The following is a 62,448-nucleotide window of genomic DNA, read 5'->3' on the forward strand; positions in this document are numbered from 1 at the left end:
CTCCCACCTTATATAGGGGGGGTGAAAGTGAATAGTAACAACAACGGTAAAATCGAGAAAGATACCAAACGTCACACAATGAAAAATCGACACATATATAAAAGTTACCTTCGGCTCGTCCCAACCTCCGACGGAGGGAGACGTTTTTTGGTTGCAAGTGATAGAGGCTTCGAGGGTTCGGCCCGTCGGATTCGGCCCTCGCCCGCGAGGGGCTACTGTTGGGGATCACCACCGCACATACCGAAGGTTGTCCTAGACTGCAGGACGAAAGCCGAAGGTACCGAAGGTCGCCAGAGCCCGGAGGTCACCCTTCCGGCCGAAGGTCAAGTGATGCGGTCGAAGGTCTTCGGATGAAACCAAAGGTCCTCGAAGCCCGAAGGTCACTCCGAAGACCCGAAGCCTCAGGGACTCTCCATAGAATCAAGAGGGCTCCCGAAGGTCCGGCACTAATCCGAAGGTTGTAGAGGACCTTCGGGATAGCTTCCCGAGCACGAATCGAATAGAGTAGACAACTTACATTCCAATCTGTAAAATGACCTACGGCCCGGGATATTCGTAGAATATTCTGAGCAGGTAGGGGTATTGAGGTCATTATGTAATAAAGGTTGGGGGTATAAATACCCCCTAACCAACCTGTACTCGACACGTGCATATATGAGGGCGAAACTCTGCCACCCCGCTTAATTCTACCTTCGTGTATGCATTTTACTTGGGTCGTAAAGAAGCGTAGAACCCAACAGGCAGGGCGGTTGGCGGCAAGGTTGCCGTCGGCCGTGGGCGGCGGTGGGAGGCGACGGCCTTCTTGTTTTGGGTTGCTGGGGTTCGCCGAAGATCCCCGGCTATAGAGGGAGGTCGGGGGCTGCCGGCCGGCCCCGCGGAGGTGACGAGCGCGGCGCGGCGGCGGGGGCGCCATCGGCCGGGCGGTGGGGATGGCGGTTGGGCAGGACGGGGGCGAGCTGCAGCGACGAGGTTCTGGCGGTGATGGGGGAGGTCGAGACGGTGGCGGCGGATCTGGCGGCGTGAGCCGCCGGAGATGGGTAGGGCGGCGCTGGCGGCGGGGGCGAGCTCCGGCGATGAGTTAGGGTGGTGGAGGTCAAGACGGCGATGGTGAATCCGGAGCCGCCGGAGACGGGCAGGGCGGCGCTGGCGGTGGGGGCGAGCTCCGGTGAGGTAGTCGTTGGAAGAAGAAGCTAGGAAGAAAAAGAACAGTATACTAGAGGGGAGTTTGTTTGCTGCTAGCGAACGCGTGCCCTGCAGTGTCCCCCAAGACGAGGAGAGCCCTGCAAATGCCATCTTTTATTGAAATTCCTAACCATGTAGAGTACACAAAACCTTGGATATTTGCTCACATCATCCAGAACATTCCAAACCAAGCAGCACCTGGTGCACTGCACGGCGCTGGTTCCTGCGTTTCAGGTGTGTTTAGATCACTTTGCATTTTGCATTTTTAGAAGAAAATCTTCAATATTTCAAGTATTAAATGTAGACTAATCACAAAACTAGTTACAGATCTCGTCTGTAAACTACGAGACGAATCTAATGAGCCTAATTAATCCATCATTAGAGCATGTTTATTATAGCATTACTGTAGCAATTTAGTGTCTAATCACGTTATAATTAGGCTCATTGGATTCGTCTCGCGATTTACAGTCCATTTGTGTAATGCAATTTATTTTTTTGACTACATTTAGTACACCATGCAAGCGATTTACAAAAATTTTGTATTTTTCGTTTTGGGATCTAAACAAGGCCAAACCACGTAGCAAAAGGCAAAGCAGAAAGTTGCAGGCGCGCCAGCTACTGCCGCTCCTCTCCCGCCCTGTTCGGATGCGCTTGTCTGGCTGGGCTGGAGCTGATTCCGTCCGCGCCTCCCAACGTCGCTCATCTTCTGTTAACGAAAAAGAGAGAATTATTTTTTTTGTCTCCTCCATCCTCTCCTAATGTATGAGTTTTGGAATTAGTTTTGTAAACTACCTTTAATTAATACTCGTAATTAACTATCAAAGAATTTTTTAGAAACCAAAGGAGAAACCAAACGGGACCGGGGATAAACAAAGGAGATCCGGTAGGCCGCGACCCGCGAGGGCAGTGTGTGGGGCCCACAAGCGGACAACGCCGCCGACTCGGCCAAGTGCGTCACCTGACTCGGACCGTCCCTCCCTCCCACCGGATCCGCTGCGCCCACCGCCCGCGCCTCCTGTCACGCAGCGCGCCACGTGCGGCGGTGGCCACCGGGGGCGCGACACGTACCGGGCCGCAACAGCGGGCCCCCGTCCCGCGGGCGCCGTAGGGGATCTACGATACGCTGACGCGGACGCGGCTTTTCCCGTGGGGCCCTGTTTGGTTAGTCTAGTATCTGTTTAGATCTTTACTCATAAACTCGATAAACATAAAAAAAAAGTCACATTAAATATTTTGACACATGTATGAATTATTAAATGAAGTCTATTTATAAAAAATTTTTGTATGAAGAGGCTGTAAATCGCGAGACAAATCTAATGAGCCTACTTAATTCATGATTTGCAACAGTGATGCTACAGTAACCATCCGTTAATCATAGATTAATTAGCATCATTAGATTCGTCTCGCGATTTACAACCCATATGTGCAAAAAAAATTGTAAATAGACTTCATTTAGTACTTCAAATTAGCAAGATTCCATCGCAATTTTTTTTGCGTTGGAATTAAACACGGCCCTAGTAGCATGAGTAGCACAAACTTTGACCAAGAATTAGAACTACTAAATAAAATCAGTTTGCAAAAATAACTCCACAATCCCTGCGCTACTTCGCGAGACGAGTCCAATGAGACTTTTGGCCGCACAATTAGAGGTTGGTACTGTAGCATTAATGTGGACAATCATCGATTAATTATCGTCATTAGATTCGTCGCGAAAAGTTACACCAATCCGTAAAAAAAATTTACAAATAAACTTCATTTAGTATTTCGTACAGCCAAAATTCTTTTTTTCTACTCATGCAAGTGTCATCCAAACGGGGCCTGGGGGGCGGCCACGCGACGGCGATCCACGCCCCGTCTCGCCCCCTAGTCCCACTGGGCCCATTGACGCCGCTGCCCCACAGGCACGGGTCCCGCCCGTCAGTGAAACAGGACGTGGAGGATTCGGTGGCTGGGTTAGCCTTAGGCTAAAAAAATCTTATACGTATGGAGTAATAAATGAAGTTTATTTGTAAAATATTTTCACAGATGAACGTAACTCTTCGCGACGAATCTAATGACGGTAATTAATCGATGATTGACTACAGTAATGCTACAGTAACTAACCTCTAAGCGTGCGGTCAAAAAATTCATTAGATTCGTCTCGCGGTGAAGTGCGGGATTATAGAGTTAATTTTATAAACTGACTTTATTTAGTACCTGTAATTATTGATCAAAATTTGTACTACTTCCTGCACACCCAAACCAAACATGTCCCCAGAGGTCGGTGCGGATCCGAATCAGCTGCCATTACTGTGAGGAGACTGAGAGAGCGGCGAGTTGACCGAAATGCCCTCGCGAGACGGGCTCCTCTTTCCCGTGGCGCGAGGTGGTTTCGGGAACGGCGTTCCCCCGTGCCCCCGCTGTCAGTTTCGCGCAGACCTCGTCTCCCGTTTGGGGGGCCCCTGGCGACGCGAGGCCGCGAAATGCACACGGCGGGGGTCGGGGGCCAATGCATGTTCCCGGAAATGCCCTCGTATCTTTGATTCCCGAGAAGGATGTTTCCAGAGATGCCTTCCGCGTGTCGCGCCCAGATTGAGCATGACGATCGCTTTTCTGCAGGACTGCAGCTGCTTGGATTGGCTTCACAACTCTGCTGCAGGCTTCGAGCAGCTGCAGTCTGAGCCAATTTTACATCGTGGAGGAACAATTCACTGTGCATCGGTAGTCTGGAGTTGAAATGATGTGAGAGAAAAATATTGTTGAGCTGGCTGGAGTGGTGTGAGAGAAAAATATTGTTGGACTGGAGCTGGAGATGGCTGCCGAACCATTGAAAACAGCTGGAACCATTTTGGTAAAATTTTAAAATGGTTTGACTATTCAAGATTTTAGATTTTTAGAATGATTTATAATTTAAAACGGAAAGAGTATTAGACTACTAGTAGCATATCACCATCGACACGCATCTCTGTCTGCCTCTGTGTCGCCACATAGGCCTGCAGCGCCGGCCGGCCTCCCTCCCTCCTATGCAACCAGCCCGGACCGCACTACCGCCGTACGGCGACACGGCGGCGCCGCGGAGTGGCAAACTCGTAGATACCCCGCGAAAGCAGGCCCGGAAGACGCCGCAACCTGCTTTCCACGCCGGACTCCGTTCGCAGCCGGCCACCTTTCCTCCCTCCTTCCTCTGCTTTCGCTCGCTTCCGATCACCAGAAAAAGGCCTTTCTTTCCCGTCGCCCCCTCGGTGGTCGCTGCGGCGCCCGTCTCTAAAAGCAAGGCCTCGTGGGCGCCGACGCGGACGCAGCAGCAATTTCGGGAGAGGGCGAGATCGGCCGATCGCTAGCTAGCTAGCTACCTGCTGCGGGCCGGGGACGGGATGAAGAAGTGCGCGTCGGAGCTGGAGCTGGAGGCCTTCATCCGCAGCCGGGATGACGCCGCCGCCGCGGCGGCGGCGGCCGAGCACAAGCCCGGCCACGACATCGCTGCGCAGGCCGCGTTCGCCGCGGGCGTGTTCTCCCCCGGCGACCTCTCCGGGTTCAGCTTCGCCGACTCGGTGAGTACACAGCAGAGGAACTTGACTTTGCCTCGATTATATAAGCGAACTGGTGACCAATAAGATTAATGAATTCTGTGGTTGGTGATTACAAGTTCCTTTTGCAGTTCTTATTTTGTATGATGAATTGTTAGAATTTTGTCTTTTTCTCACATGCGAATGAGATCTTGTTGAGTTAGGGTGAGTTTGTCTCACTGAGTCACTGGTACATCTCTTCTTCCACTGATTTTGCTCTAGCGTTGTTTTGTTAGAAACATGCTTAGCGTTTTTAAGAATTTTGATTAATCTGATCACAATTGCTTCTTGAACCACAAACATGTTATAGCAAAGCCGGAGGCTTTAACATAGATGATAAATACATACTTATCATGCCAAAGTTCTAAGAACTGATTACGAGTTTCGTTCTAAAACTTGCATGGAAAATCGGTGTGAGATCTTTAAAGACTTCAGGCAACAGAAGTTCTAGGTTTCTCTAAACCTAGAACAGCCACATAGCAGAGTATTATTGTATTTTTCAGTGTTGGAGACCTTGACATGTGTGGATGAAGATGACTCCATTAAGTTTGCCTTTTGTTTTGTCCGAGCAGAACACCCTCAACGGAAGCATTCCTAATCACCTATGGTCCCATAACCACAACGTGAGGCATCCTGCAGTCTCCACGACAATCGAGTCGCAGTCATCGATCTGTGGTATATATTGCCGTGCATGGTTCCTCTTCAACATCTTCAGTCTTCACTAATGAATGCAATTAGTAGTTCAAACCTTAAAGCAAGAGATCTATCAAGACTGTGCACAGTGCTTTTGTGCTACATTTTTGCTACCTGGTAAAATCAGCTGCAGTTACTATAACTAGTTAATATAAATAGAATTTGGGCACTTGGATTGGATCTGTGACAATTGACTAGTTAAATAGATAATTTTTTGGGCAATTGGAGATTTGAGTAATAAGGTAGTGACATAGGTGTTGCAACAGACAAATTGAGCGCAAATAATTGTAAGGCGCGTAATATTCAATTCTTTCGTGTTTTATCTAGCTCACACCAAATCCAATCATTTGCAGCAGCAGCAGCAAGTCCAACATCAGCAACCAACCTATATCTGAAAGAGAGCCAAACTCTGGGGGGCACAAGTGGTTCAGATTCCGATAGCGAATCACTGTTGGATATCGAAGGCGGTCCATGCGAGCAAAGCACAAACCCACAGGACGTGAAGAGAATGCGACGGTATAGCAAGAGCAAGAACAACGCTCTGTCCAACCTTTTTTGTTCAATTATTTGCATCCCGTTGTAATTGTATCAACAAGAAGACCTGGAAGTTGATTTTTTTTTCTGCAATGAACGTTGAGCAAAGATGCTTATATAGGAGTCCAGTCTAACCTAAATTGATTGCCTCAAATCACAGGATGGTGTCGAACCGTGAATCCGCTCGGCGGTCAAGGAAGAGAAAGCAAGCCCACTTAGCTGATCTTGAGACACAGGCAAACACTACTACACTGCATTACTAGTTTACTACATGTGTTGTTGTTTTTCATAATGCTGATGCAGATGTGATTATGTGAAAAGTGCGGTACGTTGTTCCTTGAGTTTCAATCCGACTTACAAGTTGTGTATGTCCTTGGAAACAGGTTGACCAGCTGCGAGGCGAGAATGCTTCACTCTTCAAGCAGCTGACAGACGCCAACCAGCAATTCACAACTGCAGTCACGGACAACAGGATCCTCAAGTCAGATGTCGAGGCCCTCAGAGTCAAGGTGATCGTTGTTCATTGCAGAAATTAAATTATCATCATATTGTTCATCACAAAACCGCACTGAATATTCAGTCCCAGTTCTCTGAAACCATTCCGTTTGGTGCAGGTGAAGCTGGCGGAGGACATGGTGGCCCGCGGCGCGCTGTCGTGCGGGCTGGGCAGCCTGGGGCTGTCGCCGGTCCTGAACCCGCGGCAGGCGTGCCGGGGCCCCGACGTGCTGTCCGGGCTGGACTTCACCGGCGGCGACGACGCGTGCTTCGCGGGGCTGTCCCCGACGGAGCAGGTCCAGAACTCGCCGCTGCAGAGCCTCGCCAGCCTCGAGAACCGGATGAACAGCGAGGTGACGAGCTGCGGCGGCCCCGGCGTCGACGTCTGGCCGTGGGACGCCGGCCTGTCCAAGTGAAGAGGAAAGCGCACGCCGATGGCAAGCTACTGCCCTGTACGCGTATCGATATGCATTGGTACTATATATATATGAACTGCAAGTGTATGTCAGCTGCCATTGCTATGTCAGCTGGAGTCGTGAACTGAACGGACTTGAGTTTTTCAGAGTCCTCGTCTCGGTCGGTATATTGCCTAGTAGTTCTGTAATACACTAATACTAGAACTGAGTGGCTAACTAGCCACTCATATATAATTATATATGCTAAGAGACTGAACTCCGCAGCATAATTACTACTGTTTATGTCATTATATGTTTCTGATCTGATTGGAGTAGGTGTTCTGATGGATTGCATCACCATGTTGCCTTCTGTTTCATCTGATGAACAGAGAGGCACATCCATGGAAGTTCAGGTAAGTGACCAGAGTTCTCTGGCATGTGGCATCACAGTAAAACTAGCTCTAATTAGCAGGCTTCGAATTCTTCTAGTAATGGTGATTTACAAATGGTGATATCTGTACGCATACATGTACAGTTACAGTATTGCAGATGATTTGCACGGCTTGCAGGTTCACAACCGCAGGTTTTAGTTTTGGATCGATTCGTCGTCCCTTCCGGCCATCTCTCTCTCCCGTTCCCCCCTCGCTTCCATCTCCATCTCCAGCAGCAGCTCGTCGTACGCCGCGACGGCCAGGCCGCCGGCCTCGGCGATGGCCGCCAGCGCGGTGGTGAGCCCGAGGCAGACCTTCTTCTTGGCCTCTTCCTCGTTGAACCACTCCTCGCCGCCGCGCTGTCGTTTCGCGGCCGAAGCGATGGCGGCCGCCTCCGCCGCGACGGCGTCCACGGCCCTGGTCGCCGCGTCCACGTCCACGGACTCCACCGCGCGCGCCCAGCCCACGATCAGGCGCGGCATGTCCTCGCCATCCTTGACGCAGCTCCGCGCCCAGCTCCAGAGCGCGGCCGCGGACGAGCGCTGCGACTCGGCCCAGGCCTCCAGCGCCGCGCGCCAGCCACGGAGCTCCGCGCCGAGCGCGGCCGCGCCGGCGGCCGCACGCGTCGAGCTCGGAGGCGGCGGCGGGCCCCTGATACCTCCGTCGCCTACCAGAGCCGGCCGGGCGGCGGCGGCGGCGGCAGAGGACGTGAGCAGCGCGGTCGCCTCGTCGGCCGTGCGCTTCATCACTCTGTGCGCGTCGGCGATCACCCTCCACATCCTTGCCAACCTGATCAACGAACAAAAGGGAAACGGAAATTCTACAACGATTTCATCTTTCCTCTACCACGCACGATTAGTCCCGATTGATCTTTTCTTGCGAGGTCGAGCGCGTACCCTCGGACGAGCTGCATGAGCTGCGGCAGGAGCTCGTCGTCGCGCACCGCGGTGATCCGCTTCGACACGGCGTCGACGGAGGTGAAGGAGATGTCCAGCTTTGTCCGTAGGTCCCTGATGGCCGCCCTCGTCTTCTCGATGGCGAACGGCTCGGCGCCATTGGCGTCCTGGCTCCTCAGCAGCGCGCACTTCTTCTCGTACGCCAGACGGACTCGCTCCCCTGCCTTCCGTTCATGTCAGGAGACTTCAGTTCATCGATTTCAGAGCTGGAGTTGAATCGATGGAGAAGAACGCACGTACCCTGACTTCCTCGTACAGCCTCTTCTCCCACTCGTAGAGCCTGTCAAGGCTCTCCTTGTGGCTCTGGAACAGCTCGAACGGCTCCGGCGGGATCTCGGGGGCGCCCTGCTCCTCGCCGTCGTCCCTCGGGGCTGGTGGTTGAACTGTCTAGAACAGAGCAATGGTCAATGCAACCGTTCCCCATGGCACAAACTCTGTAGTACAATTCACTGACAGCAACTGTTCTTCAGATAAAATTTCTCAAGAGAAATTTGCGATGCAGAGAAATAGCACGTACCTCTCCTATGGTAGGGGACGACCTCCAGCAACACGGACACCTCACTGGCCGTGTCAACGATCTTCATGAAATGGCCCTGGATGTCCCGCATGGCCTCCGCCATGCTCGTCGGCGGCCGGTCGACGTACACGGTGAAGCCGGGGGTGCCACGCTGCTCCACATCAGCACTGGCCACCACTCGCAGCTCATTGTTCACATGATCCACCTTTCTCTCCTCCTCCTTTGGCGGCGCCACCTCCGGTGCCGCTGCATCCGCCTGTTCGCCCTTCTCTTCTTCTTCTTCTTCCTCCTCCTCCTCCTCTGTTTCGCCTTCTGGGTGATCATCGCCATAGTCGTCATCGCTCTCCTCCTCCAGCTCCGGTACCTGCTCGTCTTCCTGACCAACCTTTATGCCTTCTATGCCGTAATCCGTATACAGGTGATGAACGGTTGGCAAAGAGAAAGGGTCCCAAGAGCGGTCCCATCTTGACGGCTGCGGCGATAACGATGCGTCATTCATCGGATCAACCGATGAAGGACGGACGAACTGGTGATCCAGCCCGAAGAATCGGTCGATCGTGGCGGTCTCGACGGCTTCGGGGTCCCACTGCTCCACCACCGGGTGCACCGGAGCCCCCACCGGCCTCAGGCAGTTGATGACGAGAACCTTCTCAGGCGAGCTCGGGTGGTGCAGGCATGACGACTGCTCCTGCAGGAAGTAGAGGTGCTCGTCCTCGGCGAAGTAGTAGAAGAGGGCCATGGAGACGCGGCGGAGCGACTGGACGTAGGCGACGTGGGAGGAGGCCAGGAGGCCCCGCTGCGCGATCGCCTTCTTGACGAAGCTCTTGCGGTCGTGGCAGGTCTTCACGGCCGCCTCCTCGTCCAGCTTCGATGAGGAGCAGCCCATTGTTGGTGCCTGCTCCTGAATTGGAGCAAGAACAGGGGAAGATACTGGGAGTAATAGTGGTTTCCTTTTCGTATCAGATGCATGTAGATCAGGTATTGTTGGGCCATTGGGAGAGGGTTAAGATGCTTGGTTGTTTCGAGCTATGAAGAAAAGAACACTTCTTGGGCGAGGTAACTGAAAGTGCTTGCTTATCAAGACCTCTTTTCCTGACTTGTGGATCACGAACAATTGAGGATGAAGTTTAATCGGATTCTGAACTTCACCGATGAGGTAGGGAAACAAGAAGGGCTCTCAAGCTGCAAGGAATCTCGACATTATTACTGCCTTCACATTGTTTCTCCATATGCTTCGTGCAGTAGTGTACGAAGATAATCAAGAAAGGGTGTGTTTAAGATGACTTTGCATTTTGTATTTTTGTATTTTTGGAAAGAAATCTTCAATATTTAAAATATTAAATATAGACTAATCGTAAAACTAATTACAGATCTCGTCTGTAAACTATGAGACGAATCTAATGAGCCTAATTAATCCATCATTAGAACATGTTTACTGTAATATTACTGTAGCAATTTAGTGTCTAATCACGTCCTAATTAGGCTCATTAGATTTGTCTCGCGATTTACAGTCCATTTGTGTTATGCGAATTATTTTTCGACTACATTTAATATACCATGCAAGCGATTTATAAAATTTTTGCATTTTGCGTTTTGGGATCTAAACAGGGCCAAAAGCCATTCAGATCGGATATTTTTTTGTGACTTTCAATTTGTTTGCTTGCTGTTTCATCAAAAAGAAAATTGTTTGCTTGCTACAGACTACAGACCCAAGGAGGCCAAGTTATCATGGAGAAAGGGAAAATATTAGTTTTATCGGTTTGATATAATCAATGTGTAAGCATCTAGGCCCTCTAGGTATGTTTCGGTGATTAATGACAACCATTATTGTGACTAATGAGTTTGTGCAGCTTAATGAAACATTATCACTCATTTGTCATATGTCAAAGAGGCCCCTCAATTTCATTATTCAAAAAGGCGATTTCGGTATTCAACTCAAGCATGTAACAAGACTAAGGATCTTTCTAGCCCTAAGTGTCGCAAGGTTGAGAAGTACACTTAGATTAGTATAGGTTTATAGTTTTGTAGAGGTCACACTATTAAGAGGAGTTAAGGCTAAGTAACTTGAGCATGGACATGGTCAATCAAAAATGGATGCACACTATGGTCACTCAGGTTCCTAAAAGTTCAAATAAGTGGTTTTCAACTTATATCTCAAGAATATTTGGATTTCATTCAAGACTCAAATCAGAAAAGACAAAATCAGAAAAAGTCTATACACCGGTTTAACCGACGACTCCGTTTTTCTATACGTCGGTTAAACGCAGTTATCAGAGTCTGGACAAGTACATACACCGGTTAAACCGATGATATTTGAAATTAACGTCGGTGCAATTGTCCAGAATGTTGGTTTTCCAGGGTGTTTCAAGGTTATATTCACTGGTTAAACCGACGATATTTGAAATTAACATCGGTGCAATTGTCCAGAGAGTTGGTTTTTCCAGGGATTTCAGAAGTTATACTCACTGGTTAAACCGACAATGGATTTGAGTTAACGTCGGTGCAGTTGTCCAGATAGTTGATTTTTCAGTTGATCAGTGGACAACTACACTCACCGGTTAAACCGATGATACGTCGGTTAATTTGCCCGAGTTGTAACGGCTAGTTTTCCAAATGGGCAGTTTACATTCATCGGTTAAACCGAAGCTGACAATTGGAGGATCATCAGATTAACCGGCGTTGCGTACTTTTCTGGCTGCTTTTCTCCAACGGCTCTATTCGTGTGAGCTGCCTATATATACCCCTCCAATGGATCATTTTGAAGTCTCTTGACACCAGGCAACATTCATAACTCATACTATTGTTGAGAGCCACCTTGAGCTTCACATTCCACTCATTTGATCATTCAATCATCCAAGAAGCAAGGCTAAGCACTTGAGTAGAGAGAAGTTTGTGTGCATCCGTTCTTGGTGATTGGTTCTTGCTCAAGTGAAGGCCCTAGCTTGTTACTCTTGGTGATTGGCAGGACCTAGGCGATCTTGGTGATTGAGGTGTTTCTTCCGGAGCTTGCCAAGTAGATTGTGGGAGCCCGAAGAAGTTTGTACGTGGCTTGAGCTCCACCACGCCGGGATGGTGAACGGAGACTCTTAGTGAGCGCCCTCGTCTCGGTGACATGGGAGGTGATAAGACTCTTAGTGAGTGTCACAACGTGGATTAGGGGTGTGTGCCAACACATCGACACCACAGGAAAAAATCCGGTCGTCTCTTGCCCACTCTTTACTTTCAAGCACTTACATTCATGCAATTATTCATGTGCTTGACCTTAGAGATCATAACTTATCTCTACCTTGCTTAGTTTCAAATATTGTTGTATTCGATATAGCTTGTGTAGTTTGCTTAGTTAGTCGGTTGGTGAATTGAGCCTTACTAGCATTTTATAGGTTAAAATTGTTTTAATTTGTTTTAGAAATTTGAAAAGGCCCAATTCACCCCCCTCTTGGTCCATCGATCCTTACAATTGGATCAGAGCCTCGTTGCTCATTTGGATCATTAGGCTTCACCGCCTAGAGCTATGGCCAAAATGTGTGGTTCGCCGCCTCACTTCGAGGGCAAGAACTTTGCTTATTGGAAAGTTCGCATGGCCGCATATCTTGTTGCGATTACCCCCGAAGTGTGGTTAGCTACTAAGATCGGGTTCACCGGAAATCCCACTCCCGAACAATTAAAGTGGAATGCAAAGGCTAGAAATACAATTTTCGAAGTCATTAGTGAGGAAGTCTTTGCTAAAGTAAATGGCATGGACTTAGCAAGTGATATTTAGAAAGAGCTAATTGAAATTCATGAAGGCTCCACAAAAGTTCGTGAACAAAAATATCACTTGTTTAGAGCTAAGTATGATTCTTTTAAAATGCTACCTCATGAAAATTGCAATGATATGTATTCTCGCTTGAATGTCATTGTCAAGGACATTAATGCACTTGAAATATCTAAAATTGACAGTGGCTCCATCAACCGCAAGATTTTCATGCTCCTTCCGAAGCCCAAGTACAATATCATCAATGTTATGCTTCAAAATGAGAATCTTGATACGATGGAAGTGGGAGAGCTTGTTGGCGAAATTCGCGCTCATGAAATGGGTATTCTTGGTATGTCCGAAGAGCCAACTACAAGCAAATCAATTGCTCTCAAAACCAAGGCCAACAAGCCCCGCAAGCTCAAGATGGTTAAGTAAGAATCAAGCTTAAGCAATGAAGAAGAAGATCATCATGAAAGATCATCCGATGATAAAGAAGATGGAGAACTTGCTCTCATAATGAGAAAGTTCACACGCTTGAGCGACAAGATAAACAAGAAGGGTTACAACTTTGACCATAAAAGAAGAATGTTCCGGCCAATGGAAGATGTCAAAAACAAAACATGCTACAATTGTGGAGAAAAAGGTCACATCTCTCCTGATTACCCCAAGCCGGACAAGAGAAAGAAGAACAACAAGAGCAAGCATCGCCATGATTCAAGCGATGATGATGAAGATGAAAAGAAGAACAAGAACAAGAAGTTTGGGAAGAAGAAGAGTCATGACAAGAAAACCAAGCTCTTTCCAAAGAAGAAAGGCCACACCAAGAGAAGCTTTTTGGTGGAAAAACAAGAATGGGTGACCGATGTCTCATCAAGTGAAGATTCAAGTGATGAAAAAGACATCGTCACAATTGCTCTCACCAATGAAGAACCATCGCTACCTCCACCTCCCATGTGCCTCATGGCCAAAGGTAACTCTAAGGTATGTGAGAGTGAAGATGATAGTGATGATGAGCTTGACCCTTATGAGTTTACTAACCTAATTAATGAGTATACATCTGTTATCAAGAGGGAAAAGGGCAAAGTCAAGCTTCTTGAGAGCACTCATGCCAAGTTAGAGCTTGCCCACTCTGATTTGCTTGGCAAGTACAATGACTTGCTCAAAAAGCACAATGAGTCACTTGTACTTGCTAAGCAAGTTGAAGAGAGCCACAAAAAGCTTAAACAAGAGGATAGGGATTTGGCTCACAAATATCAAGAATTTGAATTTGCCTATGAAGCAATTGACCCGAGTCTTGAGAACTCTATCAATGAAAATGTTGAAAAGGTCAATGCTTCTACTTCATGTGATGACCTACTCATTAATGAAGATGCTACTAATGTTTTGCCCAAGCTTACACCTTCTAAGAAAAAGGAATTGATGGATCAAGTAGCAAGCCTCAAGACTAGTATGGAGAAGCTCTCACGAGGAGAATACATCCACAAGAAAATTCTCTTCAACAATGCTCGTGACTATGGCAAGAGAGGTCTTGGTTCATTTCCGGAGCAAAATCAAGGCACTACTCCATCTCCGGAGATCAAGACTAGCTTCATAAAAGAAGTTGGATCATATTGCCAACATTGCCAAGTCACCGGGCACCACACTAGGGAGTGTCCCTTGCCATCACGTCCTTTCCCTATTTTACCTAAGAATTACTCATCTATGCATCAAAATAACTATTTTCTTTTGAGTAAGGTAAAGGGCAAGGTGAAGGCCAAATTCATTGGCAAAATCACAAAGGAAGCAAAGAAGAAGCTCCCAAAGCAACTTTGGGTCCCCAAAGCTCTTGTCACATATGTGCAAGGCCCAAAGCTCGCTTGGGTTCCAAAAACTCAAAATTGATTCTCATGTGTGTAGGTGAACTACAAAGCCGGTGGAAAATATTGGGTACTTGATAGCGGTTGCTTTCAACACATGACCGGCAATGATAGCATGTTCACATCTCTTGAAGACCTCGGCGATCATGAACATGTCACCTATGGTGATAACTCAAGGGGGGAAATCTTATGTTTGGGTAGAATAGCAATTTCTAAAGATTTATCCATTTCTAATGTCTTGTTTGTAGAAGCACTTAGTTTTAATCTCATTTCAATTGCTCAATTATGTGATCTTGGACTAACGTGTACCTTTGACAAGAATGGTATTGTAGTAACCCTTGAAGAAGACAAGTCATTGGTATTCACGGGGTTTAGGCATGGTAACATTTATTTGGTGGATTTCTCTTCAAAGCAAACAAGCTCCATGACATGCCTCTTCACCAAGTTGTCTCTTGGGTGGCTTTGGCATAGAAGAATTGCTCATATTAGCATAAGCAACCTCAAGAAAGCCCACAAGAGAGGGATGATCACCGGCTTGAAGGATGTCACATTTGACAAGAACAAACTATGTAAAGCATCTCAAGCCAGAAAGCAAGTTGCAACACATCATCCTATCAAGACGATGTTGTCTACCTCCAAGCCACTCGAGCTACTTCACATGGATCTTTTTGGTCCAACCACATACAAGAGCATTGGTGGTAACCTCTATTGTCTAGTAATCATTGATGATTTTTCACGTTATACTTGGGTCATGTTTCTTGGTGATAAGGGTGAAACTCCGGAAGTCTTCAAGACATTTGCAAGAAGAGCTCAAAGGGAGTACAACTCCCCAATTGTGAAGATCCGGAGTGACAACGGCACCGAGTTCAAGAACATGAAGATTGAAGAATGGTGCGATGAAGAGGGCATCAAACATGAGTTCTCCGCCACCTACACGCCTCAACAAAATGGAGTGGTGGAAAGAAAGAACAAAACTATAATCACTCTAGCAAGAGCAATGTTGGATGATTATGGCACGTCCGAGAAGTTTTGGGCGGAAGCAATCAATACGGCTTGCCATGCATCCAACCGAGTGTATCCCCACCGACTCCTCAAGAAAACTCCATATGAGCTCACCACCGGGAAGAAACCAAATATATCCTACTTTCGAGTCTTTGGTTGCAAATGCTTCATCTATAAGAAGAAAAGGCTCGGTAAGTTTGAGAGTAGATGTGATGAAGGATTCTTTCTTGGTTATGCATCAAACTCCAAAGCATATAGAGTATTCAATCAAACCTCCGGGTTAGTTGAAGAAACATGTGATGTGGAGTTTGATGAATCTAATGGCTCCCAAGAGGAGGTTGTTGGCTATGACAATGTAGGTGATGAGGAGATTGATGAAGCTTTGAAGAAGATGTCCATTGGGGATATCAAGCCGGAAGAAGGTGCATGAAGGCAATGATCAAGGGGGAGGACCTTCCTCGTCTACACCAAGCACCTCCATGGCACCCCAAGTGGATGAAGATAAAGAATAAGATGATCCACAATCTCAAGAAAGTGTTCCAACGCCAACACCCCAAGTCCAAGAACAAAAAGAGCAAAATGTTCCACCACAAGCACAAGTCATTCATGATCCACCCCAACAAACATCCACGCATGTACCACTAGTGAAGCATGGTCGTATCACCAAGGATCATCCAATTGATCAAATCATTGGTAGTCCTTCTAAGGGAGTAAGAACTCGTTCTAAGCATGCTTCATTTTACGAACATTACTCGTTTGTTTCTTGTATTGAACCCACTAGCATAGAGGAAGCACTTGAGGACTCGGATTGGGTGATGGCCATGCAAGAAGAATTGAACAACTTCACCCGCAATGAAGTTTGGGTCCTCAAAGCTATCCGCATTCTTCTTGCTTACTCTTCACATCATAATATCAAATTATATCAAATGGATGTGAAAAGTGCATTCTTAAATGGCGTTATTAACGAACTTGTTTATGTTGAGCAACCTCCTGGGTTTGAAGATCCGAGGAATCCTAACCATGTTTATAGGTTGCACAAGGCACTCTATGGGCTCAAACAAGCTCCAAGGGCTTGGTATGAGAGGCTTCGTGACTTCCTAATCATGCAAAGCTTCAAGATCGGGAGGGTGGACACCACATTGTTCACAAAAGACGTCAATGGGGATCTTTTCATTTGTCAAATTTATGTTGACGATATTATCTTTCGCTCAACTAATGATTTACTAAGCCATGAGTTTGCTACCATAATGTCTAGGGAATTCGAGATGTCCATGATCGGCGAATTGACCTTCTTCCTTGATTTTCAAGTCAAACAATTGAAGGAAGGGACATTCATTCATCAAGAAAAGTACACTAAAGATATCTTGAAGAAGTTCAAGATAGATGAATGCAAGCCGATCAAGACACCCATGGCAACCAATGGGCATCTCGACATGGATGTGGACGGTAAACCGGTTGATCAATCCCTCTATCGTTCTATGATAGGGTCTTTGCTTTACCTTACCGCATCTAGGCTCGATATAATGTTTAGTGTGTGCTTGTGTGCCCGCTTTCAAGCAAACCCAAAGGAATCACACCTCTCGGCTGTGAATAGGATCCTTCGGTATCTCAAGCACACTCCAAGCATAGGCTTGTGGTACCCCAAAGACGCTAGCTTAGATCTCTTGGGATACTCGGATTCGGATTTTGCCGGAAGCCGTGTGGATCGCAAGAGTACCTCCGGGGGTTGCCACTTGCTTGGGCGTTCTCTAGTTTCTTGGTCGAGTAAGAAACAAAATTCCGTGGCTTTGTCCACCGCGGAAGCAGAATATATAGCGGCCGGTGCATGTTGTGCCCAAATCCTATATATGAAGCAAACCATTTTGGACTTTGGTGTGAAACTAGATAGGATACCACTCCTTTGTGACAATGAAAGTGCCGTAAAAATTGCCAAAAATCCGATTCAACACTCTCGCACGAAGCACTTTGATATTCGCCATCACTTCTTGCGTGATCACGAAGCTAAAAGAGACATATCTCTTCAAGGTGTGAGATCCGAGGAGCAATTGGCAGATATATTCACAAAACCATTAGACGAGAGTACATTTGTTAGGCTAAGGAATGAGCTTAATGTTTTAGATGCGGCAAACGTCATGTAAGTTGCCATGTCATATAGAAAAATACATACATATAGGACACTTGTCTATCCATGGTAAGATAGTGATGAACATGGATTTAGCTAGAGGTGGTGGTCCACTTATTTTCCTCTAGGCTTATAGAAAGGCTCATCATGAAGAAGCTTCCCGTGGGTTCAAACTTGACAAGTAGAACTTAAATTCTTGTTATGCATTTCTTGTCATATATATGTGCACTTCATGTTTACTATTCTTTCGCATGTGGTTTTAGCTTGCACCATCATTGCATGCGTAAGGGTCACAAAGGAGATCACTTGATGAAAATGAGACTTGTTTCATATGCAAGATCTTAATTCATGAAAAGTGAAAAGAGCAAAGTGTTAGGTGCGTTATTGCCTAATGAGTCATGTCTTGATGAGTTTGAAGCTCTCTATCTTCAATATTCCTATGACATGGCTCATACATTTTATTTGGCGCTTTGTCTCGCTTTGCAGCTTTTTCTTGTGTTTGAAAAGAAAATCTATTAAGCTAGTGTGCTATCCTAGGTATTTTGAGGAGTAAAGTCGCCTATGCAAGTCCATTAACTTGAGTTTAGTTGAATTTTATAAGTTTATTGGACTTAGCATAGAAGAGTGAGCTGAGTGAAGGTTTTTCGGGTTCACCGGTTAAACCGACGCTTAATGGATCTATACCCATCGGTTTAACCGGCGTTACTAAGTTGTGTCTAAACTCAGTCAAATTCAGGCGTTCAACCGACGTATGCAAATGTCAGAACATCGGATCAACCGGTGAACGTAATGCAGTTCTGACCTAACAATCAACTGGTGATAGCAGTGTTCAACCGGCGTGTTCAAAACACATATCGTCGGATCAACCGGCGTTCAGATGAATTTCTGCTGGAGTCTCGGGTGAACTAAACCGATGCAATTCACCGGCATTCTAAACCTAAGCATCGGTTTAACCGGTGTTCAGAAAAATCGCGCAGCCCACTTGTAATATATGTTTCTTGCCCGCGCCGCCGGCCTCTGTTTTCTCTTTGTCTCTTCACGCCGCCGCGCCCCCGCTCGCCCACGCTCACGCCGCCGCTCGCTCCACGCGCCGCCTGCACGCCGCCGGCCCAAGCCGCCGCCACCGTGCGCCATCCACGCCACCACGCGCCATCTACGCCGCCCACGCACCGCTCACACACAGCTTGCGCCCGCACCGCTTCACGCTGCCACCACCGCCGCCACGCGCCGCCGTGCGCCTCAGCGCCGCCCCCACGCGCTCAGAGCTGCCACTGCGGACACCTCACGCCGCCCACGCAGCAGTGCTTGCACGCCATTCACTTCGCGCCGCAGCCAACACTCTCACTCAGTGCGCGCAAAGTGTTCGACGTTTTGCCTGACCGAGATGGGCCGCGAGAAGAGGAAAGGGAAGGAGGTCGTGGTCGAGAAGCCGGTCCGAAAGCGGACCCATGCAGAGAGGGAGGCCGAGAGGGCCGAGATGGTGGCCAAGGCCGCCGAGGAGCAGGCGTCAAGCCGTGCTCGTCCGTTTGCAATTCGGGAGCAGCCAGCCAGAGGCAGAGGAAGAGGCAGAGGCAGGGGTATGGGCAGGGTCCGAGGTGCCAGGGCCACCAGGGCCACTACACAGCAGACAGAGGGCGATTCGTCTGAGGGGGAGCCGGCAGCTGTAGAGTCAGATGCAGATTCAGATGCAGCGCAGTCAGAGCAGTCTCTGGGAGAGAGTACTCAGGGGTCACCGACTCTACGACGGTCTGGCCGCACTCGGCAGACGTCCCCAGGAGCACGTTTTTCGCCAGCGACCGAGCGTCGCACTGGACCGAGGACGCGAGGAGGTCACCCGCCACAGGAGCCTCGCAGGTCCACAGCCGCAGCAGCAGCAGCTCGCAGAGCCGAGGCCCTAGCGGCTGAGCGCGCAGTGTTCCGTATGGACACTGTTGTACGTTTGGAGCCAGGTGTGCTGCTCCAGAACTTGACCAAGGCCAATGCAGCGAAGGTCAAGAGGCTCAGGTGGAGTGTAGCAGAGGAGGACTGGTTCCCCGTGACACGTGATAGCAGGGTTGACCGTAGGTTCTGGACGCTCCTTCAGGCCAGTTTCTACGAGACCTATCAGAGGCGGAGACATCGGATCTTTCCGCATAGAGTGCTCGACTGGGTTTCACTGAGGACTGCCGCAGGGGGAGCAGATGTCAGAGAGCACTTTGCACACTTTAGAGGTCTGCCCAGGCTACTTGAGATAGAGCAAAACAGATATATTGAGGACTGGGTCAGAGTGTTCTATGCCACAGCCTGGATTGCTCCCGAGCGCAGAGCCGTGCACTTCATGTTTGGAGGCCAAGTCTTTGGTTTGTCGAGGGCGACCATTGCAGGGATCCTTGGAGTTGACTTGGTCGATGTCTCCCTGCACGAGAGGGTATACGGAGATGCAGATCCACCTCGCAGGGCAATGATTGGCGGGAATGCACCTTCTCACGAGGCGATCTCTCAGTGCTTCCGTCAGCCGTTTCCAGCCTCGTACGCCAGAGTCGCTAGCTTGCTGACCCCAGAGGCGTACGCAGTTCACATGGCACTCCGGAGGACCTTGTTACCGAGGAGTGGCTACCTAGAGGGGTTCACATGTCTGCAGTAGCTGCTACTTCTACACATACTCACTCACGAGCCTTTTGACTTTGTCGATTTCATTTTGGCTGAGATCGAGGATGTGATCACTGACGGGATGGGTGTTGTACGTCAGTTTCCTTATGCTCACTGGATCAGTTACATCTGCTCTATGATTGTGCCAGCTGAGTCACCCGTCAGTGCAGTTTACCGTCAGGATGAGGCCCCCAGGTTCCCAGTCTACCGTCCCACAGCACCACAGGACAGGAGGAGGGGCAGACAGGCAGACAGAGCCGCTATGGCACGACTGTCACCTGAGTTGCAGGCCCGAGTGGCACAGGAGGACGAGGCACTACTAGCAGCCGAGACACAGCTTCCCGAGGCACAGCTTCTCGGAGGAGATGACGAGATTCACTGGTCTGAGCTTGAGTCAGACTCCTCCGAGGATGACGAGTACTTTCCTACAGCACCAGCCAGTCACGACCACGAGGCAGGAGGGTCCAGAGAGCCAGCTCCTTCGTCACCAGCAGCTGTTACTGTCACAGAGTCCCAGGTGACTCAGCCGTCCGAGCTCATCTCTCTCCTTCAGCAGCTTGTCACTCAGCAGAGAGGGGATCGGATAGCACAGGAGGAGGCCAGGAGTGCCCATGAGGCTCAGCTTGCAGCTATTCAGAGGGAGGCTGCCCAAGAGCGTGCTGCAGCCGAGGAGCGTTTTGTCGGGCTTACTGACCGAGTTTCATAGAGGACAGACGCTCAGTTCCAGCAGATGCAGCAGGGCATGATGGCGATGTTCGGGATGATCACACAGCTTTACACTCACACCGGACTCGCCCCGCAGTAGCCAGGACTTCAGGGTGTTGGAGCACCCCAGCTTGCAGTCACTCCAGCTCCAGCCCCTACTGCAGCCCCAGCACCTTCGACGACACCGGAGACTACGTTCTCGATGTCCGCACTCCTTGGGTCTGCCGGTCGTCCGCTCTTCTCGCCACTGCCAGCGACTACGCTCTTTCAGGACTCACCGTCAGCGGTTCAGTCAGTCGCCCTCCCCGTCGTACCACAGGCACCACTTTCAGGGGGGGAGGAGGAGAGGAGTCTATAGTTCCGCAGTCGACGCAGCCGGCAGCTTCAGCAGTCACGACTTTAGATGTTGACACTTCTTCTGCTGACCCGGTTACCACTTCTACGGACCCTCTCCCAGGCAGTGTCAGCACGAGAGCCTCCACGACAGCTACACCTCCAGTCAGCTCAGACCCACAGCTCCCGTCCGTCACCGAGGGTTCTCTGTCCGACGACGACGACGACGACCTGGACCGCTTCCTCGCCGTGCCGCGACAGCAGGACCCGTAGCTCGCCTTTTTGGTGCTTTGATGCCAAAGGGGGAGAGAGTTAGGGGGAGTTGGAGTCAGGGGGAGGGTAGAGCTAGAGAGAGCTCGTAGTTACAGGACTTTGATGTTTTATATCTCATTTGATGTTAGTTCATGGATATGTACATTTGACTCTTGCGTATGCTGTGTTTTGAGATATATCTATGGATTCCGTTTGAGCCGGTGAGCTCTTTGGTTCTCTTTCGAGTTTGCTTGAGTTTCTCCTATTTATCTTTCTTGCTTTCTCGTTTTTTTACATTCGTGTTGTCATCAATCACCAAAAGGGGGAGATTTTAAGCATCTAGGCCCTCTAGGTATGTTTCGGTGATTAATGACAACCATTATTGTGACTAATGAGTTTGTGCAGCTTAATGAAACATTATCACTCATTTGTCATATGTCAAAGAGGCCCCTCAATTTCATTATTCAAAAAGGCGATTTCGGTATTCAACTCAAGCATGTAACAAGACTAAGGATCTTTCTAGCCCTAAGTGTCGCAAGGTTGAGAAGGACACTTAGATTAGTTTAGGTTTTATAGTTTTGTAGAGGTCTTACTATTAAGAGGGGTTAAGGCTAAGTAACTTGAGTATGGACATGGTCAATCAAAAATGGATGCACACTATAGTCACTCAGGTTCCTAGAAGATCAACTAAGTGGTTTTCAAATTATATCTCAAGAATATTTGGATTTCATTCAAGACTCAAATAAGAAAAGGCAAAATCAGAAAAAATCTATACACCGGTTTAACCGACGACTCCATTTTTTTATACGTCGGTTAAACGCAGTTATCAGAGTCTGGACAAGTACATACACCGGTTAAACCGACGATATTTGAAATTAACGTCGGTGCAATTGTCCAGAATGTTGGTTTTCCATGGTGTTTCAAGGTTATATTCACCGGTTAAACCGACGATATTTGAAATTAACGTCGGTGCAATTATCTAAAGAGTTGGTTTTTCCAGGGATTTCAGAAGTTATACTCACCGGTTAAACCGACGATGGATTTGAGTTAACGTCGGTGTAGTTGTCCAGAGAGTTGATTTTTCAGTTGATCAGTGGACAATTACACTCACCGGTTAAACCGATGATACGTCGGTTAATCTGCCCGAGTTGTAACGGCTAGTTTTCCAAATGGGCAGTTTACATTCATCGGTTAAACTGACGCTGACAATTGGAGGATCGTCAGATTAACCGGCGTTGCGTACTTTTCTGGCTGCTTTTCTCCAATGGCTCTATTCGTGTGAGCTGCCTATATATACCCCTCCAATGGGTCATTTTGAAGTCTCTTGACACCAGGCAACATTCATAACTCATACTATTGTTGAGAGCCACCTTGAGCTTCACATTCCACTCATTTGATCATTCAATCATCCAAGAAGCAAGGCTAAGGACTTGAGTAGAGAGAAGCTTGTGTGCATCTGTTCTTGGTGATCGGTTCTTGCTCAAGTGAAGGCCCTAGCTTGTTACTCTTGGTGATTGGCAGCACCTAGGCGATCTTGGTGATTGAGGTGTTTCTTCCGGAGCTTGCCAAGTTGATTGTGGGAGCCCGAAGAAGTTTGTACATGGCTTGAGCTCCACCACGCCGGGATGGTGAATGGAGACTCTTAGTGAGCGCCCTCGTCTCGGTGACATGGGAGGTGACAAGACTCTTAGTGAGTGTCACAACGTAGATTAGGGGTGTGTGCCAACACATCGACACTACGGGAAAAAATCCGGTCGTCTCTTGCCCACTCTTTACTTTCAAGCACTTACATTCATAGAATTATTCATGTGCTTGACCTTAGAGATCATAACTTAGCTCTACCTTGCTTAGTTTCAAATCTTGTTGTATTCTTTATAGCTTGTGTAGTTTGCTTAGTTAGCCGGTTGGTGAATTGAGCCTTACTAGCATTGCATAGGTTAAAGTTGCTTTAATTTGTTTTAGAAATTTAAAAAAGGCCCAATTCACCCCCCTCTTGGTCCATCGATCCGTACACAATGTCTTGTAAAAAAAAATCCGAATCAAGTACTTCAACGTGAATCAAAATGCTTGTGTTTAGCAACTGTAATGCTTATTTTTAAAACCAGTGGAGGTCACGTATTTAATTTTTCTTCAAGTAGCCATGCTATTTATTTTACTATAAAAATAATACACATATTTCTCTTCCTTCCATAAAAGAATTATATCAATTATTATCCTTTCAAAACAAATAATGATGCGAATTATGGACATGTGTAAAAGAAAGTAAATTGTGTGCCAAAGAAAAGTAATACACGGATACAAGAGGTGGGTATAAAAAATTGCTGGTGTAAAAGGTATTAGCTTTTCAGTAGAAATATTTTGTTTCTATTAAAAAATGGGTCTCCACCCCTTTTGTCAACCTTTTGGCCTGATAGTGGGATCTCTGTGAGGAGTATTGGGCATAATCTTGGTGTGAGGAGTATTGGGCATAATCTTGGTGAGAAAAGATTTCAATTATTTTAATTTTCATAGTATAGATATAGATATAGATTATAGTATAGAATAGACCTAGCCTACTGAAAAAGGTACGGTCAAATTTAGCCACCAAATTATGTGCTTCTCCATTGTTTATGAAAGAAAGATTGGTCATGCCATGGGGCGACGACCCTTGCTCATGTCGAATGGCCATGTTGCTCTGAGGCTCTCAGGTAATGGAATTTGTTGGGTCCACCAATATATCTTGTCAATGTGGTAATAACAACTAAAAAACAATTCAACGATATGCGCGAATTGTTCTTGTATGGAATATTGACCTGTGGTAACTCAAAGATGCAGCTTGTTGTATTTGACATGGTGCATTTGAAAATTGCTTATAGATGCCAAAGATAATTAATGTAGAAAATTACCTGCCACACAGTCAGGTCGCCTTAGCAAAAATTGGTATTGGAATTCAGAATCTTGCAGTTGGAGGAAACCAAATGGAACTTTGGTGATAACAAGTTGAGACCATTCTACTTTTCTGATATTCCAATCAGGAATGCTTTAGCCATATTCTTGCAAATGTGCACATTTTGTCTTTGTCACTGGCTCACTGCTAAAAGTCAAATCGAACTTTGATGTAATGTATCATGCAAGCTTCCTCGTGTCAATGTGAAACATAATCTCTCATGAAGGTATCATCTCTGGGGAACTTGGGACCAAGGAAACTGTCAGGTTGTTTGGTTCTTTTTTTTTTGCGACTTCAGGTTGTTTGGTTCTAGGGACTAAACTTTAGACTATACCACATCAAAAAGAATTTTAATATTTATTAATATTAAATGAAGTCTGATTACAAACTAACTGCAGAACACTAGGGCTAAACTGCGAGACGAATCTAATGAGATATAGTAATTCATAATTAGCAGATGATTACTGTAGCATACTGTAGCAAATCATGGATTAATTAGACTCATTAGATTCATCTCGCAAATTAGCACTCATCTGTCAAAAAAAATTATAAACAAATTTTATTTGATACTTCTGAATGGTAAGATTCCTTTTGATGTGACAGGGGGTAAAAAAAAGCTGATGGAAACAAATAGGGTCCGTATATCTCACAATGTGGCGAGAATATTGTATTCTCATTGGGGCATTAAGCACTCATGTTGTCAGGCAGAAGAAACCAGAAAAGGTCCTCATTTGGTTATTTAAGTAGCTATCACATCAAATGTTCAGATTTCAATTCGAATATTCGGATGTCAACTTAATATAAAATTAAACTAATTGCATAAATTGCAATTAGAGTTTTAGACCAATCTATTAAGTATATTTAATGTACAATTAGCAGATGATTACTGTAGCAATTAGTGGTCAAATTATGGACTAATAAGATTTAATAGATTTATCTCGTGATTAAGTCACGACTTATAAAATTAGTTTTTGTAATAAATCTGTTTAGTACTCCTAATTGGTGTTTAAACATGTGATGTGACAGGACTTATGACATAATCTGAAAACAAACAAACGAGGTCTAAAAAGTTCAAGTTAAATAACATAACTAAGAGCAACTCCAGCAGACTCTCTATCAAACCCCATACCCCAAATTTGTAGCGTGAAATCAAGAAAAACAGCTCTAGCAGACTCTCTACTTGAGTCCCTAAACTAGAGAGGCCTCCAAATCTTCTCCTCCACTAGGGATGGCAATTGCACCCGCGGATGCGGGTATCCGCGGATTTTAGACCCGATGGGTGCGGGTGCGGGTCCGATATTCCACCTGTGGATGGACCCGCACCCGCAATATGCGGGTGCGGGTGCGGGTGCGGGTTTGAGATTCCACCCGCGGGTGGACCCGCACCCATCCGTAAATAAAGAAATCCTAGCCCAACGTGCTTAGGTAAGGCTCAGACCAACTATCCTAACTATAAAATGAGTACAAAAACTTATTAATTTGTTGTTAGTTTGTCTTTATTACTTTGAACTTATGAATTTGTTGTTAATTTGCCCTTATTATTTATAGAAATTTGATGTTTGACTATTTAAATTGACGAATTTGTGCATTTTTATTATATATGTTGTCACACCCGCGGGCACCCGAAACCCACCTGAAACCCGCGGGTGCGGATGTGGGTGCAGAAATGCACCCGCGGGTCTACCTGTGGGTGGGTTTTTTCCAACCCCGCGGGTTTGCCCGCGGGCGGGTTTTCACCAAACCCGCACCCGCATCCGCGGGTGCCATCCCTATCCTCCACCCCCTAGGCCTGGGGTCTCTAGGGAGCCCTCCATCCGTGGACCCCACTCACCAGCCCCTCTAGACTTTTTTTAGATAATGGAATTAACATTCCGGCCTCTGCGGTAACGAACACAGCCTAAAGCCTCTGCGCGACCACACACAGCCAAACTTATTACAAAAACTAAGAATAAAAAAACTTTAGTACATGAAGATATATGAACTAAAGATCTACTATATCCAATAAAGAATTGAGTTTACTACTCAAGATAGTGCTAAAGATATCGATGTCGCTTCATGGCGGTATTCGAATCAGCCACCACACCTTGAACAACGTGCACCAAAATGAACTTGAAATAAACTCATTGGATGTAGACAGCCCCCACTGCAGCTGGCAAATCGGCCTACGCTTGAAATCGTGTGCCCTCACTGTTGCCCCTCCATCTTGATGTATCGGTGGCGTTCGGAATAGCCACCATCCATCTTTTGTGCGGGAGGAAGACTCCGAACTGTCTTTGATCCACCGACTCTGTGCGTTACCAGGTCGCTGAGGTGCATCGCGACGCCAAGTATTGTCGCTAATGGAAAAGCATCTGCCCTCGACGAAAGAGAGGTCGTTGTTCACTGTTAGAATGCGTGAGGAACGGCTGCCATCATCGGGGCGGCGAAGATGGGTAGTCGTCACTAGATCTGCGACCCCATCCTCTCCTCCTCAACCTCCTCCTTGGGCACCCCTACCTGCCCCTTATGCGCGAGCGGCGTGAGGTGCTGCAGCAAGGGCATGATATGCAATGCAATAACACCTCCGCAACGCCTTCAGGAAGGGACATGACGCCCATATGCGTCATCGTTGCAAGCTTTCGCCCGATGATCTTGCACGCTTTGGCAGCGCCATCTCCGGCAGCCAAGGGAGGCGACCACATGCAGCCCCCCCCCCATCTGGTATCCCACGCCCAGCCACCGGACGTCGTCCGTGGCTCGCACGCACGCCGGGGAGCTCGGCCATGCCGTCCTGCACCAAGAGGTGGTCACCACTAGGGTAAAGGGAGGAGTAGCGTGCCGGCGTGGACCAGGAGTCGGTGCCAACGGGGCCCCACGCCAACCATCTCCATGGGCGCCGTCCTCTGTAGAATGGAGGACGCACACCGCCGCTCCAGCCATGGGAAAGCCGGATCCGGAGAGGGCGGGTGGGCGTTGGCGGCGGACGTCTTGAGCTCGAGGCAGAGGCCAGGTGAGGCAGCGATGTGGAATTGCTCGCCGGCCAGATCGATGCTCAAGACGTCGGGATCGCGATGGGAGGGACGGCGAGTTCATCGGGGCGCCGCACCGGGCGACGTCCGCGGGCAAGTACTTGGATGAGGGCTCAAATATGAGGACTTCTGCTGGAGTTGGATGTATTATTTAGAGGGTATGAGATGGGGACTAGCCCCAAAAAGCTATATGAGGACTGTGATTTGGGGGTTATTGCTGGAGATGCTCTAAATGAGGCCAGCCTGTCCATCCACTAGCCACACAGAGATCAACTTACATTATGCTTATATATATGCCGAATGCATCATCTTCTTGGGCCACAGAAGACAGTTTTTGTCCCTAAGCTCGCTCACTGGCAAGCTTGGTTGGCATTTTCCACTGGTCACCAGGCAGCTGCTGAGCTCTGAGAATTGAGGGCCTTCCGTGGATGGCCCTGCGTGAAATGAGGCGGGGAGCGGAATGCAGCCAAGGATGACTTGCCGGAACAAGAGTTTGTTTCATTGAGTGTCTCGGTGTCTGGTGGTGATCTCTGCAAGTTTGTCCGTGGCTACGTTTCGCTCTCCTCCTCTCACGCCAAGCCTTTTTCACGTGGCATCAGTCCCAAGTTTGAAGCTTCTGGTTAGATATCACTGTTCTTTGACTTTTTTTTGGGAGAACTTGCCTGAGCGAGCATTATCGCTGTTCTTTGATAGTTCAATGTCTGCGCCTATCGTTACTGGTGTTTTAGTTGTTGAGGATCAGCATAGAGTGTCAGGGAATTAAACCATTGCTGTCAAAACATTTGCAATGTAAATCTTGGGACTTTAGACTAGATTGGGCAGCTTCGAATGTACCCCCATTTTTATTTACATATCGTATTAGGTTTCTTCTAAGTTAAATTTGGTTACCTTTGATCAAACAACTATATTACCCAACATATGTACTATCAACATATATTTCATGGTGGATTCAATAAAACAAATTTGGTACTATAAATATTATTATTTATTATATAAATTTGATCAAAGTTGATCAAGCTTGACTTGCAACAAATCTAATACGATATGTAAATAAAAACAGAGGGATGCGAGGAGTGATCTGAATATAATTGTAGAAAAAATAGCCTCTAATCTACTGAAGGACTGAAAGAAGGGAGCAGTTGGGCTTATCGGAGTAATGGTGGAATCATCATTGCTGGAGGACATCTCAATTTGGAAAAAAATTATAAATATTCAAGCAAAGTAGTTAAATGAAAACTATTGTAAGCCGAAATCGAAATACTTGGGCTGAGATGAAACTGGGCTTGATTTGCTGCCAGTAGTATAGGCTAGATATATACTTGGGCTGAAATGTCGTTTTCACAGTTCCCATGTGATTTTGCTATGCTACAAAAAAATCGTGAAAGGTACCCCCGAGGTCCTGTCACACTGAAGTATCATCAATTTTATTTCTCTTGTCTACATGACAATTTGGCCAAGGAGATCGCAAATCCTACAGGCACATGTCACGGACATCATGTCTAAACTTTAGGCCCTGTTTTTCTTTTACATGTAAATGCAAATTTTTTTTGCGTGGGAATCTTGCCAATTTGAAGTACTAAATAAAGTCTATTTACAAAATTTTTTGCACAGATGGTTTGTAAATCGCGAGATGAATCTAATGATGCTAATTAATCCATAATCAATCAATAATTAGTGGATGGTACTGTAGCATCACTGTTGCAAATCATGGATTAAGTAGGCTCATTAGATTCGTCTCGCGATTTACAGCCCATCCATGTAAAAAAAATTTGTAAATAGACTTCATTTAGTACTTCAAATTAGTAAGATTCCTTCGCAAAATTTTGCGTTTACGGTTTGTTTGCGTTTACGGGGTGGGAACTAAACAAGGCCTTAAGCAGTTGGCATTATTGAATGGAAGATTGTGACCTATGCATGGTGCCATGCTATGGAACCTTTTTTTTCTCTAAAGGGGCAATGAAGCATTTTTTCAATAAGAGGCTTTCCTTTTTCAAAGTAAATATGAGTTCTTCCCTCTCATTGAATTAAACTATGATAATCAAGTTACAGATTTAATTATTTATCCGCACAATTTACTTTTCTCGGTAATTTGCAAAGGGAAATCACATCATGTTTTCACAACATGTATTCCGTTAAAACACAAATAATTTGTTCATGGAAGAGAAGCCAGAAGACTACTATGTTACATCTTTAGCCTTGCATTGCGTGCTCAACCGTTCCAACAACGCAAAGTCAGGAAGAAACTGCTTTTGAAGAACACATAATGCTGGATTTTATGATGATGAGTTATGCTAGAACGAGTAGAACTAGCAGTAACAACTGAAAGCACTCCATTTGTCACAAAACAACCTAGACGCTTTGAACTCACTACCTTGTTACCACAGCATCAATGCTAAGAAATCCACATCATTTTTATTTTTTAAAAAAATAAAAATTAAATAATATTTTGAAGACTTAAAGGCTATGCCCCCACATGTTAGCGTCCACATCGGCGACTCCAGCTGCAACACGAAGTGACCGTACCGCGCCCTGTTTGGATGACACTAGCACAACTAGAAAAAAAAAATCTTGCCTGCATGAAGCACTAAATGAAATTTATTTGTAATTTTTTTTACGGATGGGTGTAATTTTTCACGACGAATTTAATGACGATAATTAATCGATGATTGACTACAGTGATGCTACAGTAACCAACCTCTAATCGTGCGGTCAAATGCCTCATTAAATTCGTCTAGCGAAATAGCGTAGGGATTGTGAAATTAATTTTACAAACTATTTTTATTTAGTATTTCTAATTATTAATTAAAATTTGTGCTACTCATGCTACTTGAGTAACCAAACAGGACCCACAATGCATCGTTACACAACGATGCGATCACAAATCAAACACAGCACGATGCTCTCTTAAAATAAAAAAAACAGAGAAATAAAAATCGGCGACGACATCTATTTAAAGCCTGAATCCACCTCACCTGCGTGGCCCTCCTCTCCATCGCTTCCTCTCCGCTACCCCCCTCCCCCGACCAGATCGCGACGAGGCGCCGCGCGATCCGACCCAGGCCGACGCCGACGACCCCACTCGCCGCCGGCGGCCATGGCGTCCGGCGACCGCGTCACCACCTTCGAGGACTCCGAGAAGGAGAGCGAGTACGGCTATGTCCGCAAGGTCCGCGCCCCCCTCCCTCCCTCCCTCTCCTCCCGCTCTCATTGCTTCCTCCTAGATCCCGCTGCTCGATTCCCCGCGATTTCTGGTGGGCGCGAGCTTTAGGGTGTAGCGGCCGAGTCTGCCGCGCCTCGTCTGCTCGGATCGAGCTGAATTGCCGCCAGATTTGGTTTACCTGCGAGGTCTCGTTTGGGATTTAGGTGGTGTTGACGGTTACCTTAGTGGATCTCTCTGGCCCGACTGGCTCTGTCAAGGTGGCGCTGGGATCTAGCCCGCATTGGTGGGGAGTTAGCTTGGTCCAGTAGTTTAGGAGATTCGTGGAGTGGTATTTTGATCGCTATTGTGCTATCGTTTGATCCGTGGTGTCTTGTTGTTGCGATTTGAAGACTTTGATGGGTTTTGACTTCGTGCACGCTTATGAATTGTTGTTATTTGGTTCACGTCACCATATTAATTAGTCGAATTAGTGTAAGTTGATAATAAGTTTACCCTTTTTGGGGAAGCTAGATGCGTGTTTTGAGCTTCTGATGCAATAGTGCACCTGCTTCTGCTTGTACCTCTGACGCCCTAACCTCCTACCTAGCTTGGCTATTTTTGCTATCTTTTTGCAAGGCATGCATCTTCTGCTAATGTTTTGCACTACAATTTTATGATTAACAGCAGTTACCATGTTCATTACATATTGACCGACTGTGTTGCTGGTTTATTGTAGGTCTCTGGACCTGTCGTCGTGGCTGATGGAATGGGCGGTGCTGCCATGTATGAGCTTGTTCGTGTCGGCCACGATAACCTCATCGGGGAAATTATCCGTCTTGAGGGTGATTCAGCTACAATCCAAGGTACAACAGAGCGGATCATCTATCTAATATATTGATCACCCATGAAAAGTTTCTTTCACATTGAACAATATATAGTACACTAACCTTGCAATTGCTTTCACTTGTGTGTTAAAGTTTATGAGGAAACTGCTGGACTTATGGTTAATGATCCTGTTTTGAGAACAAGAAAGGTGCATTTTAGTTACCTTCTGATATCATTGTATCTTTAAATGCCATTGCATTGCTATCTTTTAACACAGTAGCTATTCCTATGCAGCCTCTTTCTGTTGAGTTGGGACCTGGAATTCTAGGAAACATTTTTGATGGTATCCAGGTAAGCTGAACATGACAAAGCTTTCAGGTCATTTACTTTTGTTGCTTAATATCCATTGTCCTCACCCTTCCTCCATTATGTTTGCAGCGCCCTCTAAAAACCATTGCTATTAAATCAGGAGACGTGTACATTCCTCGTGGTGTTTCAGTTCCTGCCCTTGACAAAGATACATTGTGGGAATTTCAGCCAAATAAGCTAGGTAATGCCTTAGTGTAGCATAGGAAATTTCCAAATGGCCTTGCATGCTGTTTTGTTACTTCTAAGCTGCATGTGATCTGTGATGCTATCTGAATACATTTCTTTTTGTTGCGTCCAGGTGTTGGAGATGTCATCACAGGCGGTGATCTATATGCTGTGAGTTCTTATGACATTTAATTCCATTTGCTGCCATTATTCTGAACAATGCTAGCTGCTTGTGATATCTAGAAGCATGTTATCAGCCCATGTTTACAGTCTAATGATTGCCGATTATATTGCAGACTGTCTTTGAGAACACATTAATGCAGCACCATGTTGCTCTTCCACCTGGTGCTATGGGGAAAGTAAGTTACATAGCGCCAGCTGGTCAGTACAGCCTGCAGGTTAGTTGATGCTCTTGCCTTATAGAAGGGCCCTGTTTGGGACCGAGTGCAGCAGAAGTGTGTTGACCAGAATCGACCCCACCCCCACCCCCACCCCTGGTGGGATTCTCCGCTCTTCTCAGCCGCCATGGTCCCAAGCAGGCCTTAAGCCCTATTGATTTAATGTGTTCTGCTAAACTTTATTTGAAACATTGTTATTTCTTTTTATGCAGGATACAGTGCTAGAATTGGAATTCCAGGGCATTCAAAAGCAATTTACCATGCTTCAGGTAAAAAAACTAATTCTTTTATGAATATGGAACTCTAAGGATTGAAGGATTAGTTTAATATTCTTCATTCATTTCTTTGTAGACATGGCCTGTGCGATCACCAAGGCCTGTTGCATCGAAGGTTGCTGCAGATACACCTCTTCTGACAGGGCAGGTTTGTATAGAAATTCTCATGAGCTTTGTTGTCCATAACAAAATAAAGCTTGGAATCACAAAACATTTTCAGATGCTTTTCCCCGTTATGTCTTACTCTTCTCCTCTTTCAAATGGTTCCAGCGTGTACTTGATGCGCTGTTCCCCTCGGTTCTGGGAGGAACCTGTGCTATTCCAGGAGCTTTTGGTTGTGGGAAAACTGTCATTAGTCAGGCACTTTCAAAGGTGATACCCACCCCACTACTATTTTATTGTCCTGATGGCCTCATCTGTAAACTTTTCCGATTGATATATGCAGTACTCCAATTCTCAAGCTGTCGTTTACGTGGGCTGTGGTGAAAGAGGAAATGAGATGGCTGAGGTTCTCATGGACTTCCCCCAGTTGACAATGACATTGGAGGATGGTCGTGAGGAGTCAGTCATGAAGAGAACAACCCTGGTGGCTAACACATCTAACATGCCTGTCGCTGCTCGTGAAGCCTCCATTTATACAGGTAAAACCCTGATGCTTTGATATTTATGATCAAGTAGGTGCAGGTATCAAGTATGTCAAACTCTTATGTGGTATTTCAGTAGAAAAAATGTACCATATCAGAATTATGATCTTATAGCAACTAGTCCATTTATTCCCAATTACATGGCTAGGAGACAGTATTGATGGTAGAGACACCTCTCTGTCAGTCTGTCAGCTGTATCTCTGCTTGTTGCTGTTCAGTTTAGAGTTTCTGAAACAGTATACTGTATCCTTTTCCGTCAGGAATTACAATTGCTGAGTATTTCCGTGACATGGGTTACAATGTCAGTATGATGGCTGACTCCACTTCCCGATGGGCTGAGGCATTGCGTGAGATCTCAGGGCGTTTGGTACGTTACTCATCTTGCATCCCAAAATGGCTGTCTTTCAAAATAAGTAATGAGAATGAGAAACGAAAATTAGTTTCTCCAGTTTGTCAAGTGTTGTCCCATATTTTCTCCATCTTTTCATTTGTACCTAGCAAATTTGACCTAGGATTTTGATGCTAGCTAATCTGTTGTCACAGTTCACTATGATCACCGCGTACATTGCTAGCAAATTTGTGGTACTACTGTAGTCATGTACTGTGTCCATAAACTTGGATTTGGGAACATGGCTACATGAGTTCAAATGTAAATGCTATGCTATTAATTTGTGATTCAAGCTTAAACAGTGGGACTGAATTAAGAGATAAGAATCACTCTACAACAACAACAAAATAGCCTTTTTTCCCAAGCAAGGTGGGGTAGGCTAGAGATGAAACCCAAAAGAAACAAAGGTCACGGTTCAGGTACATTGATAGCTAGTTTCCAAGCGCTCCTATCCAAAGCTATCTCTTTAGAGATATTCCAATCCTTAAGGTCTCTCTTAACCGACTCATCCCAAGTCAGTTTAGGTCTACCTCTACCCCTCTTTACATTATCGACCCGCTCTAGAACCCCACTAGGCACTTGCGCCTCAGGAGGCCTCCGTTGGACATGTCCAAACCATCTCAACCGATGTTGGGTGAGTTTCTCCTCAATTGGTGCCACCCCGACCCTATCCCGAATAGCTTCGTTCCGGACTCTATCCCTCCTTGTGTGCCCGCAAAACCACCGCAACATCCGCATCTCTGCTACGCTCAGTTGCTGGACATGTCGCCTTTTTGTAGGCCAGCATTCAGCACTGTATAAGAATCACTCTGATGACCAAACTTAAGTTGTAAACAAGCAATATGACTAGAGCAGTTGAGTCCTAAGATATCATACGGAAATACTTTGAACTCTCACATTGTGTTGATTGCTCATCATTTTCACATCCTGTCTGACTTTATAACTAATGTTGCACTTTTTTTTTGGGTCCAGGCTGAAATGCCTGCTGACAGTGGTTACCCAGCTTATTTGGCTTCACGATTGGCATCCTTTTATGAACGTGCTGGTAAGGTGAAATGTCTAGGAAGTCCAGACAGGACTGGCAGTGTCACAATTGTTGGAGCTGTCTCTCCTCCTGGTGGTGATTTTTCAGACCCTGTTACCTCTGCAACCCTCAGTATTGTTCAGGTAAGGAAGCTGCAGATTACTCGACAAATTGTTGTGATCCTTTGGTCCATCCTTATTTACAGTGTATTGTTTCGTTATTGTTAAATCATGCGCTGATCTTTTTTGCAGGTTTTCTGGGGTTTAGATAAAAAGCTTGCTCAAAGGAAGCATTTCCCTTCTGTGAATTGGCTCATTTCCTATTCAAAATACTCTAAGGTTATTCCCTAACTTGCTTAAACCAATAAATTGTAATCTCTATTAGTTTCACACAAAATATGGAGCATAAGAGAAGGAACAAAAAGGTCACTGAAAATGCCACATTGTTGTAGTAAGGGCAAGAGCGTGCTATTAGTTGCATTTCTGCTGAGGAGATATTTGTTTACTGTAACGCTTGATGTGTCTGTTTCCTTCTGATTCTCTTTGATATATGTAGTTCTTACTTTCTGATGTCAGTGTTCTCCATTGTTGATGTTTTGTGACCATGGCATCTACCTTGCAGGCCCTTGAGTCCTTTTATGAGAAGTTTGATCCAGATTTCATTGATATTAGGACAAAAGCACGTGAGGTGTTGCAGAGGGAGGATGATCTAAATGAAATTGTGCAGGTATATTTTGTTTATGGATACTCTCACAGAATACTACGATATCTCAGTTTTCGACCTTTTCTCTTTATTATGTTGCCCTCTTTATTATGTTGCCTTTTTATGCATGGTATTCCATCATGCAGGTTGCTACTGTTAAGGGTAGTATAGTCATATCCCTCTAGTCTAGGGTTTGGGGGTATCCTCTTGTACTCTATATATGCCCTTTGGGCCTCTCTCAATACTAACAGATAGTTCACTCTCTTCTTCACTTCTCCAATTCCTAACATGGTAACAGAGCTCAGTTGAGATCCGGCCACCACCCTTCCCGTCGCCGCTGCGCTGCCCCTGGGAGCATCGATCTTGCTCCTGGGGGCAGCATCTCCATCCCCAAACCCATTTCCTTTTCAGTTGAGTCGTCGTCGCAGCAGCAGCGCTGGCTTCCCCGTCCGGCGTCGCCCGTCGTGTCGTCGTCTTCGTCGCAGCAGCATGGTTCAATAGCAGCAGCAGCCATCACCCGTCAGCGCCGTCCGCGCCATCCCCATCCGCGGCAGCGGGCCTCCATCCACGCGGCCGTCCGTCCGTCGCGGACGCTTTCCGCGGCCACCCGCCCGTCTGCCCGTCCCGGAGCCGTCTTCCTCGGGCTGCAGATCGAGCTCCGCCTGGCCGCCGTCTGCGCGGATCTCGCACCCATCGCGCTGCCGCCATCCGCGCCGTCGTGGCCTCCTCCTCCGCCGCCCGTCATCAATCTGCTCGCGGGAGGGGAGCAGCAAGCCCTGCCCATCGCGGATCCGGCCGCCTTCGCCTCCTCCGCCGGCTCGTCCTCTTCACCGCCTCTCCGCGGCGCCCGTCCCCGCCAGCTCGTCCTTGCGCAGCCGCGCCCGTCGCGCGGACGCCATCCGCTCCGCCCGCGCACGTCTGCGCGCCTCCATCCGCGGCCGCCTGCGCGTCCGTCGCGCGGAGCCCGTCGCACGGCCGCCATTTGCTCCATCCGCGCCGCTTGGCCGCCGTCCGCCGCCTCCTGCACTGGGCCACGGCCTCCTCATGCCTCGTCCGCTCGTCCCCCCCCCCCCCCCCCCTGCTCCTGCGGCTGGGATTGGAGCAGCAGAGGTCTGTCTGCTCGTCTTCCCCATCATCCTGCCGCCGGCCATCGCAGAGGAGGTCGCCCCATCCTTGTGTCCTCTGCTCTCTTCTCTTCCATCAGTCACATCCTTTGCTGTAGCTTCGTGCTACTCATTTGGGAGAGAACAGAGGAAGTGATTACATGTCAATTTGTGCTTGTTCTTGGCTCATTATCATTTGCTACTGCTTTGCTGTCATGTGGCCACTAATTTCAGTAGCAGCACCTTCTTGTTTCCTGCTGGTTGGCCTGCCTCTCGTGGTTGTGCAGGTGATCTTCCACCATGTCATTGCTAACTGATGCTTGATCATCTCCATATTTTGTCGCTGCTGTTGTCTGTCTGCTTGCTTAGTATCTTATCTCATGCTGCTGTCAATCCATGCTAGTAGTCTCTGTTCTGCTGCCTATCCATAGTATATTGTCATATTTCCATCAGTTTCCATCCAAGTGTGCTGCTAGCATTGGTGTCATTTGCATCAACATTAATCCAAGTCCAATTGCTCACATTTAGTTCGTCAAAGCTGTGTGTGCCTACATCCTAGTTGCCAAATCAGCCACTTTCATTTTCTCTTCGGGTTTGCTATGATGTGTGGCTGCCCCATCAGTTGTTGATGCGACCTTTGCCCTCTTGGTCCCTTTCGGAGCCGTTTTGCTCCACATCATGATCAATGGCCGTCTATTCGTCGTCATCAACACATGTCCTCCTGCTTGCCGTCTTCAAGCAGTGATCTCTCATTCCTTCCTTTTGGCTGGTTTGACACATCTCTATGTTACTGTCAAGTTCAAGTCTCCAAAGCAAGGCTCGTGTTTGAGGAGTTGATGCACTGGTTTGTGAAGACTCGAGGTATTTGCTCAAGTACTGGTTTGTGAAGGCAATACCCACTTGTGGAGGAGATCGTTCTACAAGACATGTTCAAGAGCTGCACGCTTCGACGACATCTTTGTTGTTTTAGGACTTTGGATGTATCTTGTGTCATGTAATCAGTGTTGTGCATTGTGTTTGTCCAATGCTTAGTGTCAACTCTCCAAATGCAACGTCATTGCATTCACGTTGCATTTGAGAGGGGGTGTTAGTCATGTATTAGTGTTTCTTTCAACTCATGTACTTAGTACCACTCTTCAAATGCAACGACATTGCATTCACGTTGCATTTGAGGGGGGGTGTTAAGGGTAGTATAGTCATATCCCTCTAGTCTAGGGTTTGGGGATATCCTCTTGTACTCGTTGCATTTGAGGGGGGGTGTTAAGGGTAGTATAGTCATATCCCTCTAGTCTAGGGTTTGGGGGTATCCTCTTGTACTCTATATATGCCCTTTGGGCCTCTCTCAATACTAACAGATAGTTCACTCTCTTCTTCACTTCTCCAATTCCTAACAGCTACGACTAAATTCTATATGCCTGTATACTTTTCCTGGCCTTAAGTTTACGGATAATTGCCATGCACAACTGTGTGTTTGACAGTTTGTCTGTGCTGTAGTCCTGCTAAATCCTTTCTAAGAACTCATTTGCCTCAGTGGTCTTGATTGCTGACTTCTTATTCCATATAATTCAGCTTGTTGGTAAAGATGCGCTGGCAGAATCTGACAAGATTACGCTGGAGACAGCAAAGCTTCTGAGAGAAGATTATTTGGCACAAAATGCATTTACCCCGTGAGTGTTGGCCCTAGTTCTACAAATTTTGCTGCTTGTTTCTCTGTATTGATCCTGATCATGTTGTTATGCTGATTAATATAGATATGATAAGTACTGCCCATTCTACAAATCTGTTTGGATGATGCGCAACATTATTCACTTCAACACATTGGCAAATCAGGTAAGCTCTTCACTGGCAGTATTAATATGGTTTTCATGTAGATATTCCCCCCTGCTTGCTTTGGCATGACCTAGAAAATCATATTACACTTCCGAATATTTTCTAACCATGTATTGTCACTCATTTATGTTGTTCCACCTACCACCTTCTGGTAGCCTCATTTTTTGTTTATGTGTCAAGTTTTTTTAATGATAATTGCATTTGTGTGCAAGAATGGAAATTAATAATGAGCTGAATTAATACATAACTTGTGAGATAGCATATTTATATCTTTGTATCATTTGTAGGCTGTGGAGCGGGCAGCTGGTACTGATGGCCAAAAGATAACATACAGTGTCATAAAGCATCGCTTGGGCGATCTGTTCTATCGCTTAGTGTAAGCATTTTAAATATATTTTGAATACTAATTTTGATGGCATCATCACTAATAGCCCTTTATATTCATCGCAGATCACAAAAGTTTGAGGATCCTGCGGAAGGCGAAGCGGCTTTGGTTGCCAAATTTCAGAAACTACATGATGACCTTACCACCGGTTTCCGCAATCTAGAAGATGAGGCGCGGTGAACTGTTGTAGATTTTGTGTAAACAATAAGGACTGCCAGATGTTTTATAAGATACGGAAGTTGTAGATTGAGATCATGTATGAGAATTTCCCGCACTGCTACTCCATCCCTTTGCCATATCACTGTTTTGGCTATCAGTGCTCGATGGACACCCTGTTTATTTCTATGTATCATTTATTGCTACCATCATTGTAATAAGCGATGGGCATGCTTGTAGTTGAATAAGTACAATGTCCATGTATCTAAACATCAATGTCATCTTGATTTGTTTGTTGAAAAGTTGTGTTGCTTACTTTTTGGGTATTTATTTGTGCTGATAAAGGACACTTACTTGAGCCATGGGTCATGGACATCTGACCTTGGTTTTGTGCAGATGCTTCTAGCCTAACACAGGTAAAGAAACGATGGTACATCTATAGGTGGGCCCTGTGTAGAACTGGAACAGCACAAGGTATTGCCAAAATTGTACAAACTCTGTTTGCACAGTTTGTGATGGAAACGTTAAACTCCTTAAGACGCAACTACATGGTTATTTATCAATATTGTGTTTCTCCTTTTTTTTTGAAATAAATATCTGTGCTTTTCTTTTACGAATTCCTGATTTGTTCATCAGCAGAGCTTTTAGATGTCCATGCGTCACATGGTCATGGAGTTGCCTTTATGACTATCTCCAACTATAGTAGCATAGGATGGCTAGATAATAATACAATAAGCAAGTGAACGTGATTTGGGTGCTTGAATTTGCAAAAACAACTGAGTTGCCAAAGCTGAGTGGCTGACTAGGATGGTCTGTCTTTTAACTCTTCTGCTCCCTAGTTTTCTAATCATGTTTCGGAAACTACCTTTAATATGCCTAATCATTGGACATTTTTAATGCAGTGTACATGGACGCGCTCGACCTGTTCTGGCATGTTGTTATTTGGATCGACAGGAGGTTGTTGGAGTAGATCCATGTGAAATGTTTCCACAAAAATTCCACATGTAATATATAGAAGGAAATAAAATTTAGGGGAATAAGTAAGATCCCTTTAGGAGGTGTGTGTATAGAGTTATTAGCTTCCTTATCCATTGCCTCAATTGACAATATTGTATTTTAACTACATTCCTTCAATCATTCCTGTTTGGTTGGATTCTTCTTCTGTTATGCTTATAGTTTGAGGACTACTGACCTGAAATCGCATTTGTGTGTTAATCAAAGAGAGCACTTGTTCTGCTATTTTTGTGGGAGAAGAAGAAAATGGCTGTAGGACTCGACCAAGTATGAAAAAAATTATTGATCATTATTATATTAACAAAAAGATGATTCCTTAAACTTATATATTGATGTCGACATGTAAGGAGAACTGGTAAACTATTTCCTAGGTGCCATATTTGGTTGTTCACAACATTCTGTATCGGTAAAATTGAACAAGTACAAAACAACGATCAAGATTAGCGAGCTGCGGTCACATCAAGTACCCAACTGTAAATTGCTCCATCGACAGTCAAAACTCAAAAACAAACATTAGAACACTATTTTATGGGCATGGCTTTTGTGATTAGAGATAGAAATATGTAAAGCAATTGTAACTAGCTTTTATAGAATAACATGATCATGCCTGCTATGTTACATATATTGGATCTTTAAATTTAGAGTACCATAATAAAACCACAATATTATAGAAAATCTAATTACTCACTCTCAAACCAATCAAGTTTTGGTCTAATATAGTTGCCGATATGACTGAGAGTTTTTTTTACTTGCAAAATAAGTACATTGTTAAATGTTTTTGACAACGTACTATCAGTAGGAAATCTCATGACATCGATGTATATCAAATTATTCTTTGCAAAGTATATCAAATTGATTTTATAAGCTCGTGTACTACTAAGATTTAAAACAGTAACCAAGAAAAAAAATTCTTATTCAATTTTAGAAATAAGGTATTTTCCTATAAACTTTTTGTGACACCTAAACCTCCCAGGCCCCAAGTCCCAACCCCGTCGAATTCATCTGCCTGCTACCCTCGAGTTACGAGGGATCGGGGTTGAAGGCTCTGAAGTGGAAAGCCAAAGCAAACTCCCCACTACCTGCGGGCATCCAGGTGATCAACCGTGCTCAACCGCTCAAGCACTTTGTGGATCTTTGGGTGCCTTCGTGACTAATGTGTAGTAGTATGGTTATGTTAAATTAATGTTCAATGGGGGGATGTAGTTAGAGGCGCAAGTTAGATAATTTGAGGGAAGAAATTAACTCGAGTGACATACCATCGTAATTAATTAGCTGACAAAAAAATACCACAATTGGGTACCCATTTGCATCCCTAGATGTAGTGCTTCATTTGGTGGGAAAAAAAATACCAAGAACATGTAAAGGATGTATGCATCAAAATCTATAAAATCTGATTCTAGTCTAGAATATAAGGATCCTAACAGCACTATTAAAATTTTAGTTGCAATTCAGATTTTGGAAATCCATCCAAAATTCAAGACTCCAAAATCTACCGTAGCTTCCAAGTCCCAAACGGGACCCGAAGACCGTGGAGGCCTCGCCGTAAACCCACCCCCGGGCAGGCCTTGCCGTTAACGCCTTAACAAAATAATTAACCCCACTCCGCCGTTAATTAATCCCACTGCTTAAATCCCATCTCCTTCCTCTCCCCTTCCCCCTCCACCACCTCCAGCTCCACCTCGTCTCCCACCGCCGCCGCGCGCGAGCCCTAGCCCGATCTCACCGGCGCTGCGCCCCAGATCCCGCCGCCCGCGCCGCCCCGGGACGCGCCCCGCCGGATTCGCCGCTCCTCGCGCTGGAGCCGGCCCGGACCGGACCAGGGTAAGTCTGCCGCGCCGGTTGAGCTCGACCAGGCCCTCCTGCCACCCTCCTCGCATTGGTCTGGGGGTGCTCCGGGGATGGGCACGTCCTGCGGTGGCTTCATGCTTGCTCGTGTTTGTCGTGGCCATGGTGTTTCGGTTTCCGGGCGAATTCTCGAGGCGATTTTGGCGTGGGCGTGTGATTTGCTGTGTTTCGGGGTTGTGGTGCGTGGGTTTCGATTTGGAATGCGGTGCCAGTTGCGGTTGGGGCCATGGGATTTGGTTAGGAGTTGACTTTTGGGTGCCGCCTGGTTGGACTCTTCCACCGGGTTTGGTGGGCATGATTTGATTTGGGCAGGAGGGATCGCCAACTGTTTTCGTCCTTGTGAATTGTGATCGATGAGACAGTTGAAAGAGTCAGAATCTTTTGTTTGTATCCCGCTAAACTCGTGTTAGACGGTATACTCTATGTAGTCAGACAGCCAAGCAAGTAGGAGCATCAGAGTAGTTACAGAAGTAAGACAAGTAGCAGATCTCATAGGTTAGCATTTGGATTAGCAGGTGTGGTGATTAGGCTTTTAGTATTTTTGTCTTGCTCAAATTGCTTACTGTTCATGATAGTAGCGTGATGGAGATTTCTCAGTCCGTGGACTGATGCTGTGTATACCTTGCATTGCAGCAAAGAAGGCTAATCTGGGGGCATAGCGTAATTCACCTTGGTTGGAGGTTGCTGTGTGGCATGTAGTGTTGCAGTATTGGTGGAGGCTGTCATCACAAGGCATATGTTGTTGTGATTTTGCCGATGGCAAGGAGATGAAACAGGTGTGGCAGCGGCGCAGCAAGGACATGACAGCCATGCCCCCTCTGCGCCACCGAGGCGCTGCTAAGAAGCCCATGTGGATCATCGTGCTATTGTCGTTGGTTTGCGTTGCGCTTATGGGGGCCTATGTCTACCCACCACGGCGCTACTCAGCATGCTACTTCTTTGCTTCAAGTGTCTGTACTCCATTCAAGGATTGGCTACCTAATGTTGCTCGGGAGAAAACTGATGAAGAGATTATTTCATCAGTGGTTATTAGGGACCTCCTTTCGATGCCTATGCCTGTGTCAAAAAATCCTAAGATTGCCTTTATGTTCCTGACACCAGGTTCATTGCCTTTTGAGAAATTGTGGGAGAAATTTTTACAGGTTTGGGCTTATAAGCACCCATCATCTAACTTTGGAGTTAATAAATATATGAATTTTGTCTTATGTCTGCATGTACCATCATCTTGTAATGGTTTATTTAATTTGCTCCAAATTCTGTGCACAGGGTTATGATGGGCGATATTCCATCTATATCCATGCATCTCGTGAGAAACCTGTACATTCCAGCTCCCTATTTGTTGGTCGTGAAATTCACAGTGAAAAGGTACTCCCTCCAACCCCACTTTACACATGCTTTATCTTGGCTAATGCCTTTAAATTTTGATTTGTTTCAATCCGTAAAAATATTATCATATCTTTACTGTTTGTGTGATTGCTGATAAAGAAGAAAACAACGTTAGTTTCTTTTTTGTTCGGTGCCCTTTTATTGAAAATCTTGCAATACTGATAAATCAACTATTTTGCTGCCTGAAACTTTGTTAGAGCCTATCTATCTAGGGATGCTATTGCATAGGATATGGATAACACTAAGCAGGAGTCACTCTGATGGCAACCTCTAGATTATGTTCGGCGTGATTTCAATTGTTGTCTATTTAATGGTTGAGCATTAGTATTGGGACATATTGATAAAAGAAAATAAAGTTTGCAAAGGCCAATGTGAGAGGGGAAACCTGGAAAGATCTAAAAGCAGTTGTTATCTTTTAATCTAGCCTTGACTTTTGTTTTAGGTTTGACTTATTTCACTAATGCAAGTGATCCATGTCATTTACATCTACCTTTCCCTTTTCCTGGCATGCCATTCTATTAATTTGTGCTACATTCTTTTTTTATATGGAACTAAAACACTAAAATTTCCCTGAATTGCAGGTAGTATGGGGGAGGATTTCGATGATTGATGCAGAGAAGAGGCTGTTAGCAAATGCATTGGAAGATGTTGATAATCAATTTTTTGTCTTGCTTTCTGACAGGTTCTAAATGATTGTACATGCAAAGGATTTTGTTTCAATGTTTTGCTAGTGATTTTAAGGAAAAGTTTTCTTTGTATCACAGCTGTGTTCCACTGCATACATTCGATTACATATATAATTATCTGATGGGAACAAATGTGAGCTTCATTGATTGGTAAGAGCTCTGTCACTGATACTTCAGTTCTAGATACATGAAACTAGTGTTAGAGACATTGTTCTTAACTCCCCATGTATTGAGGAATAGACATCTATTTCAAACTCATCTGGAATCCTATTTTTGTGGTAATATTTGTGAATCTGGTAATTAGGATATACTTCTATCATGCCCATACATTCCAGGGAAATTAGTGTTCCTGGTATATGTTATTATAAAGGAATGCACATATGATATACCAAGGATAGTCTCCATAAGATGTGTATTTTGTTCTTAAAAAAAATATATCAATGAGCTATCCCTGTTTTATTTAACTTCATTAACTGAAGTGAAAAATGTGTTCTTCTGATTTTGTCCATATCAGCTTCCTAGATCCTGGCCCGCATGGAACTGGAAGGTATTCCACGGAAATGCTTCCTGAAATAGAACAGTGGGACTTCAGGAAGGGTGCCCAGGTACATGTTTGCAATATAGTTCTGTATTTTACAAAACTGTTGGTGCTCCAAAGTATAGGCATTCATATATATCCACAATTCTTGCGTGTCATATAAGCCATCTTATAATCAGGACATGGTAGTTTGTTGATATGTGATTATCACATTTGTTTCATACTTTATCTGAGTATAAATTTTGTGTGCTTGCCGTAGTGGTTTGCTATAACACGAAGGCATGCTTTACTGATTCTGGCAGACAACCTTTACTACAATAAGTTCAAGCTATATTGCAAGGTATGTTCCTCATGTATGGTTTTTTCAATTGAATGTAACTGCATCCAAGTTTCACCTTCCAAATAACATGCTTGTATTTTTAGGTCTGTAATTCATACCTATCATCATGAAACTTCAGTACAATAATACTAGAAATGACCTAAAATAAGGAAAATGGGGGGGGGGGGGGGGGGGGGGGAGCTTTGTCCCACAGTTCCCACTGCTTGAGGCCATAAGCCTCGTGAGTGAAAGGGGGAGAATGCTTTGAGCATACCGCCATACCCTCACAAATCCTTTTCATTTCTTCTGTTAGTGTGCAACTGCAGCACACAGGCTTGATTTATAACTGACAGAGCTTGAGCATGTTTTACATCACATACAAAATAGTCACATGATAGGCTGCCAGCATGTTTTACATAATAGCCTGTTTTCCGGAACCAATGACCATGGGTTTATTTAACCTTATTAGAACAATTCATGGTTTCTTAGAACCTGGTTTTAGCTAAGCAATGCTTTTGCTTTTGTGATTTGCAGCCAGCAGAGGGACGCAACTGTATCGCTGATGAGCATTATTTGCCAACTCTTTTCAACGTCAGTAATTCTTTTGAACTGATATTTGCCTTTGTTGTTTTTTCCTTGGTCCCTTGCTTTTCGTTTTCTGATATTGTTGATCTTTAACCTTCAGATGGTAGATCCTGGTGGAATTGCTAATTGGTCAGTGACTCATGTTGATTGGTCAGAGGGAAAATGGCATCCAAGGTCATATAGAGCTGCAGATGTTACCTATGAACTTTTAAAGAACATAACGGTGTGCTTTTATCTTGCTCAACGGAAAACATATTTTGCCACTTGTCCTCTTTGTGTTTCATACTGATCTTGGCTTTATTTTCTGCAGTCTGTCAATGAGAATTTCCACATTACAAGTGATGATAAGGTAAGCATATCAATTCATCCCTGCCCCCCCCCCCCCCCCCCCCAAGCACAACTTAGGAGATTTATATTGCTTCTTTGCTGGGATTTGGTCATGATCATTTAGTGTTGTACCACACTTCTCTGAGAACACCTGAAATTATATGTTTCCCCCCTCATGTGTCTTGCACTCGAGGTATCAGTCTTGGCCTTAGTTTTGAGTAGTTAATTCAGGCAAATGTGACCTGTTTCGAAGTAAATGCATGTGATTACTCTTTTCTGATAATGCGTTATTCCAACAAGCTTGCATGCTGAAGAATGTCCACTCTGATAATTCTTTGAAGTTGAAAAATACTGTGTGGTACCATATGTATGAATGTTAACGTATTTCTTTATCTCCATTGCAGAAAGTTGTGACAGTGACCCCATGTATGTGGAATGGAACAAAAAGACAGTGCTACCTTTTTGCTAGAAAGTTTTATCCAGAAGCTCTGAACAACCTATTGAAGCTATTCTCCAGTCATACAGCCGCTTGAGTTCTACATGATTTTTTGCCTTTGGCCTAGGAGATTCCCCTAGGATTTTGTTTTCTGTTTCATGTAAATTGTGAAATTGATACTTAGCGGCTTAACAGAGTCACAGATCGAGGGCCGGAGACGTCTTGTAATTCTGAGTCCCTTGGTAGGGTTGAGGTGCTCTTTGTTTAGTATTGACACTGCCCTCCCTGTAATTCGTGGTGCCCTCTGTATGTTTCTATTAGCCCTTCACTTCACCTTTCTCCCCCTCCCTCATTCTTAGATTCCTAGCGCCCATTGCCTGAGTAACAGGGTTTTGTTCAGTTCAAACTGTTATTATACAATTAATTCTTTTGTAGACACGAAATGCTTATGAAATGAGTTACACTTTATAGTTTAATACCGTTTTGTTTTGAGTTTACGTTTATCATTCTGAGATGCACAATCATTGTGGCTATTAATTTCCATCTAGTGTTTAGGATTCCTTATTTCTGTTAAGCATGGTTTCAGTATAAGCTGAACTTGTTCCTGCATAACTGTTCATCAGTATAGTGAAGAAAGCACTATAGAACTGGTACCAATCATGTTATCTTCGAAAATGTGGATATTGCAAAAGAAAGCATTAATATACAACATCTTCACTCAGCAGAGGAACTCATGCTGTACAGGTTTGCTGCTCTACTCAAGTTAGAATGGTCAGAAGTAGCAACCAGTTCAGACAAAGCTTGAGTTGCCCTGTTTTCCAGGAGCACCCACCGCTACAAGGTCGCTGAAAGGATCACCAAATGGATTTGGAGCTCTGGAGGGAGGCGCAGCATACTGATATTGGTGGTGGTACATGTTTGGTGTCGGCATCGCCATTATCTGTTGTTGCTGCTGAAAATACTGATGCTGCTGTGGCTGGAAATACTGCTGCTGCACCTGGTAGTACTGCTGTTGCTGCTGGTTCATCAGTGCCAACTGCACATTAGATGGTGGTGCGAAGCTGCTGGACATGGCGAACGGGCCATTGGCATTGGCGTCGAAAGGGTTGGCTGTTCCAAGGCTGCCAGCGTAGGTCACACTGGCGATCTGCTGCCTCCTTGCCTCGTCTTCGTAGAGGCTGTCGAGTAACAGCTTGTCAAAGCCTCCAGCCTGTTGATCAGAAGAGACCATATATCTAAGTGATTTATCTCTGAGTTATTTTTAGTTTGCAGTCATGGCTGACGAGCAATGTCTCTGAATTTTCCCCCAACAGGTGGATATCTGAACAGCTGGTTATGGAGTAAGGATTGCACATACCAAGTTGGTCTTAACTGGCTGGCTTATATTGGTGCTTGGAGCGGTGACAAGTGCCAACTCCCACCCCGATGAGCTTCCATCAAACAGATTTTGAGATGTTGACGCCTTGTTTTGGTCACCTACATGCAAGGCCATAGCAACCAATGACATTTCCTTCTCATTGCATCACTTAGTATTAGCAACGCCGATCTGGAGTTCGGGACAGGTTGGTATTCAATGTTTCAACTTTCAACAATGGCACCTGTATGACATATACCTGGAGCTACAATGGCAAGTGCCAATGCATTGCATTCTTCGAGTTCCATAACCGAAGGGTTGACCTCTGCATCCAGGTTCTGCATGCAACGCAAACCCAATGAAACGTAAAGGGATTTACACTAGAGTTTTTTTTAGCATAAATGAATCAGGTAAAAGACTGGAGAATACTAGGAGATCTCCAGTTGTTTGCTGTGGCTGGGGTTCTAGTTCAGGCTCAGCTTGAGATTCTGGTTCTTGTTCAGGTTCTTCTTTCTCCTCTTCTGCTGGCTTTTCAGGTTCCTGTGGAGCTTCTTTGTCATAAGTCAGTAGCTTTGGTTCCTCACTCTCCTGCATTGGCAACATTAAGAGTCACAATACAGAACAGTACAGCAGAGTTGCTCTAGTACTTGGTTCTCAAAAAGTTCTTCACTAACCACACTCTTGACTGAGGGGCGGGGTGCTTCTCTGATGTACTCTTCCATTGTTGCAAGGAATGAGGGGGGTGGCTACAGAACAGTCGTGATGAGCACATATTAGAACTCGGTATTCATGAGAGTTTTGTGGTTCATTGGATGTAAGCCTGTACACTGATATTTCTGCCATTTCATGCCGATTGAGACTTTTGACTGTTACACCTCGTAACACCTCTGAATCAAGATGGCAAGATGCAGACAAAATAACTAACCTGCCTGAGAGTAGGAAATTGGAATGTCCTGGCCAGCTCAAGCAGTTTGCAGAATTCATAGAACTCAGCAAGGTTTTCTGCCTGTGAATTTGATAGATCAAAGCCATTTTCTTCTGACAAGCATTTTGCTAAGCTTCAATTCAGTATAACAAAAATATGGCTACAAAAACTGTGGCACCTGCAGGCCAGCTCGTTTGTAAATAGTCAGAGCCTTGATAGCATCATACTTTGGCATATCGAAGAACTGCACCAAATCAGTTGGAGTAAGAAAAGTACGATTATGATTCAGCAACAAAGAAAATCTTGGTTCATGTGGTCAAATTGCTACTTCACCATATCAACAAGGTTGATGATGCCATCATTAATTGCACAGTAGATCTTGAAGCTCTCCTTCACAACCTAAGAAATGCAGGAGCTCCATATAATATCGGGCAAGCAAAGACATCTTGCAGAATGGGACGAACCTATGCAAGAAAAGAAAACACTTGCAGCTTACCAGGGCTAGTGCGTACTGAATGAGGTAGTTTGACCAGGCAGAACCTTCCGGCTGCATTGGTGAAAACAAGGATGCAACTAGTGAACAGCATGCATTCAGCAAGCTTACAAGTGCTTGGCAACGTGGGCGTCTCAAACCTGGACTCCAACAACCCTGAAAAGCAGCTGCTGCAGTGCAGGCAACTGCTCCAAAAGATCTGGGCAAGGTAGGGTCCTGGTTTTACTATGTCCCTGAATTGTCAGGATCACAGAACACAACCATGAGACAGGCTCTATATCGTTAAACATTTCGAGTATCGAAATCGAAAGAGACTAAAATACCTTGGTAGAACACTGGGGCGATTTCATGAGGCGCTCAGTTTCGATGTCGTATTTGAGAACCCTAAAGCACTCAAGCCGTTCCTCCAGGAATAGCGCATAGGTGCGAACCCATGCGGAGCAATCCCAGGCTATCACACCAAAAACAAAACAGACAAATTGAGGCATCATGTAATGGAGGACATATGATTATATGAATTAGAGCTTCCCCTGTAGTTCACAGCAATGTAGAAGCACTAACCTAATTGGCTAGAGTCATCCTTGAAATTTGCCATATGCAAAATGTTTCCCCTGCATGTGTAGGCCAGGAACTCTTCTTTGAATGTGGGATCACCTTCTCTCAGAAGCCTATGTACCACTATTAATGTCTTCAATTTAACCTGTAGGACGCTATCGAATATGATTAATTAAGAAAATGAAAAGAGGGCAATGGCATGAGTTCTACACATGGTAATTGGAGAGGAGGAATCAATAGGTGGCAAAGAGGAGCAACACCCACTATCCAGTTCTTTGTCTTGGACATTCTTCTTGACAATGCATATATGCAGTATGTGACGTCTGCGCGAGGGCGATTTGCTGAGGTTGCGATGAATATTTCTGCGGTGTGAAATGGAATTATAAGAATACTATGGAAATTGCGAGTGTGGGAATAGATTGGCAGATTCAAGGTACAAGGTGAAGAAGGGACAGGATGACTACTCACTTCTGACATGCCGTTCCTTGGGAGGGCATTCTACATGGTTGGTTGCCTTCACAATTGCAATATCCAATTCCTTTTCAGACAAACAAAGAACATCAAACAATTGATGAGATCATCAAAGGGAACATTAACAACAGCTTTAAGTAAATCAGAGGAGAATTCAGAATCCACACAAGGCGGTGCGGGATGGCCGTCATAGCTCACACACTAATGAACCGTAATAATCAAACACTAACGGGAAAACAAAACGCTTCCTCCCGTCCGCATCGCTCCCCTGGGGCGGCTCGGGCGGAACCAGCCCGAGCGCCGCCGCCCCCCCAGGCCGCGCCCCTGCCCGTCTCGCCGCCGCCTGAGCGGTCGCCGGAAGCCCGTGCGGCTGCAAGGAAGGCGGCGGGGCTCCTCCTTCCCTCCCCCTCGTCCTCTCTTGGTAGCTCGGCGTCCATGGCGGTGGTGGCCGGCTCCGGCGCTCCGCGGCCGGTTCCGCCTCCCGGGCGGCCGGATCCGCGCCCTACGCCGCCGGATCCGTGCCCTTCACCGCCGGATCTTCCTCCTCGGGCCTCGGCGCGAAGGGGGGCGGGGGCGGCGGTGCCCGCGTGGCGGGGCGCGGTGGCGACGCCGGCCGCGGCCTGTGAAGCAGCGGTGGTGGCTCCTTTCGGGGCCTGCCCGCATCGTGGAGCGGCGGCGGCGGCTCCCGCGGCTGTTTGGGGTCGGCGGCGCTGGCGGCACCGGCGTCCGGTGCGCGGCGGCGCCGGCGGCACTGGCGTTCAGTGCGCGGCGGCGACGCCGGCCGCGGCGTGTGTGCCGTGACGCGGTGGCGGCGGCTGCACCATCCGTGCGGAGGCTCCGGCGACATTTGGTCAACCTGCACTGCGTTGTGTTGGCGGCACCGTGGTGGTGTGTGCCGAGAGCGGTTTGCTCGAGCGTTTGCCAGTGGTGGTGTTGTTGGCTGCGACCGTGCGATGGTTCAACAGTTACACCATGGTGGTGAGGCTGGTGACGCCGCGTCTTTTTTTTCATCGTGGTATCGATGCGGGTGCAAACCCATTTTTTGTTGGGACGGCATTTATGGCGCCATCGGCGTTATTTCCTTCCTAAAAGCGATGTCGAGCATCTCTATCTCTGACCTAACTCATATCCGGCATGGAAGCTTCCTCGGGCTAAAGGCGATGTCGGGCATCTATGTCTCTGACCTAACGCATGTCCGGCATGGAAGCTTCCTCGGCGTTGGCAGCTTCCGAAAGGGCTTTCTTCTCTTTTTTTATTCCTTTCTCTATTCCTTAGGGTAGTGGTGGCTCGTGTCGATGTCCCAATCCTATCAGGTAGAGTTCGTGGCAGCTCAGGTCGATGTCCCAATCCGACCGGCGGAGTGTAGGTTGTGGTGGCTCGTGTCGATGTCACAATCGGACCGGGCGGATTGTAGGTAGTAGTGGCTCGGGTCGAGGTCCCAATCCAATCGGCCGGTATTGTAGTGTTTGGTTTTGTAGTTACGTTTGTGCGGTTTTTGGGCCCTGTTTACCTATAAACAAGATCAATTCTCTTCTCCTTATTAATATACGCCGAACCTCAAGGTTATGGATCTTTCAAAAAAAATCAAACACTAACAATTCTCAGTCAAGGTTACACAGATTAGATGATAAAGGATAAGACAACCCATGAAAGTGGACACGCCTAAATTCCCCATACTGATCACCATTTCTACATGGTCTCAGGTCAGAATCAAAGAGCTAGAAATGGAGAGCAAAAAACACACATCAAATGCTTCCTGATCGTGAGCGCTCCGCATCGCCATCGCCACGACTCACCTTGAAGTCGCTGTTGACCTTGGCGAGGCCGACCCTGGTGGAGTCCTTGAGGGCGCCGTAGGCCTTGCGCCACGACCCCATCAGGCCGTGATCACCCAACCCACGATGCGCCCCCCTTCCCCCTCTCACCTCGCCCCCTCTCCCTTCCTTCCAATCGACAATGCCACCCCGCCGCCACGCCCCCCCTGCTTCACCCCCGACCCTGCCGACCACACACCTTTCGCTAATTTTAGCCTGTGGTCGGCGCTCCAGCAGAGACAGAGAGAGAGACGCGTTGCCGCCATTTGTATCTGCCCGGTATGCGCGGGAGGAGGACGAAGACGCCACCCAACCTCTCCATCTGATGGGCCCTCACGTGCACCCAATGGCCCAATGAGGCCCATCGTTCTCAGGCAGCCACGAGCCTCTTGGTGGACCTCACGTGAACTAATGGGTCAGCCACGAGTCAACAGCGGCCCAGTTTGGCCCAAGAACGCCTACTCCCATTTGGCCTGAACAAATTCCCTTCCCCTTCCTCCCCACTCCACCCACCCCAACACGCCGACGAGCAAACCCTAGCGAGAGGCGAGCGGAGATCGGCCATGGCGCTTCGGGCCCTGTACAACGAGATCCGGGGCATGAAGGTGCGCGAGGTGCCGGCGTACCTGAAGCCACGGCTCACCTGGGAGAACGTCAAGAAGACCGCCGACCAGGCCGTCGACCGCTACATCGAGAAGTACATCGAGACGAGCAAGCCGGACCCGCTCTTCCACGTCTGCTTCGGCGGGATGGCCTTCTCCTACCTCGTCGCGCTGCCCTGGGAGCGCGCTCACCTTGCCCACCTCGAGGAGATGGAGAGGACCGGCGGGAAGCACTAGATCCGCCGCCCCGTCCGTTGCCGGCCGCGCCGAGGTGAGTCCGCTTCTCCCCGTGTCGTCCTGTCCGATCTGATCCGATCCGATCCGGTCCTGTCTGGCGAACGCGGGTCTCTCCGACCGGCTTGCTCGCGGCTAATTGCATCTGGATGGACGAGTTCAATGCCGTGTATTTGGCGTGTTAGGCATAGATGCGTAGCACTGTTGGCTGTAGATCGGGGTCTTGTTGTGATTACTAATTGCCTGTGGTGACTTTGTGACACTGATGATTATTTGCCTTTGTTTGTGCTCGACTGATTGAAACGTGAAATGGGACAATGCCCCTTCACCTTGAATTTTTTTTAGCTACCTTAATGTGTTCGCTCTTTTGCCTACCAGGGGCGGAAAGCGTTAGTTGATGGATGTAGATACAAGTTTAGATTGGGCACTCGTTTGATTACATGGAACTATTGGCTTGCAATTTCATCATTGTTGTCTTTTTTTTTGTCCATTATTATTCAGGAAATTCAGCTGTCAGATTGTCTCATCACATTACACCATTGAAGTTCTTACTTATTGTCCTAATTTACAAAGCTTATAGGTCGTTTTGGCATTTCTATGTGCATATTTTTTGCTATGTATCTAGGCATAGGTGTATATCTAGGTGCATAGCAAAAGCTATGTTCTAGAAAAGCCAAAAGGACCTATATTTTGGAACTGAGGGAGTAGACATAGGTGTAGTTGCATATGCATTGTGCTCTATCGGTGATGTAAGGTGACTAGTTCTAATTGTCATACTGAGTATAGTGATGGGGTGGGTTAATGATGAAAGATATTCCGCTGATGGTAAATTTAAATTACTAAACTGGATTGCTGCTTTTTGGAACCAAGATTTTGTCCCACAATTCTTTTACAGAATTGTTGGTTCTCTTCAAACCAATTTGCCTACTGGCTTTAATTTCTTGCTACTCTCTGGAAGTGAGAAACTGAATAGATCAATTAGTGATAGCCTGATAGCCCATAAAAGCTTAGTGTGGGGTCATGAAAGAAGCTAGCTTGTAGCTGAAAATTTTGTGCCATTGTGTATGTGAAATGTCTTGGATCCATTGCTAAAGATTATTTTGAAAGTAATTCAGAGATTGCTAAACATGATGTAGAAAATATTTTTGTGTAATCATTTAGAAAATACTTCAGAGATTGCTTTAGATAGTGCTTCAGAGATTAATATGAGATCATTCAGTTAGTTAAACATTGAGAGGGATCTGACTATGACGATGTGAAAATGTACAGGTTTTTTGGCAAGACATACTATTTGCTGTGATTGTCTGTGCCTGTTACTAGTTGACCACTTGATTTCTGATTTTAGGTTTAGCTACCTTCCAATTAAAAGTGATACCCTTCTTTCTATGTATTTCAGGACTGGTGGCTTTTCTGGGTCCATTCAAGATGATGGCATATTTTTCTTCTACTGATGAGCTTCTGGAGTCATGTTCATTTGATGCTTTATTTTGTACTCAGACAGCATGAAACTGTCCAGCTTATCGTTGTCCCTCAGCATCTTGTCATAAGCAACTTCAAACTGAGAAGTGCAATCATTGTGATTAAAAACGTTTTCAGTAATTGAGTACAAGTCTGTTTCGAAATACACTCTAGTTTTTTTTTTTTTTTTGCTGCTTTGCTAGACCATTGTGGTGTCTATTCCTCTCCCAACACAGTTGCAGTCTGTGCATTTGGTTGCTGTTGTACGCTTGTATGTCTATATTTAACTATGTTCATGTTTGAAGGCTTATAAACGTTTTGATGTGATGATTCACGTACACGGCTTTAATCTGCCGATCAAATGAGCTTTGATATCAAGAACAATATGCAAGCACTATTGATTGAGATCAAGGAGGCGTTATTCGTTTTTGACTCCCTTGTTAAATCAAAGGAAATTATAGATGCCAGAACGCCACCTCAGCAATCAATTAGAGACGAGGCAGATGACTTTTCAACGGCAGTAAAGCGATTTGTGTACAGAGGCTGATATGGAGGCGGGCATTTCTGCGTGGGATGGGGCAGTCTATCTGTATGGTTCTTCATATTCATGCCAACATCACAAATTCACAATACAAGCAGGGCAGCACAAATATCGACTATTTGTTCTACATTGGGTTTATATCGTCCATAACTCTTATATGCTCAGCAGCCATATTTTGCTACAACAAAATTTGCAACAAGAATTCACAAACATTTCAATTCCGACACATACTAAAACTGTTACATGCTCACCAGCCATATTTTGCTTGAGTCTCTGCTTTTGTAAGAATGCCCTTCGAGCGCCTCTCCGCAAGCTCCATCTCCTTTGATTTCATGTCAAAGTAAAGAGAACCAATCTGGTGCTTCCTTTTATGCAACTTGGATGGTTTTCCTTTTGCTGATGGGGCAGGCTGTTCACAAGGTAGAAATCATGGGTAAGGACCATAACTGCATTGATGTAGCAAAGTTTTTTTTTGTGCAAAAGGATGCATTAAACGACAGGTTTTTCATGCAAAAAGATGCATTGAATGAACACTGAAGTTAGTTATTCAGTTAAACAAGCCTACTGTTGTACTAGGGAATGCTGGATCTGAAAGAACATGGTTGTCATTGGGAAACCATGGGATCCTATAGGCCTTGTGAGTACTGAGTATGCGCATATGTTTCCCCCAACCCCAAGTATCATATTACTGAAACTGGAACCCTATGATGATACATGCTGACACTCCATACACACTACCTTCAGTTCATGAAGTGAAATAATATCTGTTCAGGCAACCAAGCCCATTCATTTTGCTATGACAACTAACCTCTGCCCGTTGACCAACTAAAAGAATCAAGTCTAGGTCTTGCCTGTTCTTATTTCAACTGTATGATGTATGGCCTATACCTAGTTTGTCTTGATAGATCATCAGTTTCTCCATGTATCCAACATCCCATATAGGAAGAAAAATGTACAAAAATCATTAGATTTGGGTGGTTACATGCAGTCAGACCTACAAGGTATTTCACTCCTACAACCCTTAAGACTTGTAAATATCGCTATTCACAAAGCAAGAATAGATTCTAGCTTCTTAGCCCTATGAGTGCTTCAAAATTTGTACAACAAGGGGCCCAGATCAAATCATCACTCACTCCTTTTTTTGTGATGATGCGGCATACTTAAGCATAAAGGTGTGTTGTCAGTTAAAAAGGCATAAGACACAAATAGAAACACCTTCTGTATGTAATTCTGTTTGAACTATAAGCAAACTAAACAATCATACCTATTTTACATGACACGTTTTCTAAAATAAAGTGCAATGAGGATGACTGTTCACACATTAAGGAATAAGATGTAGCCATTTATTCCACATAAGAACTGGCAACCAAACCATTGGCAATATGACTTTACAGCCTAACAGAGATATCGAGTAGTCAGGTATTGTTACTTGCTTCCTGATGTATTAATATTGCGGAATAGCTGCTATAGACAGCTATAGCTGCTAGAAAGGGCAGTATAGCCGGCATTTCTGTACCAAGAAATATTGCTTGGCAACAAGTATCAGATCAATATTGCTTCTGTTTACGAGGAATAAATATTATTACACCAAACCAAATAATCTAATACTGCTCACAAGTCACTGGTGAAACTATAGTGTTCCGGTGTTTGAAAAATGAGCATAGTGCAAATAGTCTGGCATTGTCATCCCATTTTATCTACACGATTTGGTACTAAGCTATCGAAATTGTTCAAGTAATAAACATATGTTCAACAGTAGTAGTACAAAGTTAGCATGGGATACCTGATAACTAGGACCAAAGGCCAACCCAGTGAGCTTGGACTTATCCTGCTTTGGTCGATTCTTCATCAGCTCTGCCTGGTCTACCTCTAAAATCTGAGCTGGCATATCGTTCCTACCTCTCTTCCCTCCAATCCTACCCATCTCAGGTGGCAACACTGGTTCTTGCACTGGTGCTGCCACTTCATGGCCATGTCCTCCAGTATAATCTACTCCATATGGCGCTGCCGCAACATGCTCATATCCACCACCATGCTCCCCTCCGTGTGAATGAACATACCCACCACTTTGCTCTCCTCCATATGCGGCATACTGTTCTCCAGCGATATAATTTGCATTGGCACTAGGATCCCAGCCATAACTCGCACCGTATTGAGCATAGTAGTTTGGATCCCACGCATAGGCTTCATATCCACTAGTGCTCCCAGCTCCAGCATCATAGTCTTGCTGTTGCTGGTCTCCAGCTTCAGCATCGAGACCCTGCTGTTCTTCTCGCCCCTCCTCCTGCTGCTCGGGCACAGGCTGGTCTTTCTCACTGCCGCTATCCTCTGAATCGTCGTCATCCGAAGTGCCAGTATCAGGCCTTTCTGGCGCATCGGTGTTCGCAATGGAACCTGAAGGAACGGCGGCCCCGAGATTCGATCTCTCCGGCGCAGCCGTGTCGATAGCCGACCTCCTGGCGCCGGCGCCCGCGCCGGAGCCGAGCCCGAGACAGTGCTTAGGCGGCGGGAGGAACGAGGACACGGGCCCCGAGCCAGCAGACACGGGCGGCAAGCGCGCCTCGGCGGCGCTGGGGCGGCCCTTCTTGGCGTCGTCCTCCTCGTCGTCGGAGCTGTCGCCTGTAGGCTGCCGGATCGGCTGCGGGCGGTACTGGACGACGCGCTTAGGGTTTTCCGAGGAGGACTTCGGGGCCGGGATTGAGGAGAAGATCGGGGCGGGGGCGGATTTGGGCGCCGGGAGGGAGGAGAAGAGAGCCGCGGGCTTGGGCTGCTGGAGCGAGGAGAACATTCCGCCGCCGCCGCCGGAGGATGAGGTGGGCGGCCTCGCGCCGGCCGCCTCGCCCCGGGCCGCAGCGGGAGCAGGGGCAGATTTGGGCGCCGGGAGGGAGGAGAAGAGAGCCGCGGACTTGGGCTGCGGTAGCGAGGAGAAGATTCCGCCGCCGCCAGCGGAGGAGGCGGTGGGGGGCTTCGAGCCGGCCTCGCCGCCCCGGGCCACGGCCGGGGCGGGTGGGGCCTCGTCTGCTTCGTCGTCGGAAGAGGCGTAGCTGGCGAGGAGCGAGTCCATGGCGGAGCTGGGGCGGCGGCTAAAAGCAAGGTGTTCGCTCGCCGGGGACGAAAGGGGAAGAGTAAGACGGCGGCGGAGGGAGTCGGGTTCGGGTACGTGGGCAGGGCACCGGGACGAATCGTCGGCGGGTGGGCGGCGGTGCCGGCGGAGGAGGTGGATGCTGTCGTGGGCCGTATGCTAATTTGCGGCGTTTGGTGGGCTGCTGGGCCCTACCAAATGAGGCCTGGGAAGTAAACCATGAAATGCCAGCATATTGTTTGTTTCACGTAAGATGTTTGGTCAATGAAGTGGCAGGCATTCGATGTAGCAGCTCTTCCGACCCAATGCAAACGAAGACGAAGCCAAGGCCATCTTGTAGTCACAGCTGGGTGGCAATGAATTTTGGGGTTGTCTACTTGATTTTTGCTCAATCACCCTCTGTTCACTTGGCTTGTCAGTCAATCAGTCAGCAGTAATTTTTTCTCACATCAAATCAGTACCAAGTACCAGCCAGCTAGTAGTACTTTTCTCTCATAACAAATCAGCACTAGCTATCAGCCACAGCCAAGCAAACAGAGTGAATATTAGTTTGCTCAATCACAGTGAAAGGAGAGGGCATGACCATGACCATGACCAGATGCAAAACAATCCAAGATGCTCCCATGTCGAGAAGCTCATGCTGTTGCAGTCGAGGGGATTTGTGTCTTCGGCCTTACAGAACTCACTGGAACTGGATCGGAAAGCACAGAGGCGCAGAGCTTGTGGGCACAAGTGCACAACAAGTCGAGTGACGCTAGTCTTACTGTTTTAGTAGCCATCCACAGTTGTCTATAAAATATATGTATTTCAGGTATATCACGTCTTATTAGTTTTATTATTATTATTTTTGGTCATATCTTTTGCATCCTCCCACTACTCCAAGACTATAATCGAAAGATAAATGATAAAGATGCAAGTGCGTGCAAATTAGTCCAAGAACTAGTAAACTGATCAATCCAATACAAAAACTTGACACTTTGGTGCGCATACGGTCCAAATCCCGCCACGTCACATATTTGTCCACAGTGGACGATGAGGTGGCAGGGTGGGATCAGCTCAGCTTGACTTGGCTCAACTCATCGGAAACACGGGCTCAGTGAACTTCTTGACCGTTTGAGTGATAAATTATATATGACACTTGTGCAACTCTCGAATTGAAACGCAACATTCCAAACTATTTGTGTTCATAAATATAAAATGTGTGCAATACAGAATGCGTTTGAATGGTCTAACACAATTATTGACTGAATTTAACAACCAAGATAATGTATTTTATATCTGATGAATGAACTAAAAAAACTACTCTTGAATCATGTGCTCCTACCACGTCCTCCTCCCCTGGCTCCTTTTCTGCCAGTACGTACTCCTGACCTTCCTCTTACCCATGCAGTACCACTGCATTCTGCAGGATGTTCATCATCTGTTGTAGTCTTTGCCTTTCTTTTTCTTGACCTTGTACTTGTAGCTCGGCCTCTACCTATATTCATTGCTGTAGTAAGCCTTTGTGGAGGTATGTTATCCCTTTCCATAGCTACAAACATATTTTCATCCGGCCACGGACCCCGTGGCTGCATTGCTGACCGTCCTATGTTTTCCTACATAGTATTGACAAAGTTTAATATACCTTGGAATTAACTAATGTCAAATAATGTTGTAAAAATAACTAGATTGCTATACCTGACGTAGAAGATTAAACACCGTAGTGTCAGCATTTTCACTCGGATCTAGTTCATTGTTCAGTCTAGCTGGCATAATCTTCTGAAAAAATAAAGACATCGATATTATGATTGGCATAGAAAAATGAAAATCTTATGTCAAATGTAAACAAATTAAACAACATGCACCTCTAGTATGCTTGGGTCATCATATTCTTCCTATTCTTCTTCTGGATTAGGCATATTTATCTTATCTGGATATTTGTGGCATGTTCTCTTATTGTGTGTGGATGATCCACAAGCACTGCAATGCATTGTCACTCCGTGCTTGCTAAGTTTGGTGCCACCTTTTAATTCAATTGGATTTTTCTTTCTATTCTTTGCAGGCCTCCCTACCTTCTTTTCATAGATAGGTGGCTGCACATCGACCCCATTCATTTTTTCCCATTGTATTTTGTCTCTCACAGGCCATATGTTATAGCCATATGCCTCCATGATGTTGCAATTGAATAGCACTCATGCACCATTGTTTCTGGCTTGATATCGTCATGCCTGAAACATGCAATGGCATGGCAGCAGGGTATACCTGTTAGCTGCCATCTCCTACAGTCACATGACCTCACATTTATGTCCACAATGTTAGTCCCATATTTGTCATTGACTGAAAAAATCCCTCCTCCTGCAGGATATACCATACAAGATGCTGCTATCTCTATATGTCTATCAAGCTTCTTCTTCACCTTGGGACATATAGTGCCAATCCACTTACCTGTAGCTTCCTGTTGCTTTGTATAAATTCTATTTGTGATTTGACACCTGATTTTCTCAAACATTGAGAGTATAGGCATCTCCCTAGCATCTAGTATATACCTAAGGGAATATGAAAATGATGTTAGAAGAAGCTATGAAGTAACAATGTGCAATAAGTAATGACTTGGGGTATGAGGTAACTTACTTGTTAAAGACCTCATAATTATTGTTTAGTAGCAAATCACATTTAGGGAAATCACTAAAGAAAGCCCTAACCCAAGTACTAGGTGCCAATTCTTCAACCTATGCATATGCTTCTGGGCTATCCTTCTTCATTTGCTCCATGTTCTTCTCCCACTGAGGGATACTGCTAGATCTAGCTATTGCCCATAGATCATTCTTTAGTGTTTCCCCCTTGTGAATGGAGTTGAAATTTTGATACAAGTGCCTCACACAAAACCTATGTTCAGCATCAGGGAAAATATTGTTCACAGCATTGATCAAACCCTGTTGATACACACAAAACTTGTAAAGAAACAACCATAAAATTAAATATAGGGCAGTCACTAGAAGTTCTTGTGATGTACTTTTTGTTTGTCGCTCATAATGGTATAAGGACCTGTATTGAGGATATTTAAGTCATTCTTCAGAGTAGACAAGAACCACTTCCACGTGCTTGTTGATTCAACCTCAACTACACCCATAGCAATCGGATATATGCACTCGTTTGGATCAATCCCCACTGCTGTTAATAGTTGGCCACCATGCTTGTTTTTAATATGGCATCCATCAATGCATATAATGGGCCTGCATCCTTTAAGAAATCCTCTCTTACATGCATCTATGGAGTAATATAGTATACTGAAATGATCCATGACCATTCCAGTTTTAGGATGCTGCAGTGCCTTCAATGTGAGGAAGAATGTACTTCCAGGATTAGATTTTCTGAGCTCTTCACCATAGTCCCAAAGCTAATTATATTGCCTTTTTTCATCACCGTGAATTATGCGCAAAGCTTCCTTCCTTGCCCTCCCTAACTTGTGTCTAGATGGGGTCATGTTGTACTCCCTTTGCACCTTAGCTGCAAAAGCCTTTAGACTCATTTTCTCATCATCTCTGAACATGTCAATGTACTTCCTTGATAGAAAAGAAGCAGTTAAAGCCTTGATTTTCCAAGTTTTATTGCAAGTATGAGTGCCAACATGCTCCTTGATGAGCATGCTCTTGCTCCTGCTATCAGTAGCTGCCTTAAGCTTCCATGGACAATCACCTTGGCAATACACCCCTCTAGCCTACCTTTCTCATTTATGTCCTTCCGGAGATGTCTCCTTTCCCTAACGCTATATGCATTGATTGCTTTCCTTAACTCCTCAACATTTGCAAATACCATTCACAACTTAAACACTGGTGCTACCATGTCAACATCTGCCCTGAAAGTTTTGAAATTAAACTTCACTGGACTTGCATCAGCATCTTTCCTGAGCAAATTGATACCTGAACCCCCACGTCATCTTCGCCATTGTCTTCCTCTAACTCATTGTCACTGCAAACCTCCTTCCCTTTAGTTTTAGCCTCTTCATCTGTTAAAATATCATCCACATTTTGACCAAATAAGTCATCATCATCGATGTTGAGCTCGTAGTCACTGTCAATAAAGTCAGAATCCCCTTTCGAATCTTCATTTGCACCTAAGTCCTGCTCACCTTCTTCTGTCTCAATACCTTCCTGAGAACCCATTCTTGTCACCTCAAGACGACTAGACTTCCTCTCAGGGCTAGTATGTTCCACTTGTTGGAGTTGTTGTGTTCTATTGTGAAAAATGTCATCAAGGAAATTTAAATGGTCGACATACAGCATAATGTTCTTACAAGTAGAAGCCATATTTGACATTGCAATGATATCAGCATCACCCCTCAAACTTCTCAATCCATCTCCCACTGACTTCCCTGGTTCACACCAATAAACTCTTGTAGATGCTGAATTATTGCATTCTAGAATCCCCAAGAATTCATCAACATACAATAGGGACCATGTATCAGTATTACAAAAATCAAACCAATCTATCTTGTTGTCCATATATATCATTTTCTTGTCAAGTCCACAGAAAAATCCTTTATAATGTATCTCTACACTGAAGTAATCATCATTTACATCTGCATTGGAAAATACCTTAGTCAAGAAAATATTTAGCACAAAGCACTACCAAAGTGATTTCATTTTTTTATGATCTAAAACAACTCACGGTTGAGTGTTTCACATGCACTGCTCGCACATGCTACAAGCTAATAGGGCAAAGGTTTTTATGCAGACAAAAAAAAACAGTGTTTCCATTCCAACTTCGATGACACATAGGAGTCAGGTGAACAAATCGCAAGAACAAAATAGTTGGGTTAAGATTAGGGGGCAACTAACCGTATGAAGGAGGACTAGTGTAAGCATCTAGGCCCTCAAGGTATGTTTCGGTGATTAATGACAACCATTATTGTGACTAATGAGTTTGTGCAGCTTAATAGATCATTATCGCTCATTTGGTCATATGTCAAAAGAGGCCCCTCAATTTCATTATTCAAAAAGGCGATCTCGGTATTCAACTCAATTTTATGTCAAGACTAAGGATCTTTCTAGTCCTAAGTGTCATAAGGTTGAGAAGGACACTTAG

At 45.8% G+C, this 62,448-nt stretch overlaps 7 protein-coding genes and 1 long non-coding RNA gene across 17 annotated transcripts; 4 read left to right on the plus strand and 4 right to left on the minus strand.

Moving 5' to 3' along the window:
• The first annotated feature begins 4,336 nt into the window (after window positions 1-4,336).
• LOC120654804 (bZIP transcription factor RISBZ4-like) lies at window positions 4,337-7,152 on the plus strand. 2 transcript variants are annotated; one of them, XM_039932466.1, is made up of 6 exons: window positions 4,337-4,712; window positions 5,300-5,402; window positions 5,774-5,936; window positions 6,115-6,190; window positions 6,338-6,463; window positions 6,569-7,152. In XM_039932466.1, the coding sequence occupies exons 1-6, from the start codon at window positions 4,536-4,538 to the stop codon at window positions 6,863-6,865; spliced, it is 942 nt and encodes a 313-aa protein (XP_039788400.1). In that variant the 5' UTR covers window positions 4,337-4,535; the 3' UTR covers window positions 6,866-7,152. The 2 variants fall into 2 exon arrangements, with proteins under 2 accessions (XP_039788400.1, XP_039788399.1); XM_039932465.1 differs by having other exon boundaries at window positions 4,350-4,712; window positions 5,771-5,936.
• A 46-nt stretch (window positions 7,153-7,198) lies between these two features.
• LOC120654795 (protein ALTERED PHOSPHATE STARVATION RESPONSE 1-like) lies at window positions 7,199-9,970 on the minus strand. 3 transcript variants are annotated; one of them, XM_039932449.1, is made up of 4 exons: window positions 8,749-9,970; window positions 8,472-8,614; window positions 8,172-8,395; window positions 7,199-8,095 (listed from the first exon to the last, which is right to left on the minus strand). In XM_039932449.1, exons 1-4 carry the CDS (start codon window positions 9,632-9,634, stop codon window positions 7,330-7,332), a joined length of 2,019 nt encoding a protein of 672 aa, XP_039788383.1. In that variant the 5' UTR covers window positions 9,635-9,970; the 3' UTR covers window positions 7,199-7,329. The 3 variants fall into 3 exon arrangements, with proteins under 3 accessions (XP_039788383.1, XP_039788385.1, XP_039788384.1); XM_039932451.1 differs by having other exon boundaries at window positions 7,289-8,115; XM_039932450.1 differs by having other exon boundaries at window positions 7,289-8,064; window positions 8,749-9,969.
• A 20,298-nt stretch (window positions 9,971-30,268) lies between these two features.
• On the plus strand, window positions 30,269-39,034 carry LOC120654797 (V-type proton ATPase catalytic subunit A-like). The gene is made up of 19 exons (XM_039932452.1): window positions 30,269-30,482; window positions 31,192-31,318; window positions 31,433-31,488; window positions 31,575-31,631; window positions 31,719-31,830; window positions 31,948-31,985; window positions 32,111-32,212; window positions 32,425-32,481; window positions 32,564-32,635; window positions 32,758-32,859; window positions 32,933-33,128; window positions 33,392-33,498; window positions 34,492-34,686; window positions 34,795-34,881; window positions 35,165-35,269; window positions 37,918-38,015; window positions 38,100-38,178; window positions 38,466-38,554; window positions 38,629-39,034. The coding sequence occupies exons 1-19, from the start codon at window positions 30,411-30,413 to the stop codon at window positions 38,741-38,743; spliced, it is 1,866 nt and encodes a 621-aa protein (XP_039788386.1). The 5' UTR covers window positions 30,269-30,410; the 3' UTR covers window positions 38,744-39,034.
• Window positions 39,035-41,352: 2,318 nt separating this feature from the next.
• LOC120654803 (glycosyltransferase BC10-like) lies at window positions 41,353-46,331 on the plus strand. Its single transcript, XM_039932464.1, has 11 exons — window positions 41,353-41,554; window positions 42,212-42,720; window positions 42,845-42,943; window positions 43,546-43,646; window positions 43,729-43,800; window positions 44,165-44,255; window positions 44,448-44,528; window positions 45,042-45,098; window positions 45,193-45,315; window positions 45,403-45,441; window positions 45,824-46,331. Exons 2-11 carry the CDS (start codon window positions 42,346-42,348, stop codon window positions 45,950-45,952), a joined length of 1,167 nt encoding a protein of 388 aa, XP_039788398.1. The 5' UTR covers window positions 41,353-41,554; window positions 42,212-42,345; the 3' UTR covers window positions 45,953-46,331.
• A 149-nt stretch (window positions 46,332-46,480) lies between these two features.
• LOC120654798 (putative clathrin assembly protein At5g57200) lies at window positions 46,481-50,590 on the minus strand. 4 transcript variants are annotated; one of them, XM_039932453.1, is made up of 15 exons: window positions 49,884-50,590; window positions 49,651-49,720; window positions 49,447-49,544; window positions 49,189-49,327; window positions 48,951-49,078; window positions 48,768-48,860; window positions 48,631-48,681; window positions 48,468-48,533; window positions 48,313-48,378; window positions 48,135-48,215; window positions 47,884-47,955; window positions 47,639-47,797; window positions 47,469-47,547; window positions 47,213-47,331; window positions 46,481-47,065 (listed from the first exon to the last, which is right to left on the minus strand). In XM_039932453.1, exons 1-15 carry the CDS (start codon window positions 50,088-50,090, stop codon window positions 46,646-46,648), a joined length of 1,848 nt encoding a protein of 615 aa, XP_039788387.1. In that variant the 5' UTR covers window positions 50,091-50,590; the 3' UTR covers window positions 46,481-46,645. The 4 variants fall into 4 exon arrangements, with proteins under 4 accessions (XP_039788387.1, XP_039788388.1, XP_039788389.1 ...); XM_039932454.1 differs by having other exon boundaries at window positions 49,821-50,005; XM_039932455.1 differs by having other exon boundaries at window positions 49,189-49,337; window positions 49,821-50,004.
• Window positions 50,591-51,896: 1,306 nt separating this feature from the next.
• LOC120654807 lies at window positions 51,897-54,069 on the plus strand. The gene is made up of 2 exons (XM_039932470.1): window positions 51,897-52,340; window positions 53,700-54,069. The coding sequence occupies exon 1, from the start codon at window positions 52,031-52,033 to the stop codon at window positions 52,304-52,306; it is 276 nt and encodes a 91-aa protein (XP_039788404.1). The 5' UTR covers window positions 51,897-52,030; the 3' UTR covers window positions 52,307-52,340; window positions 53,700-54,069.
• Window positions 54,070-54,330: 261 nt separating this feature from the next.
• On the minus strand, window positions 54,331-57,572 carry LOC120654799 (skin secretory protein xP2-like). Of its 3 annotated transcripts, none has more exons than XM_039932459.1 (3): window positions 56,086-57,537; window positions 55,191-55,236; window positions 54,331-54,711 (listed from the first exon to the last, which is right to left on the minus strand). In XM_039932459.1, the coding sequence occupies exons 1-3, from the start codon at window positions 57,364-57,366 to the stop codon at window positions 54,671-54,673; spliced, it is 1,368 nt and encodes a 455-aa protein (XP_039788393.1). In that variant the 5' UTR covers window positions 57,367-57,537; the 3' UTR covers window positions 54,331-54,670. The 3 variants fall into 3 exon arrangements, with proteins under 3 accessions (XP_039788393.1, XP_039788391.1, XP_039788394.1); XM_039932460.1 differs by having other exon boundaries at window positions 54,579-54,711; window positions 55,154-55,236; window positions 56,086-57,538; XM_039932457.1 differs by lacking the exon at window positions 55,191-55,236 and having other exon boundaries at window positions 56,086-57,572.
• Window positions 57,573-58,551: 979 nt separating this feature from the next.
• LOC120654810 lies at window positions 58,552-61,829 on the minus strand. 2 transcript variants are annotated; one of them, XR_005667181.1, is made up of 3 exons: window positions 61,658-61,829; window positions 59,062-59,142; window positions 58,552-58,979 (listed from the first exon to the last, which is right to left on the minus strand). It is a non-coding gene; the product is annotated as an uncharacterized LOC120654810 (long non-coding RNA). The 2 variants fall into 2 exon arrangements; XR_005667180.1 differs by lacking the exon at window positions 61,658-61,829 and adding an exon at window positions 59,229-59,733.
• Window positions 61,830-62,448: the final 619 nt, after the last annotated feature.

This window comes from Panicum virgatum, chromosome 1N, assembly GCF_016808335.1.
Source record: "Panicum virgatum strain AP13 chromosome 1N, P.virgatum_v5, whole genome shotgun sequence".
In the NCBI taxonomy this organism is placed as follows: Eukaryota; Viridiplantae; Streptophyta; class Magnoliopsida; order Poales; family Poaceae; genus Panicum; species Panicum virgatum.

What these genes read in the sequence shown, in the direction of transcription:
- LOC120654804 (XM_039932465.1), top strand. Translation starts at nt 4,536, where the DNA reads ATGAAGAAGTGCGCGTCGGAGCTGGAGCTGGAGGCCTTCATCCGCAGC. An exon ending in GTCGCAGTCATCGATCTGTG is followed by an intron (nt 5,403 to 5,770) that starts GTATATATTGCC and finishes TCCAATCATTTG; the next exon opens with CAGCAGCAGCAGCAAGTCCA. An exon ending in TAGCTGATCTTGAGACACAG is followed by an intron (nt 6,191 to 6,337) that starts GCAAACACTACT and finishes CCTTGGAAACAG; the next exon opens with GTTGACCAGCTGCGAGGCGA.
- LOC120654795 (XM_039932449.1), bottom strand. Translation starts at nt 9,634, where the DNA reads ATGGGCTGCTCCTCATCGAAGCTGGACGAGGAGGCGGCCGTGAAGACC. An exon ending in CGTCCCCTACCATAGGAGAG is followed by an intron (nt 8,615 to 8,748) that starts GTACGTGCTATT and finishes TGTTCTAGACAG; the next exon opens with TTCAACCACCAGCCCCGAGG. An exon ending in CTCATGCAGCTCGTCCGAGG is followed by an intron (nt 8,096 to 8,171) that starts GTACGCGCTCGA and finishes AAATCGTTGTAG; the next exon opens with AATTTCCGTTTCCCTTTTGT.
- LOC120654797 (XM_039932452.1), top strand. Translation starts at nt 30,411, where the DNA reads ATGGCGTCCGGCGACCGCGTCACCACCTTCGAGGACTCCGAGAAGGAG. An exon ending in CTGGTCAGTACAGCCTGCAG is followed by an intron (nt 32,213 to 32,424) that starts GTTAGTTGATGC and finishes CTTTTTATGCAG; the next exon opens with GATACAGTGCTAGAATTGGA. An exon ending in CACCTCTTCTGACAGGGCAG is followed by an intron (nt 32,636 to 32,757) that starts GTTTGTATAGAA and finishes AAATGGTTCCAG; the next exon opens with CGTGTACTTGATGCGCTGTT.
- LOC120654803 (XM_039932464.1), top strand. Translation starts at nt 42,346, where the DNA reads ATGAAACAGGTGTGGCAGCGGCGCAGCAAGGACATGACAGCCATGCCC. An exon ending in ATTTGCCAACTCTTTTCAAC is followed by an intron (nt 45,099 to 45,192) that starts GTCAGTAATTCT and finishes TTTAACCTTCAG; the next exon opens with ATGGTAGATCCTGGTGGAAT. An exon ending in AACTTTTAAAGAACATAACG is followed by an intron (nt 45,316 to 45,402) that starts GTGTGCTTTTAT and finishes TATTTTCTGCAG; the next exon opens with TCTGTCAATGAGAATTTCCA.
- LOC120654798 (XM_039932453.1), bottom strand. Translation starts at nt 50,090, where the DNA reads ATGGACGCCGAGCTACCAAGAGAGGACGAGGGGGAGGGAAGGAGGAGC. An exon ending in CCAAGACAAAGAACTGGATA is followed by an intron (nt 49,328 to 49,446) that starts GTGGGTGTTGCT and finishes AGCGTCCTACAG; the next exon opens with GTTAAATTGAAGACATTAAT. An exon ending in GCCCCTCAGTCAAGAGTGTG is followed by an intron (nt 47,798 to 47,883) that starts GTTAGTGAAGAA and finishes TTGCCAATGCAG; the next exon opens with GAGAGTGAGGAACCAAAGCT.
- LOC120654807 (XM_039932470.1), top strand. Translation starts at nt 52,031, where the DNA reads ATGGCGCTTCGGGCCCTGTACAACGAGATCCGGGGCATGAAGGTGCGC.
- LOC120654799 (XM_039932457.1), bottom strand. Translation starts at nt 57,366, where the DNA reads ATGGACTCGCTCCTCGCCAGCTACGCCTCTTCCGACGACGAAGCAGAC. An exon ending in CCTTTGGTCCTAGTTATCAG is followed by an intron (nt 54,712 to 56,085) that starts GTATCCCATGCT and finishes CCTTGTGAACAG; the next exon opens with CCTGCCCCATCAGCAAAAGG.